The 56153-nt window shown below is 41.5% G+C and overlaps 1 protein-coding gene across 4 annotated transcripts; it reads right to left on the bottom strand.

Moving 5' to 3' along the window:
* Nucleotides 1–20346: 20346 nt before the first annotated feature.
* lingo2b (leucine rich repeat and Ig domain containing 2b) lies at nt 20347–55875 on the bottom strand. 4 transcript variants are annotated; one of them, XM_030718456.1, is made up of 3 exons: nt 55764–55823; nt 41115–41179; nt 20347–23432 (listed from the first exon to the last, which is right to left on the bottom strand). In XM_030718456.1, the coding sequence occupies exon 3, from the start codon at nt 23387–23389 to the stop codon at nt 21521–21523; it is 1869 nt and encodes a 622-aa protein (XP_030574316.1). In that variant the 5' UTR covers nt 23390–23432; nt 41115–41179; nt 55764–55823; the 3' UTR covers nt 20347–21520. The 4 variants fall into 4 exon arrangements, with proteins under 4 accessions (XP_030574316.1, XP_030574317.1, XP_030574318.1 ...); XM_030718457.1 differs by lacking the exon at nt 41115–41179 and having other exon boundaries at nt 55764–55875; XM_030718458.1 differs by lacking the exons at nt 41115–41179; nt 55764–55823 and adding an exon at nt 36630–36749.
* Nucleotides 55876–56153: the final 278 nt, after the last annotated feature.

Here is a 56153-nt window from a genome sequence, read left to right as displayed (position 1 = left end):
TCACATTTTAAACATTCTTGTTCTTCTTTTGCTTTAAGAACAGGCTCAGGATAGGAGTTTCTCTCTTCCACACATCCACTGAAACGACCGCATCAGTGAAGGCAGTGGTTGATGTGTTTTATCCAGTCAGCTCCTCCCGATCACGGGATTCTGTTTGAATTACAGTAACACTGAGATACCTTCACGCCTACTCCCTGTCTGTAAACACACATTTACTTTTACATTAGTCCTAATGGTCTAGGACTCTAATGGGACAACTGATGCTGTTGGCTCTAAATGCCAATTAGGGGCTTCTGTAAACAGTGAGCACTAATTATATAATGCAATTACAATGAGGGCTTGAAATGCTGTAATTGTACCACCATCTAACCTCATTTATGCTACTGTCCTACCTCACTGCTAGTAATATTTTCGACACACTGAACTGGTGGCAGTGTCCATCTCAGTTAGACTTTGGCTGCTATTTTCAACTTCCTGTTTTCTGTTGCAATCCAGCAGTGCAACTCTCACAGGCTCTGCTAGTAATGGACAGGCTGCAGCTACTAAGCAGCTGTCTTCATCCGAGCCTAATCCCTTAATAAACATCCTCTGCATTATACTGTATTGTCCCATTGTGCCCTGAGAACCCCAAAGTAAACAGTCTGATAAGTTTGAAGTCACAACAGATCGATAGAGCAGTGGATCTCAGGTGGATTCTCTAATTGCTCTAGTTTGACTACGGAGCTTTTCTGTACTGACTCGCATCCTTCAAAGCCAAGCTGCTACTTCTCCTGAAGGGAATACTTTGACAGGGAATAGTATTAGGGAACAGTTTGAAAATAATTGGGAGGTTAGAGTGAAATGAAGAAGATCCTAGGTTTTAACATCACGCAACAACAAGCTATTACATGCTATTTGGAGAGCTTGTATGTAGCCATACAACTGCTACACGCAGCGTTAGTTAAAAGCCCTGAAAGGTGAAGTGATCCTATAGTTGCAGAGAAATGATCTGTTGGGAAACCTTGAGTCAGACCAATCACCCCTCTCCAAACTTCTTAGATTACCCATTAGATTTTTTTAATTTATAGTTTTGAATTGATTGTACTTGTAAACCTGTGCAGCCTAAACTCCTCAAGTACACTTAACACAGTTCATTTTTTTTTAACTGTCTTAGAAGTCAGTGGAACTACACAGAGCCACTGCCTTCAAACAGTTCACAAAACAACACTATTACAGCACCATCCATCCTCTTATTCTGTTCAGGGTGGCTGGAGCCTATCCCAGCTGTCACAGGGCGAGAGGCGGGGCACACCCTATACAGGTCCCCAGCCTGGTGCAGGGCTAACACAGAGAGACAGACAACTATTCACACTCCCACCTATGGGCAATTTAGAATCACCAATGAGCCTAACCCCACTGACTGTGGGAGGAAACCCACGCAAACGTGGGGAGAACATGCAGACTCCACACAGAAAGGTCCGGGCCAAGGTGGCTTCTAGCTGTGAGGCAACAGTGCTAACCACCACAGCACCTGTACCAGTACGGCACCATTTCCATAAAATAGCCACAGTTTTCGACTATTTTACCAGCTTATTATTTTCCACTACACAGAATTTAATAAACAGTCAACAGGAAAGCTAAAAGCACACTTTGTTTTATTGTTTCCAGGTAAGTTTCTGTTACATCTGATCTGATTTTGTCAGAGTAAAGACACACGGTCGTGACTATATTACTCTCTAGCTGGAATAAATTTGCATAGGATATATGAAAAATGGCCCTAAATAATATTTAATACTCTTTCAGTGCATTCATTTTTTATTACTGTATATCGTTCTGTATCCTGTCACAGTGTTTGCTCTTGAGCCAGCTCCTCTCGCTGTGTGCAGTAAGCCTATCACTGAACGTCCCTTTTTCTATGGAGCTCAGAAACAGCAAACCCCGACAATGTGTGGACAGCCAGCCAGCCAGTCAGCGGGGAAAAAAAAGTAAAAAAGTTGGCCCCTGCTGAAGTTTTCAAGGTCACTGACCATCAACAGCCTCTCCAAATTGTGTCCCCCCTGGCTGCCCTACTGATGAGATTTCAGTCTGTGAAAAGCTGCAGCAGTGCTGCTGCAACAGAGTCTAATTCCAAGTAACAGTTCCCTCTTTTTTTACATTTCAAAGACAAAATTCTCAATATTTCTCAATTGCACATTTATAGATGTAATGTTAATAGAATACAAAATGTTTTTTTGTCTTTAAATGAATCCAGTGCTATCAGAACATCTCCTATTGTGATGACGGACCTGTGAGGTCAAGAACTGCCTTCATTTTTGACTATAATTATGCCCCATTAAAGGGATATTAATGCACTGGACTTCAGCACCTTTCTTTACATGAAAGAGCCTCAGGATCTTCTCCCTTCATGTTGTAATTCTTTTCATCTTCAAAACTATGTGAAGGTTCCTGGGCCTTAGTTCATGGGAAAGAGAGCAAATGTTTGCCTTTTTATGTCTCTCACTAAAGTCTTTCTTATTACCTCTTCCAGCCACCCTCTGTGATGATGGTACATATTAGATTGACCATTTTAGGCACTTACTTATTGCAGTGATGCAAATAGCCTCTCTAACTACCCAAAGTATCACTTTGCTGCTTTCAGGTTTTCTTGCACCAGGATCGAGGTTTGGAAAATCGTGTTTGTCGCCCACGTTGTTCCTCTAGGAGGTGTTACATCCCAGCTGCTTCTGATTCAGACTTCAATTCACTTTTGGGTCATTATTACCCCAAATGCGCAGATGTACAACAATAATTCTCTGCCTACAATATTTAGTGAAGAAATGAGCTCACCATTACCGTTTAGATTTTGTCTTTCTTTGTAAACATCGATCTAGACACATGTCAGTTGGGTTATGATGATACTTTATTGATCCCACAATGGGGAAATTACAGGACACATTTGGCTACATTTAGGAAAATTAGTTGATTTTCTGAAAAGATCAATACCAATCCCTTATATTTGTAGCAGATATTAGCTTAGCAAATCAGCAATATTATTTCTGTTAATAATATGTAATTACTATGGAAGAAGGGGCGGTCAGGATGCTTTATAATACAGCCTACATCCCTAATAACAATTACAAGAAAGAACGGGAAACACTGTTTGTTCTTTTCTCTAAAATACCCCAATGTTACTTGCAGTATGTAAACTATAATTTTGTTCTACTGTATCAACATTTTAAGTATCATTAATAACCAGGAAGTACTTTTAGGTACTGAAAACCCTAAATTCAGAAGAATTACATGATAATTGTGAAAATCACAGGCTGTATTATGAAGTGCTACCTTACATTCCTTCTTTCTCACATATCCAGAAGGAGACAAGACCTATAAATCTAATCCTGCAGTTAATACTGCATTCACGGCACTGTAGTGTTTCCAATAGTATATCTACTGACCGGCCACTTTGTTAGGTCTACAGCTGCCTCAACACCAGAATTTGGCCATTCTTTCTCTATAAAACCTGCATAATACTCTCTTCCTCAACTTTTCTGCTTTTGCCAGAAATGGGGCTTTGTCAATGTAGACTCTGTTCTCCTTTGACAGTAGAAATAAAGGCTTTATTTTAAATTTACATCCCTCCGCTTTCATCTTAGCTCAACCTTCAACTCGGCGAGCAGACTTTTTGAGCAGCAGTTGTCATCGTCGTCTGTCATTTGATCCGTATGTGGCCTAATGAGTAATAGGCAAATGTGTCTGCGATGCCTTTTTTTTGTTCCCCCTCATCACACCTCACTTTAATGAGTGTGAAAAAAATCACTAGTCAATTATCTAAATGTGTTATAATAAACTCACCACACGGACCACTCTATTTCACGGTTTCACACACTATTAGCAGCAAAGTTGTGTACCCATCCTTTCAAAATGCTCCGACCCGTGCGCTGATGAGAGTGTCAGCATGCAGTAGCCCACATTTGACCCAGCACTTATTTAAAGGTAAAACAGGACTGCCTTAATCAGACAGGTGAGACAAAATGAAAGCAAAACAAACAAAGTGTCTTAGCGAGGTCACTGAAAGCTAGCACACCATTTTCCAAATGATATTCTCTTTTTTTGTGTTTCAGTGATGCACACTGAGAAATAGAGGGACAAGAATGGACCTAAAAAGGCTACAAAGGCTTTGTTGTTCCAGCTGTACCCTAGTGGAGTACAACATTGTACCTCTGAACCTTGGAATAATTTTGTACCTTATTGTCTGTACCTTTAAAAGAACATTTCTGTACCTGTAGTGACAAATATGTACCTTAATATACAGGTACAAAACTGTACCCATTAAAAAGGTACAAATTATGTACCTGATAAGGTACAGCTGGAGCGACAAAGCCTTTGTACCTTTTTAGGTCCATTCCTGTCCCTCTATTTCTAAGTGTGTGGTGGTAGAAAAGCAGTGTCGCTGTAATACATCGGCCCCAAATTTCCCATTCAACTCAACTGGCCAACTTTCAGAGCATATATAAAAGCATAATTTCTGTACCATAAAACCACTCAGCGGCACCTCCCACGCTGTGGATGGAGGCATTGTCATCCTGTTAGAGATCACTCCCATCAGGAAAGAAATTTGATAAAGGTGATAACGTGATTTGGAGCGATGCTTCCCGCCAGGTTCAGCCTGGACACCCTCCTGATTTGGAGGATGCAGGGGGGGCTGGTTTGGGTTGGGACCAAATTGGATATCATGCACGACAATCGCTCATTTCATCTCATAAAGACTGTGGTGATAAATGAAAATCACTTCAATCTGATGGCAAGACTATGATAGCATTTTAGAGATTTCTAGCCTTTCACAATGGTTAGATCACTTCTGTGAGGTTAATCAATAGCTGTGTCCAACTGTAGATGTGACTTTGCATGACTTTCAAATGAAGTAACACTGGACAGAGTGATACAGACAACTTCAGTTGCCAAAGTACTCTAAAAGCAAATTACACCTTGGCAGCCATCTTGAAACGCCTCCAGGCACTTACAGTATGAAGGGAGTTTTCTTAAAATTTTATTGTCTAGATTAACTTTAATTTCAGCGATCACACGGACATAAAACTGACATTTTTATAGGTACACCTATTCAACTGCTCATTAACATGAATATCTAATCAGCCAATTACCTTGCAGCAACTTAATGCATGTAAACATGGTCACTGCTGAAGTTCAAACTGACCATTAGAATGGGGAAAAAAGGGATGTAAGTGTCTTTAAATGCAGCAGAGTAGGTCAGAGGAGAATGGCCACACCTCTTTGAGCTGACAGGAGGGCAACAGTAACTTAAATAACCACTCGTTACAATCAAAGTATGCAGAGGAGCATCTCTGACCATACAAACACTGAACCAGCTGGGCTACAGGCGCAGGCTGGAAGGGCAAGTAGTCTTCCTAAGATGAAGGAAAACAAAGCAGGTGAGTATAGTTTCTAAACTAGGTAACAGGTACATTGCAGGGTTCACCCAAGCCTGAGAAACCCTACCACACTGAGCAGGTTAATGATCTGGTGATGACTGGAGAGAAGAGCTGGACTTAAATACTGTTGGTGAGTGGGCGTGAACAGTAGGTGTGCCACCCGGAGCCAATAAGAAGCCACGCCTTACTCTGCAGGAGGAAACATGGTCAAAGAGCCAGGCACACGCCCACACGCGCAACAGAGAGAGGCAACAGATAGAGCGAAAGGCGGAGAACAGAAAGAGGGCAGGCCAAAACCTAAAAGCACCGGGAACCACAACTGAATCTGGCATCAACAACATGAAAGTGTGAATTCATCCTGCCTTGTGTCAACAGTGCAGGCTGGCGCTGGTGGTGCAAAGGTGTGGGGGATGTTTTCTTGTCACACTTTGGGCACCTAATTATAAAATCACAGGCCATCATTTAAACACCGCAGACTACCTCAGTATTGTTGCTGATCATGTCCATCCTTTTATAAGCAGTGTACACGTCTTCTGATGGCTGCTTTCACCAGGACAATGACTCATATCATAAAGCTCAAATCAGCTCAAACTGCTTTCTTGAACATGAGAATGAGTTCACTGTACTCACTGTACTCACTGTACTCCAGTGGGATGACAAATCTGCAGCCACCGTGTGATCCTATCATGTCAATATGGACCAAAATCTCTGCATTGATTCACCCTGTTGAATCTATGCTATGAAGAATTAAGGCACCACCTTCTTTGTGACAAGTGTGAGCACTTGGGGAGCAATGCATAGACCGTCACTGAAAAGCACTGATTTTATAACTCTATAATCAGCTAATATGACACATTGATCATTGTGCATGTGCAGCCAGCACCGCACACCGTTCTGTTTCACTGAACTGCTGCCATCGTCTCTGAGTTTTGTTGAATTAAATTTTCTCATCATCACAATAGGCACTACTGTAGAGATTATGTGCCATCTTTTTAACTGCAGCCCCCTTTAAAAAGGTCTTGTGGTAACACTAAATAAAGCATTAAGTTTTCATTATCATTTTAAATTTAGACAAATGACATCTAATTATTGTCGAGTGAGCATTAAGGTAAAAATGTTAATTTTCTAGCCTTGATGGAGACGATCTAGTCTCTTAATGGCATCTCAGTAAGTCCCTTTGAAATTGATCTATAATCTATTTGGCACAGTAAATACCTCATGAATTGCTAATACAATTAATTGGGGATTTACCATGACTGAGGAGTGATCAGTTCTAAAAGCTCTGAGGTTACGGGGTCTGTGGTTGCGTCTGTGTATCTGTGGTTCATTTCATTAGCATCACTGTTTTTGCTCAGGGAGACGTGATTGAGAGTAGTGACAGCGCAGCATCTCTTTTCATTTGACATTAGACAGACAGATGGGCTCCGGTTGCTGTCCGGGCTGGCAGCCTGATGCCCACCGCCAGCATCCATCAGGATCGGTTTAACATCAGTCCTTTCCCTGCTAACCTACATGGCCATGAGAAATGGGCCAAAACTGCCCTCGGAGCAGCCCCTGGGGCCTCCATGAATCCCAGCTTTCCTAATTCTGCTACCCAGCTCTTCTATCTTTCCCTGAGACACACTGGGTTAGATCTGAGAAAGAAGAAAAAAAAAATACACAAGTTGAGGTGAAGGCAAGGCATATTCATGAACAGACATTGCAACTATGTGCAGAAGAGCAAAAATAACAGAGATGAATCATGAGTATGATCACATGGAACCATAATCTGTTATATTTATTAAAGAATGACCCTGTCAATTCATACTACTTTTCAATTTTTTTAAAAAAAGGGCAAAGTATGGACAGGCTACTGGGCCATAATAAGCTCAGTCTCTTTGTATGGTTTCAATGCAGGCTCCAGGTTTGAAACAAGGCACAACAACAATGATCTGTGTTGCCATTCAAAAGAGAGAACTTCAAAGAGACTCATTTTCTCTTGCCCAGCTGCACTGTGGCTCGCTGCCACAGGCCAATGGTTATAATGAGTTTGGGGAAAAAAAGCATTTTGGAATAGACAGCTAGGCAGGCTCCCACTGCAAGCTACTGTACACAGTGTCTCAAACTGATCATGAGATGTTACGATGAACAAAAAAAGGGGCTTAAAAAGACTTTATATACCACGAGTAATATAATAGCTATATTGGTAATAGCCTCCTAAATGTCACATGAACATCAAAATTTTAATGTAACACTTAAAAACATGAGAGATCTTTCTCCCCATAATTGTTTTTGTTTTTACAATTTTTGCAAGTAAAAACATTTCATTTTAGCTGAACAACAAACGTCTTTAAAAGCAAATTTTACTTGTTCTGAAAACACACGCTGATACTGTATTTTCAAATTTAAAAGAGATTAATATAGTGTGACGTTAAAAGGCTCGGTTGTCTCTCCAGGCAGAATTCTAGCTGTTTATGTTTACGATAACCATAAAATGATGCTGACATGACATGTGGAAAGATGATAACATGTAGCTGGAGAGGAAAAGGTGCAACAATCGCACTCTTAAGAGGATTGTCAAAGAAAGTCATTTTAAGAGCTTAGGAAGCTTCATGGGAGTGAACTGCCAGAACTTCCAAAATTTTGAATTCAATACAAAGGCCAACACCAGAAAAGTATTTAGAAGAACAGAATCAATAGCTGTTCCTCTAAATGGTGACTTCTGAGATTAATTAAATTCTAAGACCATCCCAGCCAAGAGTAAAAATGGAAAGCCTTTGTTCTTCACTGTTAAAACCTGGAGGTACATTTCACCGTGAACGCCTTGTGTTCCTCTTTTAAGTCCATCACTTCAGGTTTGATTGATTTTCTTCTAAATTTATTCACTTATGTTTACTGTGGGGGGAAAAGATTTTTTTATGAGTCTCGTCTTAGCTGCTCTTTTGCCTGGCTCAAAGGCAGCAACCTCTTCCACGTGTTTGTTTTGGGATTTCATGCCTCACATGTACTCATTAAGCTTTATTTGTCATGCAGTGAGCTGTGAGCCCTTTAAACACCGGCTCTACCATTTTGCCATGATTACACAATTTATTGATACTCCTGTTTGTATGCATTTGTGTAGGAGTTGACTATTTGGCTGCTAACATTTTGCTTATTCTGTCTCACTGGGTGGGATGATGCATGAGATGTCAAGGACATGCATGTGCCTTTTTGAGCTGATTTTGAAGCTCTCTTCTCTGACTATGAATCTCCAACTCAGCAACAGCTAATAGGAAACTGAAAATTAATCTTCTTTTTTTCATCCGGTCCCTTTAGGGGTCAACGCAACGGATCATCTGCCTCCATCTCATCCTATCTTTGCATCCTCTTCTGTCACACCAACCCTCCTTCACTGCATGCATGAATCTTCTCTGTGGTCTTCCTCTTTTCCTCCTGTTTGCCTGTATGCCTCTGTATGTACAAATCATCTCAGCCTTCTCTCAAAAAGCCCACAATGCTTAAGTAATGGTAAATTTTCCATGTAAACCTTTGATTTGATTAATTTCAGTTGCATTTTATTTTGCTTCATGTTTATGAGGGCCAAGAGTTATTTTTTTGAGTGTCTCCAAACCGCTAAACCTGAGTTTGTATTTTCATTTCTAATTTTGGTAAAACTAGAAATGAAAGAGGATTGCAAATTTATACTCCCAAAAATTTCATGTAAAATATCCTGCCTGCTACAGTGTCTTAACCCACTATACATGCCTCCATTTCATGGTTCATTTAACATAACTTCCCATGGCAGCCAGAGCTCTATAACAAAGCACTTTTTTCCCACTTTGACACATCTCTGCTTGAAAAACTATTTTAGCTGCACCCTTCCTAAATGCACCACCTCTACTAGCACCCCTCTGTTTTTTAAGGGTGTTACTTTGTCCCCTCGTAGGTTTTCTGGGGTCAAGACCAAAGCTTCCCCATTGTCTTTGAACTTGATTCCCAATTCCCTCTAAGTGCCAGAGGCACTTGGAGTCCTCAGCAGTCTACAGTACATAGAGTCGACAATAGTAGGATTCAACTGCTGTGTATAACAAACCTCGATTAATATTCTCAGAATTGCATCTGTTTTGGATAATTAGACACGTCTTAATTTGCTGAAGTTTTAATTCATGCCTAATGCCAGTGTTTAGTGACAACACACAAAAAATAGTTCCTTCATTATGTGTCAATTTGCCCTTTTATTTTCCAAATCTTCTGGCAATAGCTCTGGCTTGTAGGTAGAACAGATGGTTTGCTCATAGGAAGGCTGGTGGTTCCATCCCAGCTCCTGTAGGCGAAGTCTCTCTGTGCAAAACCACGAACCCCACAAAATGCCATTGTGTCACCAGTGTGTAATTATGAAAATGGTGTGTGTACACAACAACAATGTAAAAATGTGTGTACTGTACAAATGTTCATTCTGTATATATCATCTATACAAGATGGAAGTAGCTACCATGACATCAGCCAGCTGTTTCTGAATCGGTTTAAGGTCTTTTGTCTGTGTAGGTTCTCAGTCATCCAGGTCATAGTAGTCTCTGGAGCTTGAAAAAAGTGCAACTGGACTTCTTTTTGTTTCCTGAAGATGTTTCACCTCTCATCCGAAGTGGATAAATACATAAGGTTTACCAGGGAGGACACCAGGGATAATAAGTTAGCATTCCTGGACTGTGCAGTGCTTACTGAGGAAGATGGAAGCCTCAATGTTGAAGTTTAACCCATACACATGGACCAGTAGGGAGAATAAGAATGACAAGAGGAACAACATTGTCATCCCTTATGTGGCAGGCTTGTCAGAGAGCATCAGAAGAATTTTCTCCAAGCATGACATCCCAGTATATTTCAAACCAAGTCACACCCTAAGGCAAAAAATGGTCCATCCCAAGGACAAACCCCTCAAACACACGATCAGCAACATAGTATATGCTGTCCAGTGCAGTGAAGAGTGCTCGGACCTCTACATCGGAGAAACCTCTTCACAAACGAATGACACAATATAGAAGAGCCACCTCGACAGGACGAGACTCAGCTGTATATCTACATCTGAAGTATCTGAAGGTCAAAGGTCACTCTTTTGAGGATGCCAGTGTTCACATTTTGGACCCGGAAGACAGATGGTTTGAAAGAGGAGCAAAAGAAGCATCTATGTCCACTGTGAGGTGGATTACGTCACCAACTTTGCCATCGCTTACAGTGCTGTCCTGAGCTCCCCATTCACACCTTTGTTCCGGTGACCTCAATAGGTCACATGTCCTAAATTGGTTTCACCCAAAACCACTGATGGAAATGACCCACGCCTCCTTTCACACCTTGGCGCATGTGATTATGCACATGGACAATAGTGAGTCACAACCACCTCCAGGATACTACGCCCACTGGGGTTTAAATACCTGTGTCTCTCCACCTTTTGGTTTGAGAACTGAAGAAGCCTTTCGGATGAGAAGTGAAACGTCTTCAAGAAACAAAAAGAAGTCTAGTCGCCCTTTTTAGAAGCTCCAGAGACTTCACCCTTATTTAGAAAAGAAAGTGGAATTTGAAGGTAGCCCCCATGATTATTAAAGTGCCTTCACTGACTGCATGGGTCCATTGCACACTGACACTTGGTAAAGTAACATACAAGCAAAATACTAGAATTTTACTCATCAAAACTGGCCCACAGATTTCTTGGGCAGGCTGAGGTGGAACATCTGACTGCATGGCAAGCTGTATTATTTGTTAGATAATTAAATTAAAACTGCTTTAACACCACAAACTGGGTTGAGAGAGGTACTACAGTGGCCCAGATTAGCAGAGGTGAAGCCTAAATCAGCTGTAGAGGTCAAAACTTTTTATTTCTAACTGCCAAGTTTGGGCTTTATAGTATAGAACTCTGACTCCAGGCATAAAGGCTTAGAGAGCAGTTTCATCTCACAAACTGATTTGTGTGTTATGTGATTTTTTATTTTTATTTTTTGTAGGGTTTTGTTCATGCCCTGTTGCTCCTATTACCATTGTGCCTACAGATGCTACAGTGTCATCTCGAGTCTTCTGCAGATTTAAATTCCTCCAGACATCCTTCCTATACACTGCTCAGACATTAAGGGACTCCCAGTAGATTCCAAACAACGGCAGTTTTTTGGAAGCAAGCCAAGCGGAGACAGCCGTCTGGGTTTCCTGTGCGTCTTTCATCCCGGATCAAACAATCAGACATGAAACATGTGGGAGCGGTGTCTCTTCTGCTTATTGCTCCCTTTCTGGGAAAAAGCTGAACAGGCTATAATGATTATTCAGACTGTTTCTCCAGACGTGCTTGAAGTGACAGTCCAACTCATCTTGCAGCACCTGCTGAGACAGGGTTGTATATATTTAGGAGCAGGTGATCCTTGTTACCCCGATACACTGCAGCCTTTTTTGCTTATCATTTCATTTAGCAAGCAGGCAATTTTCACATAGTTATTGCAGCTGTCATATTGTCCATAAATTCCCAGACAGAAAGGAGGCATATTCATCCCTGCAACTTAGTCTGATGGGCTAACTATCATTGGAGCGTGTGCAGTGTGGTAATGAGCCTAGAGCTGTTTGTGCTGCAGGCTTCCTGCAATCTCAACTCTACAGACAAAGAGCCACATATATGTGTGTTTAACTTCAGGTGTTTGAGGGTTTAAAAAAATGAAACTTTTATGAGCAGATATCTCACGGGTTTATCTCTATGACTTCCATTCTGTTGATAATTGCATTTACCCTCTCAGGTCCCCTGTCATTCATTCAGTCTAATTAGCTCTCCTGACCCTCTAAGCATGGCTGTGACCTCTTCATCCTGAAGAGGCTGACTTCTGCCTCATCATTTTGACTGTTGGCAGACAACCAGCACCGACCAGCGTGCATCTTTCTTGGGCCAATACGTGCCCCCAATATTTTTTGCAGTTTCAAGAGATTTTTCTCAAGTGAATTAATACCTTACCAGATTTATTGTCCCAGGAGTAGCCTCTGTAGCCTGTATGTAGTCCACATATTTGTATCTAAACCAACTTGTAATACAAGTGAGTAGTGTAAAGCTGCCACTGGCCAGCCCTCCAGAATGCACCCAATTAATTGGTAACTCATTGACAAGCACACTGCCATGGAAAGACAATTGTGTCTTGTGATTTCAGTTGAACAATGGGCCTATTTAAAGCTGACTGCAAGGCTTGTTGTAAAGGAGAATTAATGTTTGAATTAATCAGCACCTAGCTTTGCTTTTCTTCCTCTGTGATTTAGCGTCAGCGGGAAGAAGCCGGGCATAGAGTCATAACTCACAAATTAATCATTTATAATCATTCATTTCACTTTCTGGCAAACTGCAGCAAAAAAAAATAATGAACATGCACTAAGATTTGTAAATGGCATGTTTTTCACCATCCTTTAACTTTAGAAATAAAGTCATGGCTTGGGGTTTACTGCAGTGTTGCAGTATAAGGCTGCTCGAGCACTTAGAGTAGCTGCCTACAGGGCTGGTGTTCGCACAGGTTACAAGTGAAGCCCAGAGGACATCTCTAATGTGACTGTAATCCGCTGTGGCTTCGGCACAAATCACACTGTATGCCCTAGGCACACAGTGGTAATTTTTATATACACGTGTATCATCCTGCAGGGAAGATGTCCCCTTCATAAGCCCCCCTACCCACTTTTAAACAACTCAGGGGAGAAAGTCTGTTAAATGACGTCACATCAAACATTTCCTGAACCCCAGAGGTTTGGACGACGTATCAACTTGGTCCTCACCCTCGAGGGTTGACTACTGATGCAATGTGATGTGCTTCTTTTCTGTTATTGCTCTCATCTTTCACAGTGCACCTCTCTCTGACACTTGCCACAAGCTGTGTTTTAATGGGGCAGATCCACTGAGATGAGATGAGTGGTGCTCGATTTTGACCAGAGCAGGGTTAAACGAGGGCAGCCACTGGTAAACGTGGTTTCACCATCACCGACAGAATAAAAATGCACTCATCTCGAGCTTGAAGCATCATTACATTTTCACAGGAAACAGTAGCACTCATGTTACATACTCATTTTTAATTTGAATGTTAAAAAAGTCAAACGATGGATTTTTTTTTTTTTTTTTTTTTTAAAGGAGTGCGATCATTGCCATGGCTGAGGTTAAAAAGCCAGAAAGATAAAACCACGCCCATGGGGTTTTTCACAGTTTAAATCATCATGACCTCACCCATAATATTTTCACATCTCCTGACTGGAGAATTAGGACTAGCACCTCCTTTTTATCTCCTCGGATAAAAATGATTTTAATTGAAATCTACTGCCTTCTAAGTGTTCGAGCAGTGGCTGAAACAAAAACTTAGGTGTGGTAGGAGCTCAGTGAGGCCATGGAAAAGACTTCTGGACTGCCTTGAAGCATTTCTAGCAAACCATCAGGTTAGGCAACCTCCTGTAAAGCAAGAAAAGTTTGGAGACGAGGGGGACGACTCGCCCGTACCTGGGGTAAGATCACTGAGGCAGTTAAACAGCTCCTTGGTGGCAGGGTCCCTGGGGTGGATGAGATTTGCCCTGACTACCTGAAGGCCCTGGATGTTGGTGAAACACCTCTGCAACATCACATGGAGATCTGGTCCCCATCTTTAAGAAGCTGTGATCCACCTGTAGCTCCAGCTACAGGTGGATCACACTCCTCAGCCTCCCTGGAAAGTCTATGCTATGGTACTGGAAAGGAGAGCTCATCTGCTAGCTGAACCTCAGATTAAAGAGGAACAATGTGGGTTTTACCTGGTGGTGGAACACTGGGCCAGATCTTTATCCTCTCAAAGATATTTGGGTCTGCATGGGAGTTTGCCCGTCTAGTCTACATGTGCTTTGTGGACTTGGAGAAGTCATTCGACTGTGTCCCTCGGGGTATCCTGTGGGGGGTGCTGCAGGAGTGTGGGGTGTCTGGGCCATTGTGGCAGGACATTTAGTCCCTGTACAACCACAGGATGAACTTGGTCTGCAATGAGTCGGATCGTTTCCTGTCAGCATTGGACTACGTCGGGCCCTTTGTCACTAATTCTGTTCATAATTTTTATGGACAGAATTTCTAGGCTTAGCCAAGAGGTGGAAGGTTTCAGCCTTGGTGAGCTCAGAATCTCATCTCTGCTTTTTGCAGATGATGTCAAGTCAAGTCAAATTTATTTATAAAGCACATTTAAAACAACGACGTTGACCAAAGTGCTGTACAAGATCTATAACCCCAAGGACTATACTAAATAAAAAAAGTAATACATAAATAAATAAAAATAAATAAATAAAAACATTAAAAGACAATAAATAACATAAAACAACTAAAAAAATTTAAAACAAATACCATAAAAATACCATAAAGCAATCGTCTAAAAGGAGGTAGCACTGCAGCCAAATGCCAAGGAAAAGAAATGTGTTTTTAATAAAGATTTAAATGTGTGTATCGTCTGAGCTGTGCGTATATGGAGAGGTAGATCATTCCATAGCTTTGGTGCTGCTGCTGCAAAAGCTCGATCACCTCTCTGTTTTAGTCTGGTTTTAGGCCTCTGTAAGAGCAGCTGGTTAGATGACCTCAAAGCTCTTACAGGGGTGTGACAGTGAAGCAGCTCAGACAGATACAAAGGTGCCAGTCCGTTTAAGGCTTTAAAAGTAAGCAATAAAATGGCATGAGAATTAGCACCTCCAAGTCTGAGGCCATGGTTCTCAGCTGGAAAAGGGTTGGGTGCCCACACAGGGATGAGTTGCTGCCCCAAATGGAGGAGTTCAAGTATCTCAGGGTCTTGTTCACGAGTGAAGATAGATGGGATTGGATGATTGACAGACGGACTGGGGCTGCAGCTGCAGTGATGTGGATGCTGCACTCGTCCATCGTGGTGAAGAGAGAACTGAGTGTGAAAGCAAAGCTGTCAGTTTTACCAGTCAGTCTACGTCCCTACCCTCGCCCATGGTCATGAGCTTTGGGTAGTGACCGAAAGAATGAGATTGTGGATACAAGTGTCAGAAAAGAGCTTCCTCCGAACGGTGGCTAGGCTCTCCCTTAGAGATGAGGTGAAGAGTAAAGTCATTTGAGAAGGGCTCAGAGTAGAGCTGCTACTCCTCCATATCAAAAGGAACCAGCTGAGGTGGTTCGGGCATCTGATTAAGATGCCTCCTGGGTGCCTCTTGCGTGAGGTGTTCCAGCTATGTCCTATTGGGAAGAGACTCTGGGGCAGACCCAGACATGCTGGAGAGATTATATCGCTTGGCTGGCCTGGAAATACTTAGGAGTTTCCCCAAATAAGTTGGAGGAGGTGGCTGGGGAGAGGGAGGTCTGGGTTTCTCAGCTTGGGCCCCAGATAAGTAGAAGAAGATGGATGGACGGATGGATGGATGGATTTCCTTTTGATGACTTCTTGAAATTATAGGTGTTCACTACAGAAAGCTAACTATAGATTAGCACTGTAAAATGTCAAATTACTTTGTACTCTTACATCATGTTGGCGACTGAGAAACTCCAAGCAATGGACTCATAACATCTGTATTGTTATAGGTCCATTAAAAGGTGGAAGAAGCTGTTTATCTGTTTTGCAGTATCTACAAAACAGACATACATACTGTAAAATTATGTACCACTAGCCAGTGAGTTACAGGTCATACTCAATCAAGTAGTCATCATAGTAAACTCTGAAGCGTATTCAAGTAAGCAAGTCTTATAAATATAAGTTTACTTTGTAAGAATATGAATGTATTATTTCTTTGAAAGGTCACAGACGCAGCATGTGAATGTTTTCATCCTCTTATCAGATAATACTCACTTCCTTCTGCTATCCTCCTCTGCAGAGATATATGGATGCTTCAAATGAAAATGTAGCCAACTCAGTGAAACGTGCCAAGCTACAGCTTTAGGAGCTGTAAACACAATTATAAATCTGGGCCTCCATCTGTTTTACTTATCTAAGTTTTACTCAATTAAATCAATGATTCCTTCTGGTCTGAATATCCTGAAAAAGTATCAGTTTTCTAAATGTTTTTCCTCCTTTTTTTTCTTAGCTGTGTTAGCTGAATTATTTCAGCTACAAGGCTCAGCTCCTAGTACACGAGTTCAACACTAGTCCCATCAAAACTATAACATTACTTTTACATCTCGTCTCAGAGGGGCCTCTGGGGTCCGGCGTGGCACGAACCTGCCATCTCTGTGGACCAGCTCAATCAGGAGCTGACCTTTCATTATCGTCTGTACATCATCAGCGAGCTTTGGGGTGCTGGGGAGAGCTGCTGCACCAAACTTCCAGATTTTTTTTTTTATTGATCTGTGTTACTGTGAAGCATGCATTAAAACAGCACAGCAGGAACTGACTGGAGGAACCAGACAGTGAAATGTAGCAGGGATAGTGATTGGTTATACAGCTGAGGCAGGGGCAATTTAAACATAAATAAATGAAATCAGTATCCTGTCAAGTTTGGTTACATGTTAACAGTGAATGAAAATGAAATGCGCTTTTTTCAGAGTATGGAAGTATTCCCCCCTGCTGTTATTATCCACTATATAAGCAACATAGGTAAAGTTTTGAAAATGCATATTAAATGTTTTTCAAGCGTCTGATAATCTGCATCCATTGCTCAAATCCTTTTCTTCAAACTGTGAGCAAGAGACAAATTGTCTCATCTCAATCACTGGCAAAGAGGTCAAAAAGTTGGCTCGTCCACTCTTGAAAACCTGGATTTCAAGTGGCTTTAATAACCTTTAATAACCACCCTGATGGGGCACAGCGGCTCATAGATTTGGGTTCACTTTGACTCCTACTCTTTGGTTAAGCTGCACGGTGTTGACAGATTCTTTACGAAGATCCTTGATGATGTGCAAAATTATTCATTTAAGGGCGCATCGCTCCCTGAAAGCCTCTACATGAGTGCCACCAAACACTCCTTAAGTGTTTTAATCCACTTAAAATGCTGGCATATTACATTTAGTGCAGAAAATGATGGCCCTGATTTTAATGGGAGGCGTAACATGGAACTAATAACATGGTGTTTCTTTGACTGATCACTGAGCAGGGGAATCTTTTACAATATAAATTACACTGTTAACAGCTCATAATGAGCTTATTAAAGAACTGATTTGGAAATCCTCTACACAATGGAAGAAAAGAGGAAAGCAGTAACAGATTTATTGCATTTTCCTGACATTGTTTACAGCAGTCTCTCAGTAAGAGGAAAACTCCAATGGAAACAATGAAAGCCTGTTGGAGCGACTTTGATCCTGTCTTCATAAGGACTCGGCGCAGCCTGAATATTCTCTGTGAGCTTTCACACACAGAGACAGACGTTCCTTTCACCATTAGCATCGAAGCATCAAGTGCTGTCTGAAGCTTTCTGTTGGAACAGCGTAATTAGCATTTCCCTTTACCTGTTTGTCACTGTGAGGAAGAGTAGATGGCAGCTGTTATTGTCAACAACACACAGGTATGGCGTTAGGTAGGTTTTCACCTTACCTTAGAGTCAGGTCATTTAATGTGGCACGTTACAGGCTTATTTAGGCTACATACACACTACAGCTCAAAGTGCCCCAGTTCTGATGTTTTTCTTTCATGTGGCCCAGTTTTAATGTTTTCTGATGAGTGCAAACAGCAAAAAGCTGCACGGAGTCACAGTTTTCCAGTTCCGGTCTGGACCACATGGAGATGTGCTGCGCAATCAGATCAGAGTGCTGCAATCTCTGGCAGCTTGAATGTGAATATGCAATCAAATGTGACCAGAGTCACGTAGAGGGGTTTCTTCAGATTAACTCTGCACTTGGTGAGCTATCTGGAAAAGAAGTTGGAAAGGTGAGCTGAGGGTTTTTTTTTTTTTAAGCCTTTTATTTAGTATTTTTGCTTAAAATATGCATCATGATTTGTGTTGGATGGAAATGAAGCAGCTTCCTGTTTGTCATCTCTGAAAAACTCTTTTGGGGTCACAGAAATAGCACTTTCTTAGCATTGTAGCTAACTGCTGATTGATGATAAGCGACTAGTGATTTACATTTAGTCAATAGCCACCAATCCAAGAAAGGAGATTACTACAGTAAATTGCCCCAAGCTGGATCAGCAGGACTTCAGCCCTCCTCTTAATTCAGTAAAATCTCTCCTTCAAAATCCATTGAGATGACATTTTTAGTGGAAGAATTTACAACAAATAAACCAGCATCAACTGATGTTAAAGTAAATCTAGTATCTGAAAGTAAATAAAGTATCTGAATGGATCTAAACGTCAGAAATGTACTGCTTTATAGTCTTACACACACATAACTTAATTAGCATTTATGTATTATATAGAGATAGCACCCTAAGGTGACTGTTGGTGTGATTGGTTCTTTATAAATAAAATTGCATTTAATTGAACTGAATTTAATTTTTAACAGTTTAAAAAGTGAAATAAATAATAACCCTGATAAAGCAGCACAACAAAGTGAAGCTGTAAATTTGAAAGGAAGGAAGTGAGTGAATAGAAATGAAGCAACAAATGCTGTACAAGGTTGGCTGTCATTACACCAGGAAACCTCTTCACTGACTAACTTTGAGAACTTCTTAAAGTAAGTGGGATTTGAAGATACATCCTCATCTCTTTACAGGGATCTCCAGGGGGACAAGGATTAATCAAAATAGTAATGCCCTTAATGTAAACAAGCTTGCATTAAATCACGTTGGAATATTTACTGAGGGTGTTGGCTATGGCATGGAACCTCACCTAAAAATATGAGGTTTGGTTTTAATTGAAGGAATTCCCATTATAGGTGGACCTGTCTCTGGACCATTTTCAGGGAAAAAAAAAACAGAAAGAAAAAAGTATCTGAGGTACAATTTAGTGGGCAAGACTCAAATCTAAAAAAAAAAAACAAAAAAAAAAACAAAGTATAACCCAGCAAAAAGGACCATAAGACATTACCATTAGGAATGTAAAAAAGTCACCATCTAGGTCAACATGAAAAACAAGAACGCTTCCACCATCTCGGTTACCTCCATCATTGTCAGTGTTTTGCAGTCAGAATTGGGGTTTTGGTTGAAGCTCTCACAGAATTAAACCACGTTGTGAGTCCAGGTCATCTAATACCACAAGAAGAACCAAACTGCTGTAAAGGTTTGCCTCACTATGTCATTTCCTGTATTAAAAAAAGTGGAATTTTTTTTTTTTCATGACAATCCATCCAGTTGTTGAAAAATGTCAACCTCATTATTTGGAAGTATCAGGATATCTGCAAAACCATTATGATTCCTAGGACTACGGATATTTGTACCAGACTTAATGGTTAACTATTAAAACCCAAATGGGGTACCGAGTATAGCTAGCATGAGTAGAAATATGATAAACAGCACTGAACGATATGTTTTAACTGTTAAAAACTGGCACCATTTTGGCTCTGAGTGGTAGCCCTGATGTTTGGGTGTAATTAATTGAGCCAAAATAGCTTATAAGAGCGCATGAAGGACACCAGGACATATCAGTCACATTATTCCTGTAATATTATATTGATAAAATGAGTCAAAATAACATTAAGTCATTGTTAAGCCGCTACAGCCAAATCTTTATAAATGATATAAAGTCATGACTGTAGATAGGCCTACTTTCACATTAAAAAACTGGTATTATAGACAAAAGAATGACTGGAATGTCAGTAAAAATGTAAACTGCAGCAACTCCAGATGTAGGGGTATGATTAAGATTTATTTCCTTTTGAAAATATACCCATAAATTTGTCATATGAAAACAATTATACAACCTTGAACATTTTATCACAACAGGATCACACAAGTTAACACCCACGTCCCTGCATTACAAAGAATTGCCCTTAATTGTTTCACTTTTTTTTTCTAAACATTTAGAACATTTTGAACAACAACAACTGAAATCCCCCCCCCCCCCCCCCCTTAAACAGTACAAGATTCAACTACGACTTTAAAATTTCCATCTATTAAATACCCAGAACCCCTTGGTGCCCCCCCCCCGGGAAGAATCCCAACACGCTAGCTTGAAGTGATGCGATCAAAGAAAAATGTGAGAGGAAGGAGAATTCAACCCATAAATCTGTGAAGCTCAACTGTGTCTTGTCCCAAAGAGGGCACTGGCCAGTAAATCTTTGCCATTGTGTCTAGCTTTTATATCATATCAGGGGATTTCTCTGGCAGAAAAATCTCCCATGATTTATTATGTTATAAAATGGGTTTAACATGCCATTCCTATAGCTAGAAGCCTTTCCAGAGCAATAACAGCACTGACCACTGCTGTTTCTCAGGAAAAGCGTCTTGTTTTGCTGGTAAGTGAGCTCCAAGGTAAAGACAAAGCTCTGGCCTCACTTTGTAACTACATTTCCTTAAGTTTAGAAAAAAAAAAACTACCTAATGTTGAAATCAATCCAAGGTGGACAGCGACCCCCTTTCAAAATGTAGCTATGCAGCATCTCTTTTGAATATATTAATTGTCATTTTGCATACAAACATAGATAATCCTCTGCTTCACTCAACAGTGGCATTACTGTTGTTACAATGACCGAACAAGAAGGAGAAAGGCCTGGAAAAAAATGCTTTGGACCCCGTCGTTCACTTTAATTGTTCCGTCCAACAAGAAAGGCAATGCGTGCACATGCACAAAGAAACACACAAATGCAACATGCGCACACAGATGCACGCGCACACACAAGCACGCACGCACACATGAACACAGCACACACCTTTCATACTGCAGCTAAGATGGGTATTAGACAATTTAGTCCTGACATGTTGCAGCGATGATAGCTCTACTGCCACGCAAAGATGTCCCCTGTCACTCCCAGCGGCTCCCTCCTTCACCTTGATGTCACGGTGAGTCGACAACATCATTACTCATCACATCACCACTGAATCACATGCCTAGTGCAACACTATATCACTCCCATATTGATATGTTGGTTATAGTATTATATTCAGTGTACTGTATGAGAACATTATTTCATATAAACACGTCCACGGTTTCATATATCACTTTTATATTCACATGTCCACTTTGTCACTAGATCACCGTCATATCGACACCCACTATAATTGTACATCACTTTCGTTTTGTCACAAATCCACTGTGTCATAGAAAAAACTTTTTTTTTTCAAGCTGATATGTGTGCACTTTGCTGTTGACACCGTTATGGTGCGTGTCAGTCTGCGTTGTTTTCAGATCATTTTCATGTTGACCCTCCGTGGGCCGCTCGATTCGGTTGCCTCTGCAGAAGCCCCGTTGGATTTGCGAGGGACATACTCAATATCAAAGTTGCTCTTGTGGCGTCCTTTCCCCCGGCTCCAGGCAAACAGAAGCAGGAAGCAGAAGACGACCACACCTAGGAAGGACAGGCAGCCCATGGCTGTAGATATGATGATAGTCTTAATGTCTATAGGGACTGTCATGTTGTACAGTACAGTCCCGTTCCCCCATGTGCTGTTGGAGTCTGTCAGATAATTTGTGCTCCTGTTGCTATAGTGAGATCTGTCCCCAATGCCCAGGCTCTTCACAGCTAAAGAGGCCGACAGGCTCGCGTTGCCAGCGGGGTTACTGGCAATACACAAATACACCCCGCTGTCATGCAGCTCTGCCGCCTTGATCTCCAGGGTACCATCTGGTTGGACCTCCACCCTACCGCTGCTTTTGGCTGTGATGTAGCGTCTGTGAGGTGTAATCCAGACCACAGAGGGCCGAGGCGCTCCCTCTGCCATGCAGCTCAGGCGGGCAGGCTGACCCTCATCAGCCATCAGCAGCTGTGTGGTGTTGGGTCCAATCCGTGGCTTGGTGCAGGTCATGTACCTGGAGACCAGCGGCTCCTTGAGGTCACGGAGAGTTTTCCCCATGAGGTGCGCAGGTGCGCTGCACTCGGGCTGGACATCCAAAATCTGCAGAGAAGGGGGCTTGTGGCTGTTGAGCAGCCAAAGCAATCTGCAGTCGCACACTAATGGGTTTCCACCCAAACAAAGCCTCTTCAGGCTGTCTGGAGAGGCAAAAACTCCCCTCTCCAGAGAGTCCAGGCGGTTCTCTGACACATCCAGTAGTTGTAAAGATTTGAGGCCCACAAACGCAAAGGGCTCTATAGAGACCAACTGAGCCCCTTGGAGGCGGAGTTCCAGCAGGTGTGGGAGTTGGCCCAGATCCCCCTGGTGGATGTGCTGGATGCGGCAGTAGGACAGGTTGAGATGTGTGAGGTAGGGCAGGTTGTGTAGTGCTGCGCCTGGGAAGGCAGACAGGTTAGTGTTGGTTATGAACAATGTTGTGAGGTTGAGGCCATGCAGTGAGAAGGGAGGCAGTGTGTCCAGCCAGAGCCAGAAATCAATCTCTAGATGGCGAAGACGAGATAACCTCTTAAAAGAGAAAGGCTTGAGAAAACTGATGCTCAGGTAGCGCATGCGCAGTTCGACCAGACTGTGCAGATGTGCCAGAGCGTCAGTAGGGACCACGGTCAAATTTGAGCGTTCCAGAGTCAGGCTTTGAAGTCCAAGTAATCCTGTAAAGGCCCGCTGAGAGATGAAAACCAGCTCGTTATCACCCACCTCCAGGGACGTCAACCTACGCAGATCTTGGAAGGCATGATCCAGAAGAACCACCAGTCTGTTGTGACTGAGATCAAGGTGGGTGAGGTTGGTCAGGCCTGACAGCACGCCAACAGGAACCAGCTGAAGAAGGTTGCTGCGGAAGTTGAGTGAGCGGAGAGCAAGCTGAGAGCGGAATGAACCAGGCTCGACCGCACTGATGAGGTTGTCGCTGAGATCCAGGTCCTCTAGCTGCTGGAATGAAGAGAAGTTGTCCGGCGTGATGACGCGCAGCTTGTTCTTACTGAGGTCTAGGACACGCGTCTCAATGGGAATGCCTTCGGGAATGGTGAGGAGGCGCTTGCGGTGGCAGCTGACTGATTTGCTTTGGGCAGAGCAATCGCATCGGGCGGGGCAGCTCAGAGCCGAGCTGGCCAGGAGAAGCAGCAAGGCCCCGCCCAGAAAGAGGTGGCAGTGGTGCGGGGCTGGATGTCGCATGTCTCTTTTACCCACGTTGCCCTCTGTCATGGCACAGCTTCTTGTGCATACACAGCACCATCACGAACAAGCCCTGAAAGACATGAACAAGAAATGTGTTAAATTACACTTAACTCAGGCGGTCTGCTTCTGTTCGCCCCCGCCTTTGCACATTTTTCAACCTTTTACAACCTTTTACACTTTATGTCTACTTAAGCTGCCAAGTCTGTTCTCCTTTAATGAACTGTCCCTTTTCCTGGCAAGGTGGATATAAGGGAATTAAACTCCCAGCAGGGCGAGACACAGCAAGAAATAGAAATATCAGCTGCAGAAAAATGTGAACGTTCATCACCGTGTTAGCACAAAAGGTTGCAGGCTAACTGGAGATGTTTTACGAGGATGGAAGATGTTTCAGCCTGATGGCGAGAAATGTCCCTCGTTAGGGTCCGGTGAGGCTAAATGCCCACGTGGATTTGTTGTTGCCGAATGTGTGTGTGAGTATTAAGTTTGCAGCGTGTGTGTCTGAGGGGGCGGGTTAGCAAGTGGAACATGTGGCAGGAGCTCAAACTGAAATCCAGACTAAACAGAAAATGAAATGACAGCGTGTGCTTGCTGCTATAATTAAATCTAGCAGTTTGCCAGCACACGTAACCCCACCAGAATGAATGGAAGTATATATTTATACACAACTCAATATATTGATTACTAGATAAGGAGTTACATAAACAACATGTTGAATTTTATACGGAACACATTAAATTAAATAACCCAGCAACATTTTTTTTTAATGTCAATCTATTTATTCAATTTACAATTACTTCAGAAGTTACATTTGACTCTTTGCAGCACAGCAGACTAACACCTCTGCAGCCGCTGTGCAGATCTTACATGCTGATTTATTCAGGATTATAGAAAAGGTGTTTACCATGGCAGCGTGTCCTGCTCTGCATGACAATACATGCAAGATATAGATTATCATTATTGGTTATCAGTATTTAGCAATGTGCTCATATGGAGGAATAAATGTTGCATTTTAAATCATTTAATCCATTCAAACCAAATTATTTCAATTATGTTTAATGAGACAAATGCAAAAGTAGTGACTTGCATGAGCTTTTTTTTTTTTTCCCATATGGGGAAGATGATTAATCGCTGAAATTTTGCAGTGGCTGGTTTAGTGAATTTTAATACACATTTTGTTCATTTGCCCTGTGAAATGTGGCTCTTAATTTCCATTCGTGCACAGGGAGGGTTGGAGAGGAAGAACAGATAACAGCAGGGTAATGAGGAGACGGATGCTGAGTTCAATGGCAAAACGTTACGATCTCTGAGAGTCGAATCTCTCCACGGCTTGGAAAGACACAGACTTTGACAGAAAAAGCACCAGCGAGCAGCCACAGGTTGTTGAATTGACAGATGGCTATGTAGACAGAGAGGCTAACCATAATTGCCTCATTACCAGTAGTATTTGCATTCTGCTCATGGCTATCTTTGCCAATTAGGTGTGCAAAATGTAAGGCACATTGGTGAGTGGTGGAAATTTGAATGCACTGTGATAAAGGCGAGGAAAAATGTGAGAAATATGAAAGGCGCCTCTAAAAAAGCTTTTCGACTGCTTGCAGAGCTCGTGAAGCAAAATCCTGCCAAGGTAAGCAGATGATGAGCACACAGACAGACACGTACCTTACTTTGATAGTGAAGTGAGTGACATTCAGAAAATAGCTGAGATGAGGCAGAAGGAGCCATGCACACTCACTCATCCTCTTTCTTACAGCACTCACCCCACCGCTCGACTCATCAGCCACACCGCTCGCATCTCCATATCTCTGCCTTTCTTTCCCCTTTTCTTTTCTTTCTATCGCTGTTTTATCTCCGTATCCTCCTGCTCACACATCTTCCACCTAACTCCTTTTCTCTCCCCGGTCCTGCCTGGCAAAAGCCCCAGTCCGTTCATCAGTCCCTGCAGGCTGGGTTTTTATCGATCGCGGCGCAGACACATCAGATGCCAGGAATGTAGCCTTTAACAAAGAGCAGGCCGTTGCCACAGCAACTACAAACCCTTACTCCCATCCGCTCTGTGTTGTCTGCCAATCAAATTAATGAAAAAAGGAAGGAGTAGAGTAAAGGGGGGGGGGGGGGGGGGGGGGGGGTGTGTGTGACATTTTTCTATATCCATTTAGTTTTTGCATTAAGACAACAAACAATTGAGTACATTTTATCCTTTGGTACAGCCAAGCTCACTTTAAGGTGTTTCCAAGCTGTCATTCTGAGCGCTTCGCTATTTGTCGGTCTGTCTTGTTGCCCATCCATCTGGTGCTCTGGTAACTATCCGCGTCTACCTTATTATCCATCCACAAGCCTGCCTCTTTCTTCGTGTATTTATCAGTCTGCCTTTGCCCATCAGCTTCTCTCTCTCACCCTGCTTCTCTGTTTAATAATTACAGTCCACTTGTCTGTTGCTGCAGTGGGGATCTGGCCTGCTGATGTGCTGGAGAGTCGTGTGTCAGGCAGTCCTGCCACGGCTCTGCTCTGGGAGCTGGTGCACAAACGGAAACAGCAGCGCCTCGTCAGTTATTTAGGCTCATATCAGGAATAAACTGGCTGGTTATGCTGTTTTGTGCTTTGTTTTCTCCACAGTTTAAACTGAAAAAGAAAAAAAAAAAGCGCTGAGGAAAATAATTTTTTAATTATTGCATTTTAAAGCAGAAATACTGAAAAAAAAAAAAAAACTGGACAATTGTTGCATCAGGCATTGCATCATGAATCAAAATTTGCCCAAATTCTATGCAGACGCTGATGCAATAAAGGTGATTCCCACAAGGCTCTAAATCATGTCCTTGGATTGAAATACTGTTTTAGCATTTGTGTAAGTGCATAACCTTGAAAACTGATTTCGCTTTGATTCTTCTGAAGACCAGGAGCACGTCTGATGTCCCGATGAAACCGCCTTCCTTCTTTGCATTTTCATTTTTTTTTTTTTTAGCTCATATCTCAACAGAACAGCTGAATGGATAACTGAAATGTAACACTTTATAATAACCATCACTGCAAAACAGTAAATATTACTTAACAATAGTTAAACTAAACTTTAATTAACAACTTTCCACATTTCCACGTTAACACAGTTTGGCTGTTTAGCTATTAAGTAGGCGGGTGTGGTGATGGTTCCTGTCTGTCACAAAAGAGCTTCTCAATCCTAAGAGTTTCACTTCCTGTTCAATAAAGTTTTTTTTGTTTTTTTTAAATTACAGGACTGCGGGCTGTAGTTCATCTTCAGTCTCACTCACAGTTTATCACATAGCAGCAGCTCAATCCATTTCGGTATGTAGACATGGTCAAAATTGTATCCATCACTTTAACATCACTAAATTCCTTTATTTAAAAATGTGGCATAAATAAACAAAGTAAAATGAGGCCATTGCTGAAACAGTGGAGGCTTCTGCAGCTACAACTTTGTTCTGTGCTGAGCAGCACCTGGTGTGAATTAGCCAGAGATTAACAAGCTTGTTTTGATGAGGACTTTGTTTTCCCAGCAAAAAGCTTTTCAGACTTTCAGGCGATGACAGGTGGTGGAGGCAGAGAAAAGCAGATGGGGGGGAAAAAAATCCAACATGTTAAAGAGTCAGTTGGGTTCAAGAAGAAACGTGATTCTAAAATGAAGAAACAAAAATAACTCTGAAAGGACCAAATCTGTACTCAGACCGGTTTGCCAGTTATTAAACATCTAATGGCACATTTAAAAATGTGAGTAGTGACCTTTTAAGGCAGCACCAATATGCTTAAATTAACAGTGAAGAATATTTATGTGTTATATGAGAGAGGTCTTTGGTAGAGCCCACAGATAATTATTATATCTTCCCACTGCCCTAAGCCAATGTCTGTGGAAGGGACTGGGAGGGAACCATGTTGATGCAGAAGATGTTTGGAACTTGCAGCTTCATATGAAAATTCATGACGGCCGTTGGCATCATTAAAAAGAAAATCACGCCACCCATTAGGCATTAGTTTGGTAAAAACAATATTAATGGCAAGTGTATATGATGATGGTGAGTGATATTTGTTTAAAAAATTTCATTATTTGATTCTATTTTATTAAAAAAAAAAAAAAGCTTTTTCAGCATTAATAAAATCCTCCCAGCACTACACAGCAGGCAGACAGACGAGTACTGACGAGTAACTTATCTGATGCATGTGTGAAAAGGGATTCTCCCTATTCCTTCCTTTCACAATAAAAGTTCTTGACATTAAAAAAAACTTCCAAACCTCAATTTGTGTAATTATTCTTTAAAAGTGAAACATTATATAAATATGTATATATATATATATATGTTTATTTATTATTATTATTTCAGTGGCACTTTAAAAGTCATGCGTAACATATTTTATCAGTGTGTGTCTAAAGGCGTATGCCAATTAATAACATAAGGGGTGGCTTTAATCTAATTTCAGTTCTCTTTTATGAATTTCTGAGATTAAGAAAAAAAAAAAAGAGAAGAATTGAGTTGGGATATTTTAGTCAGGAGTTTTTGCAGGCCAAAAATAGAAAGAATGGTTAGTATTTGATTTTTATTGGATAGGTGGCTAGAATAAAAACTTAAAATAAATAAGAAAGCATTAGCACGTTTGTTGCATTAACTCTAACCTCTTCATCTACAGACTCTTATTTTTTTTTTTTTAATTGCTTGTTAGTCACTTGTCCAGTTAATTCCGAGTCACATCGAAAGAAGCCAGTTGAGGTGGTTTGGTCATCTGACCAGGATGTCTCCTGACTTGGCTGTCCTACTGGGAGAAGGCCCTGGGGTAGACCCAGGACACACTGAAGAGATTATGTGAGCTGGAGGAGATCGCCGGGGAGAGGGAGGTCTGGACGTCTTTGACTGCTGCCCTGTGATCTGAACCCACAGTGGCACAAACTGTATGGCTGGATGGACGGACAGAGACGGGGGGGGGGACAGACAGACGGATCGTGAGAGTGAAAGCTATCCTTGTAACAACGAGTCACGAAAGCAGTGATGATACAGCTCAGCTGTAACTCTGCTAAATTTGACTCATTCGACTCGCTGAATGTGATACCACATAATAACACATACAGGAGCCTCCAGCATGTAAAGGGTTAAAGGGATAATTATTATCCACAGTTATAATCATTATGAAACCAGAAATGTATTATGAAAACATTTACTGCCTTGAAGTTATGTGCCCATCACTGACATATGACTCAACACCTTCAGTGGCCTATTTAGAGCTGTGGCCTGACCCAGGCTGACATACAGTGGCACACATACGGTACTGTAGTTACGCTTTCGCTCACTCTCTTTGAGCTTTACAATATTTTTAGAAAGACTTGGAGCCAACCATGTCACGTTCAAGATGCAAAATATACAAGAGCCCATAGAATTCTGGGTAAATTGTAATAGTAAGGCAGGTCATTGAGAAGGGCAGCCTACAGGGTTGAGCGTTTTGGGATTTGGTTCTGAATTGGATTAGAGTCACAGTGAAACTGTAGAAAATCTGACAGCCGAAAAGGAGCTGTAGGGTGATGCATGAGTCACTGTGAGACTGAGAGAAAGAAAGAAAGAAGAGGGGGAAAAGGGAGAGGAGAAGAACATGAAGCAGAAATGCATGAAGAAACGAAGGAGAGTCACGCTTACGAGATTAGATAAAAACCCTTGTTTTCCTGAGCTGACCGTGACTTCTAATGTAGTTTTCACTGCGTAAAGCTTGAGAAACTGATTGCAGCTCTTCCAGGAGATCTCAGTAATACTCGGGCAATGTTCGGCGCACATGTTGATTTTAATCTGTGGGCTCATCTGTCAAGATGAGCACCATTAAATCCCTGTTCATTATCACACCACTTACCAAATCTGCGGCCTTTGACAGGAGCAGAGCAAACACATTGTACACGGGGAGGGACTTAATTGGGCTGGACCAAAACATTTTACTTTATACAATATCTGTAACCACAAAACTATTTGTGTATTAATAATAAATTTTATTGACACAGTGTGTCCATCACTTCTCTTTCTGCCCTCAGGTCTGTAATAAATCAATGCTTGTGAAAAGCACCATCTGCAGGACTGCAACTTTTAGCTAATGATGTTTGCACAGTTGAGCCAATATGTGAGGCTGGAGGTAGCTATATAACATTAAAGGCATGTGTTGTCTTTGTGGTTACGGTGCATATTAATCTCCACTATAAATCCTCTCTTCTCCTCCCACAGGCTTGCAGACCTGAGTCTTTTGATTTCATTTACATGGCTGCAATTATTTTGCAGCCAGCTCCTTGGAGAGAAGCCATTATCATTTCTGTCCCGCTACAACCCCTGCAATGGACTTTAATGTGCATTTGACTCTTGTTTTCTCATTGAAAAAGCTTGTATTTCTTTGAAGTTTTCATTTGTCACTTCAAATCACCGGAGTCATAAAAACTATACGCTTTTTATTCATCCTATTGCTCGCCCCTTTTTAAATATTAAAACACAAGCTCGAGTGTTCTGCTTTGCTCATTTCTAGACGTATGAGTGGCATGAATAATGGAATTATTTCACATGAGAGAGTTCACATGGAGGCGATTATTGTCAGCGAGAACATACTCTGCATGATAATTGACCTGAGAGGATATGTCATCAAACTGGTCATCTTTTTTTTTTGGCATTCCCGATGCACAAACAAATGTGCATGCGAACAGCGATGATGATTCAGCGAGCAACTTTGCTGTGACACGATGAATTAACAGAACATTAAGATTATATATTCTACTCAATAAGACAAAGACAGAAACAGAGTAGCTAGAGGACCTGCAAGCTTTAAGACAGTTGAGATTGGATTTAGCAATAGCACCAGAAAGGCATTACTAATGCTTTCTGCCTTCAGTGCAGCCAGAACTCAATTTAATGATAATTCGCTGTGTATTCACCACAAATACTAACAAGCCAAATGCATTTTCTATTCTGGGAATTGTGGCACTCTGCACACCCACTGACCACCCTGCAGAGTGCAAAATGTCAGCAGAGTTTTCTGGGTGCTGTTAGGATTCGGAAGTTGAACTGTGTTCTTCTCGGCTAATTAGAGCCTGTGCATCCAAACTCTGCCAATTAAGCAGCTCCTTTCTGCACCACTGGCCATGTTTCCTCTGAAGCTGTGGCTTGTTGAGCCATCACCAGCGTATCCTGTCTTCCACCATGTGGCTTGTTGTGCATCTGCTGTGCTGCAGGCTCGCGAGGGATGTTGCTTTACCCCACAGTCTCTGGATTTAGAACAGTCCAGTTAATACTTAGTGAGTGTTTGCTCACACTGATAGACAGAGGGAGGGACTGTGTGGTGCACAACAACCTTCAGACGTGAAACAGAACGCAAACAGCGATGTGCTGCAACACAGCGTCCATGCTGGGGACATGAATAATTTAAGCACTGTGTTCCTCCAGCAGCTGACGTGACATCTATGACACACAAACATTATGTTTGTCACACTAAAATGTTAAAGTCAAAACTCAGTCCTCAAAAATGCACAAAGGCTGGCCACAAACATGGATCAAAGAATGTGATGATGATAAATAAAGTTTGTAAAATTCAAACAACACAATTTCATGTGAAATAAAATAAAAGAAGGTAGATGGAAAGAGGGAGACAAGAGGGTGTATCAGTCAGCTCGTAGAGCCTGGAATAAACTCCGTCCGCTCGGGGCCATCTAATGTTAGCCATCTTGGCCAGAACAGCCTCCAGGATGGAATCAAACTTGTGTGATTTATTCCTTTCTTTTTTTTTTTGGATGAGAACTCATCATAGTGTTTGAAATTTTCGCTTCACAATGATTGTAGTTAAAAAAAAAAAAAAAAAATCACAATGATATTATTGCAATAAAACCAGAACATCAGTGGTGAATTAGCTCATCTGGTGCATTCACAGGTTATTCCCCATTAAAAGACAAATGTGACCTTGAGCACGGGTGAAGACCGAGCAGGTGATTAAATTCGGTCAAATGTTGCAGGAGGAGTCGTGATTCTCACACACTGTGGATGAACGATGGATGCCCCGCCATGGCAGACGCTCACTGGGCCTAAGGACTGACAAGGAAAAAATAAAACCTGTGTAGTTGCCTTGACCCTTGCTACCATGACTGAACACTAGACTGCCAAATTCACATTTTAGTGTCATTTTTGAAAAGTCACTTTTACGTAAGTGTGTAAACTATTTTCCACATTAGTTATGATGGTATATCTGGATCAGTCCTTGGCATTTCCATGTATTGCTTTTTAAATAGCACAAGTCTGAATTAAATGTCATGAGATTAAAATAAAAGCTGCAGCAGCAACAAGGTTAAATAAAGTAAGAGAGACAGTGTATGAATGTTGTTTTTGTCTTATTAGGATCACTTTAAAAAAAAATCTTTGCTATTTTCAGGGTTCACGTGAAATAATTAAATTCAGCCTTTTTTTTTGGCATCACAGGAAAAATGGAAAAAAATCTACCATCCTCAAAAACAGACTTCAGTTAGCAGCTAGCTGATAAAGCAGAGAAGAGACTATCAGACTAATTCGACACATAACTCCAAATATTTTTGCTGTATGTGCAAAATAAGTCACTTTTTCTAAGATGTCCCTGTCACAGGCTATATAAAAAAGATGGATGTAATCACTGTGACCTCACCTTTTGCTAACTGAAGTCTGGTTTTTGAAGCCTTGAGCTGAGCATTTTTGCAGCCTGCATTTTAATATTTTGAAACCAAACATCACAACTGAGGTTACATATCAGTCATAAGGTAGCCATGCCCCAAAGCAAAGCCTTTCTGTTTTTATCACTCTAAATGGGACAATAATTTACTGAATAAACAGGAAACAAATTATTTAAACCATAAACTCTTTAGTAAAGTGTTTCATGAGGCTGTTAATCAAAGGAGCAGTAGTTCTCACTGGTTGCACTGCCTCTGAGTGTCCAGCAAATTATGTGACATATTTCTTGTTATTTTATGCCCTGGCACAATAATAATCTACATGAAACCGATATGAAATTATTGTTTGAGAGGAACAGTGATCATACAAGCCAATAGACCAGTCGGCATCTGTGGTTTCCATGGGGTCACCGATTGGTTTCTGGGCCTGTGTGACTGAGGCCAAAGGCTTCCAATGCAAAAAATATATTTAAACATCGATCACTGCAACCCCTGAGCCATCAGGTGACTGTGGCTCAGGAGGAAGGGCAGGTCACCTGCTAATCAGAAGGTCAGTATTTCCTCTAATCTGCATATTGAAGTATCCATGGGCAAGATACTGAACCCCAAGTTGCCCTCCAATGCATCCATTGGAGTGTGAGTGTGTGACTGTTAGGTGTAGAAAAAGGTGCTGTGAATGGGTGACTAAGGCTTGTAGTAATAAAGCACTTTGAGCACTCAAATAGAGTAGAAAAGTTCTAATAGATGTGTATCATGTACAAAACAATAAGCATGCATTAGGGTGTCTTCAGACGCTTGTTGTATCTGAGTGAAACTATTATACAACAATATGATGTAACAGGCCTGACAAAGAGCGGCTACTTCCTGCTTTTGAAAACAAAAACAACTTAGAGGCTAGAATTCGTTTTCAGCCTTCTAACGTACAGCAATACGTGCAAGATACACAGATGAGCTTTATTTGATAAATGAACAAGCCATTAAGCTTGCTCTTTTAAATATGAGTCATTCACAAGTAGCTTTTTGCTACTGATTCTCTGCAGCTTCCTCTCACATGCTAAAAGACCAAATGGGCCATTAAGGTTCTTCCTGAAATAACTAGTTAAGTAGGTAATCCATTATCTGCTTTCCAATTGATTCAGTTTAAAATCTCTTTTTTTCAAACACATCACACACTCAGCTCTGTAACTAATAGTACTGTAACATCAATATTCATACTACACTGCGCATCAGTCTTTAGCCATTTTATATTCTACTTCAGTCACAGAGGGATAGCCACACAGTAATCATACTGTGAGAAGTGATTGCTTCAAATATGTCATTGCTTCATTTCAATGGCCGCTTAGGCTTCCAACAAAATAATAATCTGATTTTCCCCGGCGTGTCCACCGGCATTACAGGCTCCTGCCTGTGGATTTTTCCCACCCTTTCTCTCTCTCTCTTTTCTTGTTGCTTATAAATCTGAGTGTTGCTTGAAGGACACTCACCATATTAGGTTTCTGTCTAATTTTAGTCTTGGGAGGTAGAACTCATCCATTTTTCATGGTAGATGTATACCACCACGGGTTCATGGGGGCCTACCTCATTCACTGAAACAAGATTTGTCTTAACCTATTACACCACAACGTTTCTGCCCTCTATTCTAATCATCTTATCTTCTGCAAACAAGTTGTGTGTGATTTGTTTCACAACTGCATTACTGATAAGTTTCAACAGTTTGTAGGGAGGCTTATTGCTATTGGGGTAACGGTTGGGATTATCTTCTGTTAAAGTCGTGTGCAATCCTAACAACCATATTAAAAACACACACACACACACACACACACACACACACACACACACACACACACACACACACACACACACTGCTGAAGGTTTTACTCAACCGGAGAAAATCTTCACACAATGTGATTTCAAAAGGTGACATAAATCCTCCGTCTACCTTCAAAACTTTCAATTTCAGATAACATTAAAGCACTACGTCAAAGAGGTGCTGCTACTTTAAAAGGTCAAGTTTTAGCTTACATGTATCCTTTACCTCTAAAAATAACGAGGGAAAAAAGAGCCCATTGTTGTCAGACGCTCTCTTGTTGTCAACATCTTTATGTTTGCCACAAAACTCATGGGACGCATTTGTACTGTCCTGGTAGGGGCCTGTTGCAATTATACGGTGCCCATATCGATCCCAAGTATTGATTCAAGTCCATCCCTGAATTTAACATTCAACAGATGCTTCTCTGGATTTCAGAGGAAATGAGAACAATGGAAAGTTCTCTCATTTGGAAACAGTAAGCAAGCTCTTAAATAAGGCCTTTTTATTTAGTTTAAGAAGGACGCTGCACCTTGTCTCTGTTGTGTTCACTAAAGCTTTAAAAACTGAAGCGTGCGTACTAATGAAACAGCCTTTTTAAATTCAGCCCGTCCTTCTCCATGTATTGAGGAAATGGTAGAGAACAAATCTAATTATGTTTCAAAGTTTCGAGAATATTTGTTCAATATCTGGAAATCAAATCTCATGTCTGCTCTGAATGAAGCCGTGACTAAGCGATGATTAGCTTAGCATATTGGAACAAGGAGAAACAGCTAGCATGGCTCTGTCCGATAAAGGTTACGTCCGCCTCTTTTGTGTTTAAATAAAATATGGAAGATTATTTAACAGTTTAAGCAGCCAAGGATCAAACCGCCAAGGCCTCCACCTTTGACCACCGTCCAATCCGCAAGGCACCGAAGTATCTTGAGGTCTCGGTGCAGTGTCTGCAGTAATGAGGATGCTGCACAGGTCTGTTGTGGAGAAAAGAGAGCTGAGGAGCTGTCTTTTCACCCTTATCTATGACCATGAGCTGTGGGTAGTGAGGAATAAGCTCGCAGATTCCACAGCAGCATGTGTTTCCTCTGAGGGGTGACTGGGCTCTCCTTTAGGGTGAGGTGCTTGTTTGTTCAGGACAGGCTCAGAGTGAGATGCTTCCTGGACACTCCTAGGTGAGGTTTTTCAGGTATGTCCCACTGGGGGAAGACCCCAGGGAAGACCCAGGACACTAAATTATGTATCTTGGTGTCTCGGGAACACCATTGTTTCCCCCCAGGTGGCTGAGGAGAGGGAGGTCTGAGCATCTCTGCTTAGACTGCTGTAACTGTGACCCCATAATGGATGGATGGATGGATGGAAGGAATGCAGGGATTTATGGATGGATGGATGGATGGATGGATGGATGGATGCATGGATGGATGCATGGATGGATGGAAGGAATGCAGGGATTTATGGATGGATGGATGCATGCATGGATGGATGGATGGATGGCTGCAGGGATTTATGGATGGATGGATGGATAGATAGATGCCTGGATGGATGCATGGATGGATGGATGGATGGCTGCAGGGATGGATGGATGGATGGATGGATGGATGGAAGGAATGCAGGGATTTATGGATGGATGGATGGATGGATGGATGCATGGATGGATGGATGGATGCATGGATGGCTGCATGGATAGATAGATGCCTGGATGGATGCATGGATGGATGGATGGATGCATGGATGGCTGCATGGATAGATAGATGCCTGGATGGATGCCTGGATGGATGCATGGATGGATGATGTAGCAGACTATTTTGCCCAGTGTCTCCTGGAGCTCCACAAGCAGACATTTTTCCACATTGCATCTTTTAGCCAGAAACGATAATAACCCCTGATCCTAGCAGACTTTCAAAAGGCTAGCTGCTTCATATTTAGTATTTTTACACAACCGTTGAATCGATTTTCTCACATGCCTCTTAGAAAACAAACTCATTTGGCAAAGTCGGCATATTCCTTTGCTTTTGTCTGCCCCCAACTGCATTCTTAGATCTTTTTTTTGACCCAGCCTCAAAGACTCATTCACTCCCAGTCAGTCTGTGTGAAGATGATTAATGAAAAAGAACTGATCTGCAGATACAAAGATGCACGAGGATATCTAAGTTTTACTTTCCAGCAAGGACAGTTCCTCAAAGCGACTGCATATCCTATTTTCTGTATGTTAAACAATACATAATTCCCTGATAGAAAACATCTGCATTTACACGTAGTATCTGAAGCTTATGCAAGAAATTCCTGCCAGTTGTATGATTAATATAGCGGGTTTTTTTTGTTGTTGTTGTTTTTGTTTTTTTAAGTCTAATTTTCATTTAGCTGCCAAAGGGTTTGTGATTATAATTTGCTCTCATTCCTCATTTTTCTTTCTTGGAACTTGCACTCCCCTCCTTCCCTGGAATGTCTCCCCCACTTACAAACTATGCCAGCGTGAGACCTCGTATTTTCTCTGTATTCAGCTCCTCATACCTAGGAAGTAATTTTGGCTGTTAGCAATTATTAATAACACAAATCAGATGAAAGCCCGAATGCTGAAAAGCTAGTTTATTCGACAGATGTTTGAACTCATGCGGACGTTTAGTGCCAAGCTGCAGCGTGTTCTCACTGCCTGCAGATCAGTTTGTATTTAGGCTGTGAGTGTGTGAGAGGAACAAGCTGCAGCAGCATCCTTTGCATTCAAGGCCTTTCATTAACTGTGGTTTACACGAGAAAAGGTGAAAAGTGTAATGAGAACTGATTTTGATGATCAGATAGTCACAGTTTCTGTTATGGTTACTTACACTCGTTATTAGCCTAAACGTGAATCAGTGAAAAACTGCTCTCACAGGATTTTGATCCCACTGATGCTTCAGATGATTTCTTTTCACCTGAGGAGCTGGCTGTCTGTCAGGACATAATACGCTTCTGGCTTGGATTCAAAAGACATTTAGACAAAATACACAGAGGAACAGTAAATATTAGCTGTGTTGATATCAGCGAGTAACACAAGCGTGAACTTGTTCCCAGACCTTACAGTGATTTTCCTAGAGAGCCATTTAGTTAGCATCATCTCTTTTTACATCAGACCTACAGTGAGGGATTAGGCAGTCCTCGCTGGCATTGAATAACACGGGAGGATTAGCACTTTTGCCTGTCACCAAATCAGTCTGACGGATTAGCAATCTCCACTGTCACTCCAGAGAATTCACTCCCGCTCTAAACGTATTCAAGCCAGTGTGACAGCCAAGGTGACATTGGAGTGAAAGGGAAAGAGTCATTTTCATCAAACCCTCTGACAGAGTGTGGCACCATGCTGTGCATGGGCAATTTTAGCCTTCATGGACATTTACTGGGAGTAGGTAATTGGCACCATGGGCATTAGCAGTCAGGTGAGCTTGCAGATTGTTGATTGAGTTAATTGGTTACAGATCAAGAGTTTTTTAAATCCATAGCTCCTAGCTCCTAGCTCCTGTCCTGGTTGGGATTTCAACATTCTCTAATATTTAGCCCCGGTTTGGCCATCTCAAGGCATAGTGAAGCTAAGGAGGACGTCCACTATGAAGCCTTGGTTTTTGCTGGCTTTATCTGAGTACGACCTTGATCTCCCAATGGGGCTGTTTACACCCGAGAGTGAAGCAGCTGAGCTAAAAGTCAGCACCTCAAAATCTGAGGCCATTATTTTCTGCTGGGAAACAGAGGAGTGCACGCTCTGGGTAAGAGTCACAACCTTAAGTATCTAAGGAGCTTCAGGTTCATGAGTGATGCAAAGGTGGTGCATGAGAGGGACGGGCAGATTGGTGCACCATTAGCAGTAATTTGGGTGTTGAACTGGACTGCTGTGGTGAAGTGAAAGCTGAGCCAAAAGGCAACGCTTTCTAAACCTCACCTATGGCCACAAGTTCTGGATAATAACCAGAAGAATGAGGCCAAGCAGCTGAATAAGTTTCCTTTGTAGGGTGGCTGGGCTCAACCTAAGGGACAGGGTCCTGCTTGGACATCTGGAGGGGACTGGAGACAGTTGAGGTGGTTCAGGCATCTAATCAAAATGCCTTCTTTAGATGCTGGGAGGCAACCCTGGGGCAGACCCAGAACTTGCTGCAGAAATTATACATCTAATGTAGCCAGGGAATGCCATAGGATCACTCAGGAGGACCTGGAAATTGGTGCTGATGCAAATTCCATCTGAAACTCCAGCTTTTCATGCCAACAGCGACAATCTTTAAATTGGATTTGTCCCACCAATGGCGTTAAATACGGACTGAAAAAAAAAAAAAATAACAATAAAAAGACTGAAAAGTGAATTGACCATTTATCTTATAATTCCAACAGCTTTTAAAACATTTTTCTTGAGAGCAGGCTCCTCAGGATTACAGTCTTTAGTTAACACTGGGCAGCAATAACAAGAGAAGATCACCTGCTTTCTGAGTCTCTTCTTTAGGTGAAGCTCTTCCTGCTCTGCACTCTTTGTGCATTTTTAACCACAATAGCGACAGAAGCCCGAGGCTGCCTGTGACAGAGAGAGAAGCTCTTCTCCTGTGATTTGTTTACAGCGGATCTGCAGACTTAATGTAAGAGCATCAAATTATTGTTTGTGTGAGCTCACGATATTACACCTGCCGCATAATTGGCTGCCTGCAAACATAGTCAGAGACTGGCAAACGTGAACTCTTTTGGGAATGGAGCAGGTTTGGACCATTTAAATGTTCTCTGAATAAAATCCCAGGCTAACACACATTCACATGCATGCATATTCCAAAAACACTGTGCAAAGTCTCATATCCACTTGAAAGCCTTGCTACTAAGTGGGAAGGGAAATTTTACTCTGCTATGCAATGGCTGGACTTCATACTGACTTGAAAGAAAGGAGTGTTTGGATAGATCTTCCATTATATGTTTAAACAGTGTTTCATTCATGTACGCATCTAAATGCCTGGTATCCCAAAAAAGCAAGTGCTCTGGGGAAACTAGTAAAAAAAAATGACCATACAGCCACATAGAGCTGAGAAAGTAGCAGAGAAAATCATTTAGCTTGGAGCCATGTATTTCTGTCCCTCTGTGGACTCTGGGTGTATGCATGAGCTCAGCTGTCTCAGCATTAGTAATCTTACAAATTGCACCATTCAGGAAAAAAAAAAGCAAGTATATGCCAGAAAATCAATACAAAAAAGCTGTGGACAAAGGGGCCTCTATAGCAAAGCCCATGTTTTACACAGGATGGAGGACTACAGGTGGCACGCATCCCTTAGCACCTTATCTATTTTCTATCAGTGAAACTAAGAAGAACAGAGTTAATACTGGCAGCTGCTTCATCTACCAGAGACATGATTCTATTTGTTTTTTTTATTTCTTAGGCCTCAATTTAGGACACAGAACAGGTTATATTAGACAAAATGCAATATGTTATGAAGCTTATGAACAATAGTTAACTGCTAGTTATATACATAGACTGCATAACAAAAGCCAAACATAGCTTACAGGTCTGAAAAGTGAAGCCAATGCCTCAAATCTGCATTATAGCTAATCGCCAGCAGGGGGCGACTCATGAAAAGAGTTCAGACTTTATAAAAGTGTATTGGAAAACAACCCTGCGGTTCCCTTCATCTATGGTCTCAGTAAACACGTTTCTCACGAGTTTATGGTGTCAATCACAAGTTTCATATGTTACTAAATGTAGCATGATGGCAATTTTGTAAATTATGGTCCTCATTAGAGTCAAAAAGGAGAATAAAGCAGCATATGCCTAAGAGCAGACCCACCCTATTATTGGTAAGCTGAAACATTTAGTGTTCCTTAGATTCTTAGTTAAATTTGGTTAAATGTAACTAAGAATTAGTTACATTCTTAGTTATTTATATCATCTTGTTGGATTCTTAATGAAGCAGCACCTTCAGTGGGTGACATCTCTATTGTCATACATGGTGAGACTCACCTTCAGTGTCTATGTACAACCTTCATTTGTAGCTGAAGCAAGGACACAGTGCCTTATGGCTCTTTACAGACTTCCATAGACTAAACCTTTAATATGGGCCCAAATACTTTTAACTGCACTTTACAAGTTAACTTTCTCCTGAGTGAACTTCTCAGTGAGGTGGATCACTGAAGCAAAAATAAAATGCCAAAGGTCAGGCCAAAAAAAAAAAGTCTTACTGATGTTGTTTATTGCTTTGACTTTTTATAACAAGATCAAAATATAAAATATAAAGCACTATAACTCAGTTTTAAGTAAGAAAAAAAATCCACAGTAACCATTTGGGTATCAGAAGGTTCGGCTTTTAGCCGTTCCCGTCCTGTCTGAAGTACCGAGCCATTTAAGGATTTCTCTGCTTATTTCTCTGAAGCACAAAACAAAATGACTCTCCTTGCATTTATATGAGTAGCCAATAGAAGTGAGAATTTATTATTTTGTGTCAAAAGCGCCGGAGAGCTGTGGATTTGCAAAGTATTATCCAAGAACAGGAAATTTTAGCGATTCTGCTCATGTCACTGCAGAACTACTGAGTGCACTCAGCACATGCTCAGGCAAGTAGAGTGCACCCTGCAAGTTCTCTTCTGCTTTAGTGATCCATTAAGACCGATAAGTGGCCGGAAACATTAAAACCACTTTTGTTGTTCACAGAAATAGTTTTTTTTTTTTTTGCTTTACATTTTAGAAAGCAATCAGGAGCAACTTGCCTAATTAATTTTCTTCAGCCTTCTGCAGATCAACAGGCCATGTTTACATGGTGGGTTTGGCAAAAGTTAGTATGTAGAAGAGGTTGAGAGAGCTTCATGCACAGGCCACATGCAATGCAGCTGAACTATTTTTAGAAGGAGATGTGACACTAACTTTTCTTTTCTATGCAAGGAAATTTAGCTCTGTTAAATTTCCCTGTTACAGACAGCTGAATGCCTTCTCTATCTTGTGGACAAGTCACTTAGTTAAACTATGACATATAAAGCAACAACTGGTATAACCAAAAAGGAAATTACAACATCGTATTACAAAAGAATCCCCCTAATGTACTTTACAACAGATTAATGAGATACTGTACAACTCTGCACATGTCTCAGGGTGCACTCCTACTGTTCTCTTGTGAGAGCTGTAACATGAGGAAAATGTAACTGAAGTAAAAATATTCCAGTAATTATTCTGCCTTTAATGAATCACATAGTGAATAACAAACGGTGACTCCAAAGAATGGAGAGAAGGTACTGCTACCTACAAAATAGTTGTGATCTTGGAATCAGCATATAGTAGTGAAAACAAGTTAAGGTACACTCAAGTAAAAAAATTTTAAGTAACTCACTTCTCTGTATAGTAGTTTGCCTTGCTGGTGGTAGAGTCAGCACATCTGTGCTGGGTTCAGGTAACCTGCAAATAATGCAAAAGATTCACAGGAAATAGTTTCAGTCTTTGGAAGACAAAAGCTGCCAAAGGGGTATGATGTCCATCCATCCATCCATCCATCCATCCTCTTAACTGCCTGTCCAATTCAGGGTTACAGAGAGGCTGGAGCATACCCTAGTTCTCATAAGGGGAAAGGTGAGGTGCACCCTGGATAGGCTGTCAGTCCATCGCAGAAAGAGAGAGATCCATTCATGCTCACGTTCACACACTCACGCTAATATACTCTAGAATCACCAGTTAAGCTAACATGTATGTCTCTAGACTGTGGGTTACCCTGCAGGGAGAGCAGATTCCACACTGAAAGGCCATGGCCAGTCAGTGGATTCAAACCCAGGACCTTCTTGATGGGTGACAGTGCACCACAACAGCAACCCCTAATGAGACAATCCAGTGAAAAAAAATTTCCTTCCCTAACTGACTGATAAAGGATAAATCAAGCACAAATAGCCAATGGTGCACAGTGCAGAGCGCTCGTGACCCTTTTAAGTGCAGTTCGTTTGACTAGCGTGACCTGAACCCAAACTCGCTTCAGCTGGACTCGGGCACGGCGTGCGGGCAGTGTGACCTCTAACTGTGCCCACGCACAGAACTCCAGTGCATCCTCAATGTCAACTGTTGCCATGAAAATTAGAGGGTTGAGTAATTAATAAATCAGTAAGGCATATGGGAGGACAGTATGTCACTGTTTCCTAAATTAAACTCCCAAATCATGAACTTCACTTCTTGCACTGCAAGAGCGTAAAAAAGAGAGACAGCGAGAGAGGAGAGCTGAGCTGCTTCCACAAACTGAGGCATATTTTGGGCTTGGATCATTAGGCCCAGTGTGTGTGCAGGCCAGCAGGGAGTGGTGATAACTGTAGTCGGGCACGGCGCAGGACAGCTAGTGTGAGTGTAGCCTGAAATGCTATTTGCGTTCCCACCAGTGAGCATACATTGTCTTTAAATCACTATAAAATGTATTTTTGATCATTATAAAGATGAATCTCAAAGAGATATGTCAGGCGGATACCAGATAAAGAGAAATAATATTAATGAGTAAGAAGGTAGCTGCATTTGAGCTGCTAATGCTTTTCAGGGAACAACCAATATTAAAGAGTTAAAGAGAAGCTGACAGGTTTATAATGGTGAAATGAAAACGTGTCATTACTGGTGCCCCGAATGAAAAGTTTCAACTCCCCAGTGGAGAGAAATGAGTGTCATTTCATTCCAGCTGGTATAACATTTACTCATTATGTCAATAATATGACACCGTGTTCAGTTTTTCTCCTAACACCCGGATTTTATTTGATTGCTTCATTTTATTCAGCTGTTTCAAAACCAAGAGGTTCACAATGTGATTTTACAGAAAGGTGAGCAAGTTTAGTAAAACATACTTTTCATGGTTTCCTGAAATATGAGCTGTCTGTTTCTGTGAGATTGTTAAGCTTGCCCACTGTGTGAAATAAGGGACAGTCTTCTGCTGCAGAGGATCCATTTCCAGCACTGCTATGCTAATTAATTCCCAAAGCAGCTGACAAACACAGCGAGAAGGAAGGCTTGCACATTTCGCGAGATTAGGAAATTGCAACAAAGTCGGGATGTTCTCTCATCAAGTTGTCACTGTCCCAACAGCAGCTCCGGGTTCGCTCAGCTGCTCCAAAGTGTAACATTCAGATACCTCCAGAATATTTGTTCTGCAGAAAAATGTCTTTCACCAGACACCCTGTGCACTTCCTCAATTACACAGCGAAATGCTTAGATTTATTCTGGTGTGTTTGCCAGCTGGATTGCGAGACACTTACAGCATTACAGCAAATGCACTTATTTTGGCAAACAAGCAGGAACAACAAATTACTCAAAATTAGCAGAGATTGCTCTAAGGCTGCACACAGCAAGGTATTTATACATGAACTCAGCCGTGTTTTCACTTTAAACCTCAGTGTGGTGTTACAGAATCGAGTGCGCAAGGCTCAGATTTCTCATATTTGCTTTGATTACAGTCAGTTTGTGCTTATATGGAATATTTTTTTAATTATATATTATGTCATACCTAAATAGATATATGTGAATTTGATAAGAAATACTCAGATTTAATTTACTTTAGGTCTGTTACTCAGAGTGAAGTAAATGCAAAGTTGCATAAATCTTAACTCTGTTTGCAAAAGGCAAAATTATTAAAAGCAAAATTACTTTTTCTATCATGCTAACCTTTTTTTTTTTCAAAATTAAAATAACTTTCGTTGCAGTGTGTATTTGCAATGATGTCATAATTAGATTTACATTAATCATAGTTGAAATAGTAACTAAAATTCCCTGTAAATCTCCAGGGTGCATCAGCACACGGTGACATTTCAAATTTGACACCTCTGATCTCGTTCAGATGTGAAACAGGCTCCGACTTTTTAAGCGAGGGCAGTTTAAAGTTTCTCTTTATCACTCACTGTCTCCCACCACGACTTGGCCACTCTTTCATATTTTTTTTGCTGAGGCTTTGAGATGTCTGCTGCTGAGATTTCTGCCACCAAGGCAATACAACGGAGGTGAATGGAATTCGAATGAAATTACTTCTGCTGCTCCTTTGTCATCCTCATCGCTGCCTGTCTTCCACTGTAAATAAGTTTTCTGCTCAGTTGGATAAAGTGAAAATTATTGATGAAAAGTTATCTGTAGCTTTCACTGGCATCTTTGAGGCATTCAGACGCAGCCCACATCACTAACAACTTTTTTTTTTTTTTTCAGCAACTAAAGTTTCTGAGACACACTCCTCCCTGCATGAGCACAAATATTACAGGTGAGGAAATTCACCAACAAAGGACAACAAAGCTGCTCCTAAATATAGGCTGACACGTGAACTCCAGACAGTGTCTGGAGAATAAGGGCTGGAAAATGTCCCTTTTTCATATGAAGCACACTACACGCGGTAGTCCGCTGAGGACGTGCTCTCACTACTCAAAATTGGTTTAGGCGAGGATGCCGCCTGGTTGGAGTGTGCAGCAGGCGGCACGCAGAAAGACCACAAGCTAGCTGTGAATACATTTGGCTGTTTGCACATCAGTGACTCACACAGACTTTCAGTTCAGGTCTAAAATGTAAATAAGAGTATGATTTGACCACTGTGACGTCACCCAGTTTGAAGCATCTAGTTAAACGTTTTGTTTTTTTAAAGCATGTGATAAATGAGGTAAACATGCTCATATGGTAGCAGGTGTCAGTCACAAAGTAGCAACATACTTACACGTGCCTGCTGTTATCGTCGATTTTACTCTAAACTGGACCATAGTTTACAGAATGAACATCATGCTGTATTAAATAAAACTTGAACTTTAGCATTGAGACCATAGGCCCATTCAGAAATTATCTACTGAGTTCATAAATCAAGTGATCAATAGGACGGTTTTCTCATACAGTGTGCCTTCATTTTGCAACCAGAGGAGTAGGCCCCCTGCTGGACGAAGGATTGCAGGTATAATCAATTCTGTAGGCTTTGCCTATATTTTATAAACAGTCTGAAATAATAACAGAATCCAAGTGTATAATTGCACCAACTGTGAGGCAGCTCTGCACGTCTCTGTTTTAGATGCAGAAGGACACAGCTACTGCAGGCACGCGGTGCCGATGCTGTCATCCTGAAAAGCCACAGAAGCTGCGGCTTTGGCCGTCAACCAGCCAAACGGCCCCCACGGCAAGGAGTGTGCTCTCAGACAGAGGCTCAGCCAGAGCGTTGGTGTCCACGCAACAGGACAGCTGAGAGGCCACGGGCTCCACAACTGGTGCTACACTGTGAATATAATGGCCCCTCTCTTCTTTGAAGTGCTTTATAATGACAAGGGGGTGAGTGCATTAAGATTGGAGCTCTGTGAGCCAATCGTATTGACAGGGTCGTTACTACAGTATAGCAGGTGCTCCCTGGGAGCACCGCTCTGTTCTCTACCCCCGAACAAACAGCCTCTCTGTATCAGCACTTACTGTTTTTTATTTGTGCCATTACCGAGCGCTCGAGCAAAGCCATCCCGCATCCTGTCACAGAGGTGGATAAAGCCATGTTGACCATCTCAGATTGGAACAATATTTGTTCTGAAATGTGCAACAGCAGGCGGTCTCATTCCCTCTATCACACATGACAGGCAATCAGCAGCTGTTTTTATTACCGAGCATATGATGTCAGGAAATCAGTTTGATTTGTGCTCGTCTGTCACCTGGTGTCATTTATTACGCCTGGGAAGCGTAATATGAATAGTGTCTTTTTATACCAGAGTTTGATTTTGCTATTCACTGAAATCTTTCATAAAGAAATCCACTGTGTTGCCTTATTCTTACTTCACACGGTGATGTTTCATTTATTTTCCCCGCTGCTGCAAAAGCATCAGAAAATGCAACATGAAAGCCAGAAAGCTTGAGTATTAGCATCGCAGATATTTCACAGCTGCATTTGTTTTCTGAATCCAGAATTCAGGACGGTTGGAGTAATTTATCCTTTCGTTAAAGACCGAGTCAAAACATCTGATTTCAATCACGCTCCCCCCTCACCTACCACTGCTCCCACTTTCATTCTCTGCACCTGGTTTGCTTAATTTGATGCTGCAGAGTTTGACAACCTGAAATGATATCGCCTCCCTGTTGACTTTTGCCATCACTTCCCGTCTGTTATCCAATTCAGTGAGGTCTTTATAACCTAGCCCTGCTCATTTTGCTTGCATTTTGTTTTACTTTCAAAGACTCCTCTGGGCTTTATACTCTATCACCTGCACAATGTTCTGTCTATATTATCCTAATGCATTTCTATCATTTTTACTGTACATGAGACTAAATTAAATTTGCAGCGACAGACATGGAGGGAGACAGTGGGGGGGAGGAAGGGTGGGGGAGCTAATGATAGTATATGGGCCAGAAGTCCTGGAGATGCAGGTTTACAAACCTCACTGTTGAGAATGGAAAGCGATGAGGACGAGGGTGGGAGGGCTTGCAGGGACTCTGATATTCTCATATCAAATCTGCCTGTGGGCTTATGTCACATTTAATTCCTGGACTCTCCTGTTAGCCTGTACTGGAATCTGTCTGCTTCAAAATGCAGTAAAAGGATCTAATCAATTAGATTTTTGCCATCATAAAAAGCCAGAGTGTTTTAATGTAATGTTAATTCACTTTCAACTCAGTTGTACTTATACTCATGAGGTATACCTGTTCAGTAACACAAATATCTAATCACATTGCAAGACAATACATTTAAGCATGCAGACATGGTCGAGATGACCTGCTGAAGATCAAACTGAGCATCAGAATCGGGAAGAAAGGTGATTTAAGTGACTTTGAATGTGGTGTGGTGGTTGGTGCCAGACGGGCTGGTCCGAGTATTTCAGAAATCTCCTGGGATTTTCCCAAACAACCATCTCTAGGGTTTACAGAGAAAGGTCTGAAAAAGAGAAAATATCCAGAGAGCGGCACTTCTGTGGGAGAAAAATGTCTTGTTGTTGCCACAAGTCAAAGGAAAATGGCCACACTGCTGATGGGAAGGCAGCTGTAACTCATTGTAATCGCAGTTTGCAGCAGAGCATCTCTGAATGCACAACATGTCGAACTTTAACGCAGATGAGCTACACGACCAGAAGACAACCACACCGGGTGCCACTCGTGTCAGCCAAGAACAGGAAACTGAGGCTACAGTTCACACAAGCTCACCAAAATTCTGCATTAGGAGGCTGGAAAAAATAAATTGTCTGGTCTGATGAGTCTCAATTTTCTGTGACATTCAGATGGTAGGCTCAGAATTTGGTTTAACCAACATGAAAGCATGGATCCATCCTGCCTTGATTCAACACCAGATGGGCTTAGTGTACTGGTGTGGAGGATATTTCTTTTGGGCTCCTTAATACTATGTTCTGATGGCTGTTTCCAGCAGGATAACATGCACAAAGCTCAAAGAGTCTCAAACTGGTTTCCTGAACATGACAGTGAGTTCGTTGTACTCAAACGGTCTCCGGTCTCATCATGTGCATCAAACGGTCTCATCATGTGCATGCAGATCTGCAGCAACTGTGCAGTGTTATCGTACCAGCGTGAGTCCCCGTGATTTTAAATGGAATGAAAATTTTGTGTTGCAGAAAACACACTTAAAGCACCCACCTGTTAACTTAACTGGGTGTAAATTAAAGCTTGGGATACAATTTAAATGGGTTAGAAGGAGTGGGGAAATTAATTTTGGATGTGAACTTGATACTTTTTAGTTTTTAATTAATTAGATTTTTAGCCACCTTGGAGAATCACTGAATACCGAAACTGCTCATAAGTTAATATTTCTCATTAGTTAAGCTCAGTAAGTGAAATTGAGAAGTGGGGAAAATATCTGTCTTAGCACGACAGTGTAAATGAATGCACTACTCCGTCTACAGCCTGTGCTTGTAATCAATCTAGAAACAGTCATCTTGGAAGCATCTAATGTCAGCCTGCCTCTGTGTCTGTGACAATGCCAAAGGAAGGTTGGCCACACTAACCTCAGAACTCCTTCTGCCTTTTTTTTTTCCTCCCATTTTCCTGGCGTCTCTCGCAGGAGTGTGTCCTCCAGAGACTTGCCTGTTGCTATGTTTTCTCATTTCTCAATGGGAAGGATGTGCACCATTATGTGCTCCTGACATTGCTGAAAGCTGAGCGCACTTATATATACCAGCGAGAGTGACAGATTCTTATAAACAATTTGACTTTCACCACCTCAAAGGTGTTTTCAGTCACAACAGTCTGCCGTGCTACAATATGCGCAGAGTATACTCTGACTTGCATGACGGTGATAAACAGCCTTATACGTTCAGATTGCAGGATGGAACTGCAGGGGGCTCTGGGTTGGTAGGAATGCAACAGCGGCTCTCATTTATTGGTTCCTGTTGTCTGGACTGACCTACGTAAGCGTTCCTGAAAATGTGTCACTGTAAAAAATTAGGTACATGATTTTTAACCACACTTTTTCACTTTCACTTGTTGCCTACAGCCCAGAGCAGTTAAACTACTACAAAAAAAACTAGATAAAACTACTTGGTTAGGTTTGGGCATGAAAACTATTTGGTTCTGGTTATGAAAGCATCACAGTTGGTATATTCAAAATACAATATGTCACAAAACTCTGTGGCATATTTTAGGTTTCCAGGGTTTGGCCCTATCACAAGGTGACATTTTGCATGTACCTGTTCAGGTAGTACATGTAGGAGTTTGCATGCAAGGGTCGTTTTTAAGGAGAGGAAAGTCTCTTGTATTGGTATTTTAATGTCAATTAACAAGTTGCCACAGTTACTAATTTGGCCAAGCTGAATCAACAAGAGTGAAAAGGTTACCAAGATGGTATAAATTACACTCACCTGACAGTCATTATGTACACATTGCTAGTAACAGGTTGCCCCCCCCCCCCTTTTTTAATTCTTTTTAATTCTTCATGGCACAGATTCAACAAGGTGCTGGAAACATTCCTCACAGATTTTGGTCGCCGTTGCTGCAGATTTGTCAGCCGCATGTAAATGATGCAAATCCCATCACACCACATCCCAGAGGTGCTCCATGGGACTGATTGGAGCATTTGAGTGCAGTGAACTCACTGCTATGTTTGAGAAACCAGTTTGAGATGATCTGAGCTTTGTGCCACGGTGTGTTAGCCTCCTGGAAGCAGCCATCAGAAAATGGGTACAGTGGGGTCATAAAGGGATGGACATGGTCAGTAACAATACTCAGGCAGGCTGTGGCATTTCAGCGATGCTCAGCTGTTACTAAGGGGCTCAAAGTGTGCCAGGAAAATAGTCAATTAAAGAAAGAAAATAATAAAAAGAATAAAAGAGAAAAAAATGAGTTGTTGCTAACCTATTACTGTATCTGTGTATCTGTGAATAAATGAACAGAGAAGGGAGGAGTGTGAGAGAATTAAAAACTACAGACAATCACATTTTTTTTCATGATAATAATCTTTTAAAATGCTACACTGTGCATATCAATGAAGATTTTTTGTTTGGTTATTTTTGGGGTTTTTTTGTAGTGTTTCCTCTGCTAACAACAGCCAATGTGCACACAAAACACCTCCTCCAAGCTGGACTCATGTCCAGCTGTGTGTGTGTGTGTGTGTGTGTGTGTGTGTGTGTGTGTGTGTGTGTGTGTGTGTGTGTGTGTCCAGCGTAGGTTGACACCAATAGTGTATATTGATTTTCTGATAAATGGCCCCGATGCTGCAGGCTTTCATTAAGAATCAGCTTCTCACTGTTGTCCGCAGTAACAGATATGATGCGATTTGATTGATCACGTACTTTAAAGCTGATCAATACTACACTGGTTGTCTGTGGGAGGGTCCTGACCTGAATGGATCGGGGTTATGTGAAGATGGTGTTGCTATGATCACTTTTATTATTAGGATTGAGAATTATGGACTATTGTGGATTATAACAATTATTATTATGGTTATTATGATCATGCCAGTGGTTATAGTTATTACCTCTGCTACACTTAGGATTTCAGTGCTCCTAAAATTAATTCATCTTTACCTTAGTTTCTCCAGGAAAGTCACGAATACCCTCATTTGCCTTTCATATTCACACATTAATTTTTGATATTGAATACCTGCAGAAAGTAATAGCTGTTGGCAGCTTTGAGACATATTAGGCTTCAGCACCGAGAAACCCATGTGGTTTGAGCCCTTGTGTGTATTTATGTTCAAGAGGAAGTGCAAAAAAAAAAAAGGGTGGGGTGGTGGGGGGCATGCAAGAGGAGGTGCAGTACACACCTGAGCAAAAAATAGTCTCTTTGAGTGTTGCAGTATAATTCTGCTCTTGTGAATTAACCACGCATCACTGTTACATTTTAATCATGCACTGGCGCCGGGGGGGAACCTTGAGTTTGTTGAAGCTGACGCCTACAGAAACCAGCATCTGCAATGCTAATCACACTCCGGCAAAAGGGCCCCACACACTAGCCTCGTCTTGCCTGTCAAACAAAAAAATTCGTCTCCAATAACAACTGAGCGCTCGGAAGCTCGCTGCATCGCTAATGTGTTGTTTAATATGAAGAGTCCTCACTGTCTTCGTACATTGCACACATAAATATTCAGAATAAGAGTGAGAAGTCATGGCTCCTCTAATTATTTACTTATTTATCTGCGATCTCTCTATTAGACCACTATTTTATACAACACTGTTTTATAAAGTCTTAGTGTATTCCAAAATTGAGCATAATTATCTCTGATACGGAGCCATTTAGGACTGGGTATTAAAAAAAATGCACTAATTTGTCACTGTTTTTAAAGTGGGGTCTCTGATATTGGAAACACTTTATCACATCTCTCTGACTGAGCATTTGGAGAGCTGTTATCTGGTCTCCACTTGTTATAACCATTTCCTCTTTTGCTTAAGAAGAGCTACATAAAAATTCTCCAAACTGCGCCTTCGTATCTGCAGTATACATGCTCAGTACCCTTTAAAAATATACTGTATTAATATAATTATAAGCATAAAAGCTGTGTTGCTTTTTCCCTTTCTTTTTCTTTTAACCTTGCCATTGGGGCTAAATGTTAGTGCTTATAATCTTAAGAGTATATTTTGCTATGAAGATATTAATAGAAAACAGCTAGAAGACTTTTTTCATTTTAAATCTCTTCATCTCTATCCAATCAGATTAAGTGAGAGGAGAGTCTTCCTACCTGGCTGTTAAACACAAGGAACTAGAAACAAACTCAAAAATGACTCAGAAAACTGCACGAAAGGACCTGAATTAATGATGATAGTTGCAAGAAATGCATGCAATATGCTGCAAAGTCTATAAAGCCTATAAAACCTGCAGCTTCAGTCCTGTAAATGTTCTGCAGAGACCGGAAACATGCATTTTATTGTAGTGTATTATTAGGAAAATATTACGTGTAAAAACAGTAATTTAAAGTCTGCTTATGCAACAATGTACTGCATATGTGTGTTAGTGGGAGACACAACATCTGGGCCTGAGAAGTGACTACCCAACAATGTTTAATTAATTATTTATGATGTAGATGAATCTGATTCACATGGCAATTATTAAGCAATTAAAGTTTCTGTCTGAAAATTTGCCTTGCATTAATAATGACGCCATTCAGCCGCCATCTGTTGTTTTATTGTTGTCATAATGGGTTATTTCAGGACGATGAATTTAATGCGCACTAATATCCTGATAAAGTATTTGACACCTATGCGGCACGTTGATTTTCTGACAAACTGCGCAGACGCTGAAGGCTCGTGTTAAGAATCGATGCGATTAACCACACATTTACCTTTAAAAGGTAAAGGCGGAAACCTGTGCACATGTTAATGTAACGGATCAGCTGGCAGCTGGATAAGAGCTTTTTTAAATGCATTTTATTTTATTTTACCACAGTGGGCTATACTGAATGTTCCCTCTATAAGAGCGCATTAATGTGAAGTCCAGTGAAGTTTCTGTTACTAGAAATGATTTTGCTCCCACTCAGCTCAGTCTCTGACTTACTGTTACTCTGGGAAGTAAAAATAAAAGGGCTCTATACGAAAAAGACATTGAAGCTTCCATGTGGATGATATTAATTTCTATTCCAGATGAAACAAACAAACAAACAAAAAAAATTCTTCTGCCTTACGATTATGAAACAGTTTTAGGAGAAAGCACGTTAGACCGAGTGGGCTCATTTGTGACCCCAGTTGTGTGTTTATGTGCGCTGCTGTGATATTTATAATCTTTAAAATGCCTCCTACCATTAATCGATTAGTCTGCTTTGGCCTGGTTGCCTACAGCAACCAGAGGCAGGCCCTGCCTTCAGGGATATTTGTACGTTTTTGTAGGCCAGTTATCCAAATGCTGATCTCTGTGCAGATGAACAGTTGGCAGCTTTCAGAGGCAGGTGCAGTTTCAGGCAGTATTTCTCCTTCTAAAGCAGCCAAGTATGGCATAAAGATCTGGTGTAAGTGTGATGCCAAAACTCTTTTTTTTTTTTTTATTTTGCACAAAAATTATTTTTAAACTACAACTCAAACCATAACTGATTACATAAGAAGAGTATGGTATATCTGTCTCAAAGGAAACAGTAAAATGTGGTAATTTAAAGTGTGCAGCGACACAGTGGATTTTACATGATACAACCAAGATGTGATTGAAGTGCAGAGTTTCAGCTTTAGCTCAAGTGGTTTAATTAAAATATTGCAATAACTGCTGAGGAATCACAGAGGCTCTAAAGTAATGGGATAAACTAACATCATTTTAATATATGAATTTAATATTGGATGAAACTCCTTTGCATGACTGCCTGAAGTCTCAAACACATGGACACCACCGAATGTCGGGTTTCCTGTTCTGTCAGACTTTTGACAGTTTCAGGTGCTGCTTGTTTGTGGGTCTCTCTGACTTCAGTTTTGCATTTAATAACTTAAAGGTGTGATCCACTGAGATCAGGTCACTGACTGATCTCAACTCTCTGTTCTTCCATTCATGATGGCGTCTCTTGAAGGTGATGCACCCACCTCCAGGAGAGTCTCCTTGACTTGGTGAGATGTTAAGTGTTTTTTCTTAACCATGGAAATAATTCTGTCATCATTCACGTTACTCATCTTCATGATCTTTCAGGTCTTTTTGGTGTTGCTGAGCTGGCAACAATCAGGTTGTTGGTTTTGTTATTTCTCCGATAGGTTTCTTTTGTTCTTTGAGCCTAACGATGGCCTCCTTCGTTTGCATCAACAGCTTTTTTTGGACCTCATTATTGATAAATCAAGTAAACAGCTACCAAATTCAACACTTTGAATCTAAACCAGATTTTTCATCTGTTTAATTTGTGATGGAGTAAGGGTCAAAGGAGAAAGCCTCACAAGGCTTGTCAATCATTTGTCCGATTACTTTTGAACCTCTGAAAATGGGAATATGTATAAAAACAGCTGTAATTCCTCAACACTTAATGCAATACCTTTCTTAAATCCCTTGGATCGAAGCCAAAAGTTTGACTTAAAATCCGCAGCAGTGGTGCTCAGAGGCAAAGCTGCAAAAACTATTACTGTTCCAACACCTATGAACCAAATATTGTGCTGATCAGGTGTATTGAAAGCTGAGCTAAAATAAAGCAGATTTAAAAGTGAGCCTTTAATAATCGCTGGTTGCCTTAACTGAAATTATTTCTGTGCCATGAAGGAAGTGAAACCCACTAAAAGACACCATGTTAAAAAAAAAGACACATTTTGGTAAAAAACATTCAGATACTTTTTGACATTTAAATCTGAAGCATCCAAAAAAAAAAAAAAAGGACTGACTATTGCATGCTTAAGGATGGATATTTTTATCTTACATTTTATTTGGGTTTATTGTTCCTTCCTTGGTTTTTGTTATATATTTCCTGTCAAATCACAAACAGAATAATAGAAAAAATATCCATGTCTCACTTGTTGCAGCAACATGTAATCAATCCTTATGTTCTTCCTTTGGGTTTAAGTTGGATATCTAATGTAATCCAACTAATGCCAATAATGGGAATCAGTACAAGTGAGACAGAGCCTAACAGTCAGCACATAAAACCCAAACACTGGCATCGCTTTTCTCCATTGTTGGCACCATCTGAGGGAACTATAAGTGCCAAGAATCAGCCAGGCGGTTTGTGTGCAGCTACGCGGGTGGGATGTTAACTCATTAGTTTGCTCACCCACAATGAGGGACAAAAAGGGGGGGCTGTGGAGGTCAAGAATATGGTCATGGTAAGTATGGGCAACAAAGGATTACATGGAGGCAGTGTGAAGGTGGATTGGAAGTAACGTGAGTAGAAAATGCTGGTGGTGTGGTGATGTCCTCAGAGGAGTTTTGCGCACTTGATTATTACCCAGAAATCCTCCCGTGTGACAGGAGACACAGACGCGGCAAGCCTCGAGATTTCCTCGCAAGCAAACAGAGGAAGAAATGTGAGGAAGGGAAAGGAAGCCTGCCAGGGTTGGAGAAAATAAACAATAGAAGGTTGATGGGGTGGTAGGGGAGGACAGAGGGGCGGAGGCAATCCCACCTCACCCTCTTCCCCCCATTAGCTTATCTCATTTCCCACCCCCACCCCCCTACCACCCCCTTAGCTGGGGATAGTTTTCTCCTCGCCTCTCATCTCTCTCTCTCTCTCTCCCCCTCTCTCCTTTCTCTCTCACCCCCTCCCTTCTTCATCGTCTCCCGGGACCAAACACACCCCGATAGGTTGCCATGGAAACACCTCACACACACACACACACACAAACACACACACACGCCCACACACTCACTCACATGCTCTCTCTGTCTCTCCCTCTCTCAGAGATACACGCTCACCATCAGTCTCTCTCGATCTTGCAGCGGTAACGCCTGTAACCCCCCCCCCCCCCCATTAGCATCCCTCTTGCTTGGAGACAGCAGGGGCAGCACTTGTCGAAAGCTCTGAGGTACAGCATGCACCTAAATTTATTTATCACAGGAAAACTTCTAAAAACCTTACTTTTACATCCCAAAATTCAAGGCCACAGCATGCGCTCTGTGCTCAGCCTGCTCACCAAACTATCATTCCTTCTAGTTTTTAAATTGTTTTTAAAAATGCTTACAAATGCATCTCTGCTAATTTCCCCTGAACTATGCTCTCTATTATGAAAAGAAGAATGGCCAGATTAAATTTGCACACAATTACTGTAGCCATGCCATACTCAATTAATGCCCGCGGAAGTCGGAGAAGAGGCAGTAGCTGGAGCGTCCCTTGGCTGAGCATAACTCATTTATAATTCAGTCCTATTTCTCATACTTAAGGTCAGAACAGGAGTGTGTAAAGTGAGGGTTTTTTTTTTTTTTTTGCAAACACTCATCCGCATGAAAGGATATCTACACTGTATCTCATCCCTGCAGGCTTTTAGGGATCCTGGCCCACTCTGAGTGGGGGTACAAAAAATAGGAGTGTTCCTCAGTGTGTTCCTCTGCTGCAGGGCCACACTGACTCACAGCAGAGCACCAACTTCACACAGAGCTTGTGTCATCCCCCGCTGTGCAGCACGGGAGGGTTTTATCTCCACCTTGTGAAGTGAGTTGGTGTCATCATGTCAGACAGTGTATAGATGCAATCTCTTTGCTGCAAAAATCTTGAGTGGGGGGAAAAAATCACATCCACAGGAGTCGGTGTTCATCCAGGCATTTTCTTTAAAAAAAAAATCTAATATCATTTAATTGACTCAGTTTTCATCCCTACAGTGCATAAAGTGTGGTCACAGTGAACGCAGCGTCCTTTCTTCCCACAACACCTACATCACTCCCAAACGTAGGCAGAGCTTTTATCTCCATTCACCAGCACAGACCTCACGGGGACCTCATCAGCTCTCCTGTTCACGCTTATTTATTTATTTCAATAACTTGCATCCTCCTCCAAATATATTCTCACACCTCCTGCCCGGAGAGGGACTACGCCTATAGTCTGCTGATGAAACCAAGTGTCAATATCTTTTTCCTGCGAGTTATCAGCCAGTTAATGAGTGAGTCGTGAAGAGAAAGATTTTAATTCACACTAGCCACAGAAATCTTTAAATGCAAAAACAAAATGATCAGTGTTGCAGCAATTTGACGGTCGATGAAGTATCACGAGTCTTACCTTTTACCTGCTCCGCCACATGCCAAAATTCACCTTCACGTTTTACATCACTGAGTGGGAGTCCGAGGCGCACACACTCTTAACACAGACTTGCACAGACTGTGAATGCATTCCTCTCTCTGAGTTGGTCTCCTTCCACTCTGTCTTCCAAAAAAAAAAAAACTACCTTCACAGAAAAAAAAAAAAAAAAAAAGGGTCGACCTGTTTTTATTTTATTGTTTTTAGCGGATTCCCTCTCCGGTTATCACGCAGCTCATTGTTTCTGAAGTCAGCTCCAGGTTTAACGAGGCACCGGCAACGCGCTGGATGACGGAGAGCGGAGAGAGAGAGAGAGAGAGAGAGAGAGAGAGAGAGAGAGAGAGAGAGAGAGAGAGCGAGAGAGAGAGAGAG

The sequence above is a fragment of the Archocentrus centrarchus genome, chromosome 22 (assembly GCF_007364275.1).
Source record: "Archocentrus centrarchus isolate MPI-CPG fArcCen1 chromosome 22, fArcCen1, whole genome shotgun sequence".
NCBI lineage: Eukaryota > Metazoa > Chordata > Actinopteri > Cichliformes > Cichlidae > Archocentrus > Archocentrus centrarchus.
This window is presented reverse-complemented; position numbering and strand designations above follow the sequence as displayed.

Bases quoted from the DNA above. Each gene is read 5' to 3' on its own strand.
- lingo2b (XM_030718457.1), bottom strand. From the start codon at position 23,389: ATGACAGAGGGCAACGTGGGTAAAAGAGACATGCGACATCCAGCCCCG.